Source organism: Brassica rapa, chromosome A06 (genome assembly GCF_000309985.2).
Source record: "Brassica rapa cultivar Chiifu-401-42 chromosome A06, CAAS_Brap_v3.01, whole genome shotgun sequence".
Classification (NCBI taxonomy): Eukaryota; Viridiplantae; Streptophyta; class Magnoliopsida; order Brassicales; family Brassicaceae; genus Brassica; species Brassica rapa.
The window spans coordinates 12,541,926-12,614,014 of NC_024800.2; the positions used below are offsets into that span (position 1 = coordinate 12,541,926).

A 72,089-nucleotide genomic window follows, 5' to 3' on the forward strand; every position below is an offset into this window, starting at 1 on the left:
TGCTGAGGTCGTAGCTTCCTTCTCAAGTTGCTGACGTAAACTATCAATTTCTGTCCTCATTTCTGCCATACATCTGGAAAGCTCATTGTAGCCTCTATCCAAAGGCTGATGTGTTTCATCTACCAGTGTTTTGAGCTCCTCTCCCAGTTTCTCCTGAGCTCCACAAACACCATTTCATCGATTTCTTCTTTGGTGTAGAGTTCTGGTGCCAGTCTTGTGAGTGTGAAGGAAGTGGCATGTTCTGGAAGACAGATGTGGCTCTCTTCAAAAAGAGATGCTCTTTCCAGTATTTTCCTGATGTTGTCCTTTGTGACAGGTATCATCTCACCAGCTGCGCTTCGTGCGTGTCCACGCTCATCTCTGTAGATTCCATATTTGTCCCTTTGTTCCCAAGTGAACTTTCTGGCTCCATACATGTCGAAAGCGCGGCTCCCACATTCATAGCGTCTGTCGATCGAGGTCGGATTATCCATATCGATCGACGTTGGTGTTACCCTGTCGAGCGGTGTCTCCATGATACCGTTGATCGATGCTTGCCCTTTTGGTTGGCGTGATAGATCTGGGTTGGTCTCTGTTGTGGTGACTCCTGCGTGGTTGTTGGGATCTGTTAGAATGACGTCTGGAGTGCCACGTTGCTGTGAGAACAGGTTGTCGGATCCATTGGTTACTTGAAGGATGTCTGCTATGTCCTCTCTGGACACTTGTAAAATCCTTCCATCCATTGCACGTGCGTTGCCATCTGGATCCATGAAAATACCAAATTCATCAGGTGTTAGAAAACCGTAATCAATGTTTGCATAATTATTCTTTTTAGAAATAGAGAGATTAGGGTTTAGCGTAGTATCGATCGATGTAGATACAGTTACATCGATCGATGGCAGAGTAATTTCTGCATAACTTGTGTTCTTGAGATGATTGCTCTTCATGGATTTTTCTGTTGATGTAGAAGGAAGAGTGTTCATCTTATTTGCTTGTGTGTTTGCTCTGATGTGTGTAGGTGGTTTCGGAGGTGCAACACGATTTATATAGGTATCTGTAAACCTAGTTAGGGAGGGAATATTCTCCTGCTCCTGAATTTTCGCTGCGGTGCGAATATCGATCGATGTTCCTTTACGGGTGTCGATCGATGTGAGCGGTTGTTTTGCTGGACGAGGGTGGGTATCGACCGATGTGGAGTGCACAGCGTCGAACGATGTTGGAAACGTGTTGGTGAAGTTGTGTGTTTCAAGTCTTTCATCCTACAAAGACATTTCTATTGCACGTTCTTTCCAGTAATCCTCATCGTATTCCTCGGTATGTTCCTCATGAGGTGAAGTAATTACAGTGTCAACTGCAAAACTTTCATGGAAACCAATGTCTGCCCAACTGCCTATGGAATAATCATCATGTCCTCTCTTGGTTGGAGGTTGGAAGGCAAAATGTTGGTAGCAATGATTAGGTGAAGCGAAATGGTCAAGTGTGTGCATTACGTCGAGTGACGTGTTGTTGTGGTCATCGGTCACCATTGACACATTGGAATCGATCGATGGAAAGGTTGGGGTGTCGATCGATTCCGAGTACTCTGTTTCGTACTCCAATTCATACTCTGCTCCACAATGGCATGCGCCAATGAAGCCGAGTTCTTTCCCATAATCCACAGAATTAATTACCTTTCTCTTAGGTCGGATGGGATCGTAGTGGATGTTTGGGTCTATGAGCGTTAGACACAATTTGTTTTTGTTCATGTCACATACAGCTCCTACTGTAGCTAGGAAGGATCTTCCAAGCAGAAGTGGAGAGTTCCAGTTAAGCTCGATGTCTAAGACATGAAAATCTACAGGGACAAGGGCATTACCAATCAGTACCTCCAGATCTCTTATGATGCCTCCAGATTGTTTCTCTGAAAGATCCACGAAGGTGAAGGATTCTGTTGAGGGTTCGATGGTCAAACCAAGCTGGTCCGCCATGATCCTAGGGAGGATACTGACCGATGCTCCTGTGTCACACATTGAATGGGGAAATTCAACACCCTTGACTATGCATGGTATTGCAAATTTCCCAGGATCACTCTTCTTCGTCAATGTGATCCTGTGTTTCATCTTTCCTCTGACTTGATGAAACATTCTCCTAATGTCCTCCTCAGTTACCTTTGTTTCTCTGAAGAACATCCACAACCGGTGTGTGAAGTAAGCTTCATCAAAAGGTTTTTCGATTGGGATTCTGAGGACTCGTTTAGTGAAACCATCCATCTCCTTATCGTTAGCTTCCCTCTTAAGGTTTTTAGGAATCTTCTCCTTCCTTTTCCTTAATCTTCTCCCTTCAGATTCTTGTTCTTCTCTAACAGGTTCTGTTGAACTATTTAAAGGGCTGGGTGTTGGTTCGGGTGGGTTTGCTAATGGTTTAGGTGGTGTCTGAGTGCATTGATGTAATCATTATCGATTGAGGGTAACCGCACTCGGTATGTCAGAGGTGCCCGTCGATCGATGGGAGGTGTGTTGTGACGATCGACGTCGGACTCACTCTGTCGATCGATGGTTGAGTTAACCGATCGATCGATTTTTTCATACAAAGGGGAGGGTGGGTGAGGATGCTTAGCTGTGAATTCTTCATGAGTTAGAATTTGAACCGCATTGCATTCAGTCGAATCGGCAGACGACGTCGATCGATGTCTGGAGCTATCCGTCCATCGATCTTCATCATGGTCTGTCGATCGATGCGAGTTCATCAACATCGGTCGACACCATTGGGATCCGCCGAGACTCATGGAGCTTTCGATTTCGAAATATCCTTCCTCAAGGTTTTCATTTCTCACCACTTGCCAGAATTCACCATCTATGATGGCATTTACGTGGTGCTTCCCTTTGTCGGCTCCTGCTTCTCTAGCAAAAGCTTCTTGCCTCTTAATAGTCTCGCCCGTCTGAATTACTTGGGTTTCAAGTTTTCTCACCTGAGTCCCTAAGGTCTCGATTTTGGTGTTCAGATTGTTGTAGGCAGAGTCTATCTTACCGTTGAAATCCACGGTGATTTATTGTTGTCCCAACATTACTCGATCAAGCATTTCTTCGATCTTGCTTTCCTGAGTTTGGGGTGGTGGATTTTGATAGTAAGAGTTCGAGTGGCTCTTGCTGTTGTTGAAGGGTTTTTGAAATTGTGAACTTTGGTTACTTCTTTGGCCATTTCCAAAGAAGTTTCTGTTTCCGCCCTGGTTTCCAAATTTTTAGAATCTGGTACCTCCGATGTAGTTCACTTCTTCTTCTTCTTCGGTATCTGCTACTTCTCCTTCAGCTGAACATACTTGCTTCCTAAGAAGTTCGTGCACCACATCTAACTTAGCTCTTACTTCGTCCATATGTTCCTTCCCGATAGAGGCTACAGACTTCTTCTGTTCAGAGTCAGTGTTTTTGGTGCTGCTGCTGTTAGCAAGGTTTTCGATAAGTCTCACAGCTTCCAACGGATTCCGAGTAGTGAAGTTTCCTTCACTCGCCGTATCAAGAGCCATTTGATACTGTAAGGCGAGACCTCGGAAGAAAGTGCTTAGCAGCTGCACTTCATTAAATCCGTGGTGTGGACAGTCTCGCTGGAAAAACCTAAATCTAATCCACGCATCTTTGAAGGACTCTCCAGCCTTCTGCGAGAATGTGGAAATTTTGTTCCGAAGTTCTTCAGCGCGCGCCTCATCGAAGAAGTTTCGTAAGAAAGCATTCTTGATGTCGCTCCAGGATGTTAAAGATCATGTGGGTTGCTGCCTAAGCCAGTGCATCGCTTCTCCATTCAGCGTGTATCTGAAGAGCTTGCACAGCAGGTAATCTTCGGGGACTCCTTCCATCGAATGGCAGCGATTAGATCCTCGAACCGTTCCAAATGGTCCATAGGATGCTCGTGCGGTAACCCAGAGTAGGGTATCTGCGACACGAGAGTGTAGTATTGAGGCTTCAGCTCGAAATTCTGCTTCTGGATCTCCGGAAGTCGAATCGCTGATCTGTTGGAATAGTACTCATCTGGGCGATTGTAGTCGGCCAGTGGTTTCGATCGAGCGTCCTCATCTACAGGTTGAGCAGCTCCTGTAGCATCAGCATCAGGGATTACAGTTCCCTGAGCATCTATTTTCTGACCTGTTGCATTACGCAGATGACCGGCCTGGTCATACAGGTTTCCGTTCTCATCCTGAGTTAGAATAATAATGTTTACCATTTTTGACGACACGTTATCGATCGACGTACACGGTGTAGTATCGATCGTTGTCGGACGACTGGGATCGATCGACGATGACGGTCTTGTGTCGGTCGACGGTTGGTTGTGCGTATCGATCGACGACGAAGTGGTTGCGTCGAGCGATGTGGAACGTTGACCTCTACGGATGGTGTGTTCCAAATGAGCAGGATCATCTGAGAATAGCAAGTCTTTCTCCTTGTTGCTTCTGGTACCGCTGGGCATGCACCTGAAAAGACAAGAAAAAGAAAGATTATTAGAAAAGGGGGTAAAGAAAAGAATAAGAACTAATAAAACTAAATCTAATGGCGATCAAAGCGTCCCCGGCAACGGCGCCAAATTTGATACCACTCAAATTACCCTAAGGAATGTTACTCTCATCAAAAGAGGTTCAGATGTAGTACTTAGGGATCGAATCCACAAGGAGCTAGGGAACAATTAAATCTAGTGTTTATTAATTCTAAAGGTTGTAATGTTTTAATTAAAATAGCAATAGTAACTAGCGAGTAAATGATAAATGTAACTTAGATTGAAAATGATATTAGATGCAGGGCCACTATTCAGGTGTTGGAGATTATAATTCCTATAGATGCCTAACTGTTGCATGCATGATATATTAGAGCTCATTCGCTTAACTCAGTGATCAGCTGTCGCATGTACCACTGGTTAACAGACTAGATCTTGTGTCTCACCGGTTAGATGCAGACACAAGAGAGTGTCGATCGATAGTCAATTAAGACGTCGACCGATACACTTTTGCCAACATCGATCGATTGTCAGTTGAGGACATCGATCGATGGGTTCTAGCCAGGCCTATGCGCGAGTATGAAAATGCTCTACTAAGATTCTAAATTGGCGGTTAGTCCTCTCTAGCAATCCTAATATGATAGATAGATGTCATGATGGGATAACAAGGGTGCTTGAATATGCAATCCTATGATCATGTTCTAGTTAGCTAGGCTAAAACAAGCAATGAGTACAAATCTATCATGAATATCACAACAAGGCAGATCTATAGTTTGGGGCTAATCCCACAAACCTATCTGAACCCTGGATCTAACAGTTGAACTACTCAGACATAGCAAAGCAATTCATATCAATGGATAAATAGAAACTCATAGAATAGATGATAAGGAAGATGAAAACAAGGAGTTCCAATCACAAGTGATCTTCTCTCCCAAATGAAACTTGTAACAAAACTAGGTCTAGAAAAGAAAAGCTCTCCTGCCGTCAAACACTTAGGCAGTATATATTCTACTAGGTTAAAAACTCGTCAGGGCATTTTGGTAATTTGGATTGGCCTTGGTTTTTAAGTCTGCTGAATCCAAAATGTCGCGTCTGGTGTCTCGACATCGATCGACAGTACATGTGTACATCGATCGATATTAATCTTCATCTGTCGAGGCATTTCCTGATATCGATCGTCAGCACTGATGCGTATCGATCGATTATTATTCCTCTCGTCGACCTCTAAGTGGTTAGCTCGGGTGAAATGTCCTTTATGCTCCAAAATGCTCCAAAGTCATAGCTTTACTCCAAAATGCACCTGAACCTGAAAACATACCTAGAAGAGTAGAAAACATAGATATATATATAGTAAAATAGTAATATACCATGGATAAAAATGTGTCAAATCCAGGGTATATCACGGCCCGATCGACAGAGAACACTGATCGAGATAGAACACGAAGTGAGACAGACGACGAAGTCATCGAGAGAGCCGACGGACCGAGAGAGACGACGGCCAGACAGAGAAGATGGAGCAACCGAGACGACGGAGTGAGAGAGCAGATGGAGTCGTCGAGAGAGAAGATCTTGTGAGAGAGAAGACGGAGTGTACGAGAGAGATGAGCTTTGGTTTTTTCGCGAAACCCCGACCGAAGGAGAGAGACACAAGAGGAAGCGGTCCAATGAAACACTGCCACGCAAGGTTCCTTACCATTTCTTAAACGCCCAAAATAAGGACCGGTTCTTTCTTTTTCCCCCTTTTTCATTTATTTTTTTCCCCTTTTCTTTAGAAACTCCACTTAAGGACCACCGATGGAGGTGGTCTAAAGAACTAATGTAGAAGAGATATGTTTTGATATATTGACAGTACAAGAAAAATGCCTATTTATACAAGAATAGAGAAGAGTCTCTACGTTACGGTATTAACAAGGTTTCCTTAACAGAAGGAATTAGTATCCCGAGTATATCTCTATAATATTTCTAACACGCCCTCTTAAGATGAAGGGAGAGAGCTCACTCCAATCTTTTCACAAAGTTCTAAGAAGCGAGCTCGAGAGAGAGGTTTTAAGAGGGCATCATCATACTGGTCCCGAGTGTTGACATGAGAGACTTGCAGAGCGCCTCTCTGAACCTAACCACAAACAAAGTGATAATCTAGGGATATGTTTTTCATACGCGAGTGAAAAACATGATTAGCACAGAGGAGCGTTGCTCCAACGTTGTCGCAGTACACAACTAGTGAGGAAGTGATGGCAACCCCTAATTCAGTGAGGATACTTCATATCCAGCTCAGTTCAGCCGATGTGTTAGCTACTGCTCTATATTCAGCTTCCGTCGAAGAGCGAGCTACACCTTTTTGTTTCTTAGCAGTCCAAGAGATAGGATGATTTCCGAGATAGACGATATAGCCGTTGGTGGAGATATAGTCATCAGCATTGCGGGCCCAATCTGCATCAGAGTAAGATTGGAGAATGAGTTTGTTGTTGCTGCTGAAGAAGATCCCATGTGTTGGAGTACCAGCCAGATATCGTAGAATTCGTTTTGCAACCTGCCAGTGATCTTCGGTTGGTCTATGCATGAATTGAGACAAGTGAGTCACAGCAAAGGCAAGGTCCAATCTCGTGAACTGAAGATATTGCAAACTTCCAATGAGTTGTCTGTACTTAGATGGATTAGATAGTGGTGTACCAGATTATAATGTGAGCTTTGGAGAAGACGCCATCGGTGTTGAAACTGGTTTCACATTCACCATGTCATATTTGTGGAGCAAGTCAAGTATGTATTTACGCTGAGAAAGATGCAGTCCTTGTTTGTTCGATGAGCTTCTAGTCCGAGTAAATAATTGAGATCTTCTGGGTCTTTCACTGAGAACCGTTCAGCAAGGAGGCGAAGGATGGTAGCAATCGCCGGTTTCGAGTTCCCAGCGACCAATATATCATCAACATAGACGAGAAGATACACGAGTTCATTGCCACGTTTGAGAACGAAAAAAGAGGTGTCTACAAGAGAGTTAGAAAAGCCGAGACTGAGTAGAAATGATTGAAACTCAGTGTACTACGCTCTAGGTGCTTGTTTGAGACCGTATATAGCTTTCCGGAGGCGGCAAACATGATCAGGCTTGTCCGTATCAACGAAGCTGGGTGGTTGCTCCATATAGACCTCTTCTGTGAGTGTTCCTTGGAGGAATGCATTGTTGACGTCAATCTGTTGTATAGGCCAACAATTGCTCACTGCAATGTCCAAAACAAGACGAAGTGTGGTTGATTTAATAACCGGTGAAAAGGTATCTGTATAATCATAACCCTGCTGATGATTGTAACCCTTCGCAAAGAGCCTTCCTTTACACGATTTGTGTGTACCATTAGGGTTGTATTTGTACTTGTAGATCCATATACATCCAACAACATTTTGATCAGGGTGCCTTGGAACAAGATCGTACGTGTGATTTCGCGCAAAGGCGTCCATCTCAGTCGACATAGCACCTCTCCATCTTTTGTCTTTCAACGCTTGAAGCAGTGTACTCGGTTCAACTGGAAACCTACTAGACAGAGTCGCGGAGTAGTTGTACTTAGGATTTGGCTTCACTATCTGGTTTCTTCTGCGAGTGAACAAGGGATGTTGAACCAGAGGTTGCAGAGGAGACTGCACTGGCTGTGCAACTTGTGGTGAAGACGGTGGAGTTGTTGTTGGCGTGGTGTGAGTTGTTGACGGTAGAATAGCAGATGGCGATGTAGAGTTGGTGTCTTGAGTAGACGAAGTTGTGGTGGTAGATTTCTGATGTACCATCAGGTTAGAATCAGAGCTCGAGGATCCCTACGGTGGCACTACGAGTGGTAGTTGAGGGTTAAGGTTTATTTTTGTAACTGGTGAAAAGGTTAAGAGTCTCGGGTTGTGGTGTGGTTTGGGTGGGTCTTTTAGGTGCATTGGTTTGAGAGAAAGGAAACACATTCTCATCAAAACGTACATGACGTGATATGTAAATCCTTCCAGAGCTAGGTTGAAGGCATAAGTAAGCACTTTGGGTTTGAGAGTATCCTAGGAATACACAGGGTGTGGAGCGTTCTTCAAGCTTGTGGGATGTGTAAGGACGAAGAAATGGGAAACAGAGACTGCCATAGACCCGCAGCTTCATGTAATTGGGTTGAATCCCAAAGAGTTTATGATAAGGAGACACCATTTGCAGCACCGAGGAAGGCAGTCGATTGATAAGATAGACGGCTGGTGAGAAGGCATAGGTCCAATATTTCTTTGGCATGGATGCGTGTGTGAGGAGGGTGAGACCGGTTTCAACAACATGTATGTGCTTCCTTTTGGAGATTCCTTTGTGCTCCGGGGTATGTGGGGGAGATGTGAGATGAAAAATGCCTGCTTCAGACAAAAACTTTCTGATTGCAACCAACTCGCCGCCGTTGTCTGAGTAAAGAGTTGAAATCTTCGCAGAGAAATAGTTTTCTAGTTGTGCTCTGAACGCCTTGAATGTTTCGAGTACTTGCGATTTTAGCTTCAGCGGATAGAGCCATGTATAGCGCAGATAATGATCAACAAGCACCAAGTAATACTTGTAGTTGTCGATGGACACAATAAGAGAGCTCTATAGGTCAGTATAAATGTATTCAAAAGGTCGGGTTGAGGTAATGGTGTTTAGAGAGAAAGGTAGTTTATGAGTTTTATTGATGGCACAATCCGAACATAAAGAAGTTTGTGTTACAGATTTTGCAAAAGGTAAAGAAAAATCAGAAACAATTGAATGAAGAATAGGAAAGGCTGGATGGCCTAGATGATGATACCAATCGGCCATGGTTATTTGTGGTGAGGTGTTTGCGAAGAAAGCTTTAAGGGTAGAGGGATGGGAAGGCTACTCATAGAGCTCATCCTTGGTCTTGCCTTGGATTAACGACCTGAAAGTGAGCAGGGAAAAATTCCACAGAAACTTTATTAGCATTGCATAATCAATATACAGAGATAAGATTCTTGCTAATATTTGGAACACATAAGACATTGTTTAAATGTAAATGTCGAGTGATGGAAGGTAAAGAGAGGGAACCCGTGTGAGAGATGGAGAGTCCCGAACCATCTCCTATCAGAACCGAGTCATCTCCATTGTAAGGATGATGCATGGACAAGTTGCACAGATCACTTGTAAGTTGATGTGTGGCACCGGAATCCATCAGCCAGGCGTTAGTCGGGTTTGGTGATGCGATAGCCATGTTGGCGCGTGGTTGCCAAGGAGTGAAAGCTGACACGTTGTAGGCTTTTGTGTTCTGTGGAGAGAACTGAAGACCTCTCTTTGCACTGTGACCAAACGTATGGCCCAGTTGACAGCGTCCTTGATAGCCTCTGGATTGACGAGTGTCTTGTTGTTGCTGCTACAGCTGATAGGACTGTTGAGCACCTTTGTTGTTCCAGTTACAGTTGTAGGTTCTGGTCTGTTGATTCTTTGGACGAGTGGTCGTGACTTGAGCTGAGACAGGTGCAGTTACAACTGCAACTGTCGAGAGACTGAGATGTTTAGCCTCTTTGTTGATCAGTTTCTCGTGGATCTCAATGATGGATGGAGTTGTGTCGTGACCTTCCACTTGATCTGTGACGGACTTGTATTCTTCCGGAAGGCCATCGATAATGTATTCGATCTTGTCTTCATGGTCAAGTGATTTTCCAAGAAGCGCTAGTTGATCAAACCTACTTGTCAAGCCGCACATGTATTCGTTAATTGTCTTGTCGCCTTTGGTGTATTGTTTGATCTGCAAGCGAAGCTGTTGAATGTGACCATGGCTCGGGTGGCATAGGTGGCACTGAGATATTTCCATACATCGTGAGATGTTTTTGTGTTAGGTGACGAGAGTCTGGATCAAGGGTGAGAGAGTGCCAATGAGACCGCTAAAGATGAGGCGATCCTGCCATCTCCACTTGGTGTAGGCGGGGTTAACCACCGATTGATCGTCCTCTGTGACTGTCAGTTCCGGTGCAGCAGTGGAGCCATCGAGATAGCCGGCTAGATCATAGCCATCGAGAAGGGCATGAACTTCAAGGTTCCAAGTCATGAAATTGGTTGAGGTGAGTTTGGTGACGTTAATCATGTTAACGTTTAGGAGACTTTGATTTGTGTCATCGACAATCTCTAGCCATTGAGATCAAGTTGTTTGTGTGATAAAGAGATAGATTAGAGAGAAATAGGATGGCGGGGTAAAAACATTTTAGAGTAACCGATTTCCTCTTGATACCATGTAGAAGAGATATGTTTTGATATATTGACAGTACAAGGCAATTGCCTATTTATACAAGAATAGAGAAGAGTCTCTAGGTTACGGTATTAACAATGTTTCTTTAACATAAGGAATTAGTATCCCGAGTATATATTTATAATATCTCTAACAACTAACACTTCCACAGAAAATAATAATAGTTAATTAAAACGAAGCCTTAAGTTTAATACAATTTTTTTCTTTACGAACACAAATATATATTTGGTGTAAGCATTGCGGTCTAGTTGTAAGGGTTTAACGGCTTTTACACCAGGTATTGGACATTCCAAAGTGCTGCATGCAGACCCTTTTGTTGTGGTCGTGTGTTGTGGAGAAAGCATATCCATCAAAGATATCATACATGCATATAACCGCATGTCGATCAGAATGCTACAGTGAGAGATGCATCTTGAAAAAGTTGTTTAAGAAGTTGTTCATAATTATTGCATGTGTTGTAGTAAGTAGTTGATCATGAGTGCAAAAAAAAACCAATATATACATTTTTTATCTATTTTAAAAGAAAAATGGTATAATAATTAAGAACTTTTATGATACCCATATTACGTGATGAGTAATATATACTGGTATTTATGATATTGTAATAATTTAGAGTTTGATATTCAAACTTTGTTAAGTATCATTAGAATATATTGAATGTGTAAACTGTTATGTCGAAAAACTGGTACTGCCTCTGGGAAGAAAATGTAACACACACCACTATCACTACCAAGATAATCATGGGACAATAGATGGTTTGTTAAATATTTTTTTCGATGCTCAAACTAGAAGAAGACCAACTGACTGGTCTGTAAAAATATGTAAAAGGGGGAGACGAAGAGAAAGTCCCGCTCAATAGCGCCGTCTCAGGTGTGCGCATCGCTTGTGTATGTATGCCTTCGTAGAATTTGATACATATGTACAATATTTTTTTCTTCATTGGTGATTGACTATGCTGGGAATGCACTGGTGATTTATTTTGTATTTAACCACGCTGAATTGGATTCTTTGGCTGGTGGCTACTTTGGAAAGCTATTTTCTCACCTTTGGGGATGGAGTAGTCGGTGCAGTAATCTTTGCTGAGTGTTTTGGTTTTTTTCTTTTCTTGATGATGGATAAGTTGATGGAGTACATAGTGGGATATTCGATTTTTCTTTTTTAACGAAGTATTCAAAACTTGATTACGATAATTTTCTTCGTTTTAATAGATTATGCTTGAAACGCTTGGCCTTTTCAATAGCTGATAAGTATCTCTTCATCTTCACTCTACCACTTTGTTTGGTAATTAGGTGACATATACAGTACAGTTAACTAAGTATATATAGTTTGGCTGGTGTGGATCAAATCTTCACTCTTATGGTTAATAGGTTATGTATGCTGCAAATAAGTAGCCCTTTGTGAAACAAGGATCAACCAGCGTAGCTTCATCATTTTTTTTTTGAAATTGAGCTGCTTTAATTGTGTGCTCACATAGTATCTTATCGACATTATATTGTTCACAATACAACCTCTCTGCAAAAAAAGGAAGGCTATGAATCAAAACTGAGAAAATGAACATGTCATAAGTGAGTGAATGCGTTGTGGATGTGTCTTACTTTTTCTAGATCATCCATACAATTAATTGCTCTACCAGCAACATAACTACGGTTTGAATCGAATTGTTGGCCAGTTAATATACTCATTTTCGTGTGTCTCACATGCATCATTAGTTCAACTTTTATGTAAGATTTGTTTTTAATTAGGCAGCTTTTTTTCGCCTTTCTGCAAATCATCTTGAGATCATCTTTCTAGTATAATCCACAAAATAGGCAATAGGAAACACTCTTTATTTCTTTCTTTCTTTAGCACGCTGCTAATAGATTCTACAAAATTTCTCGTCATGTTATCATATTCGGTTAAGTTTCTGGTTTTGGTTTGGCTGGCTGTGGAGGTGGTTGTTGTTCTTTGTTTGGTGCAGCAGTCTTTGATAAAGGCGGAGGCAACAGATGTATCAGAGTTGGTTTGGGTTGTGGCTTGGTTCATTTTGTCTGAACACTGAAAGGGAATGTGCTCTCGTCAAACATAAAATGACGTGAGAGAATGATATTCTTTGAGTTGAGATCAAGACATTGATATCCTATATGGTATGTCGAGTATCCTAGGAACACGTAAAGAGTCAATCATGGCAACAACTTGTGTTGTGAAGTTGGAAGGAGATTCAGATAACATAGAGACAAAAGACCTGAAGATGATCATACCGAGAGAGTTATTTGAAAAGTCTTGTGAATGGTATCTCTTTGTTAACTGCCGTGGAAGAAAGGATGTTGATGATATGAGCTGAAGTATGTAGCTCTTCTACCTAATAACCAAGAGGCATTTTAGTTTGAAAGAAGAGCGTCCTGACGAGATTGTTGAATGTCTGTAGCATCCATTCTGCCTTGCCGTTTTGTTGTGATGTGTATGGACAAAAAAAGGGAAAATTTGTCCATGTGGTGGTGAAGTAGTCCATGAACTGCTTGTTGTCATACTCTCGACCATTTTCGCATTGTCGTGATTCTATCTCTCGGTGAAAATGAGTTCAGATAAGAGCTGAGAAATAGAGATAGCGACTAAAGACTTCACTCTTTTTCTGTAATAGATAAACCCAAAAAGTGACTGTTTTCGTCAAGAAAAATTAGATAATAATTGTTGCCCCAAATGCTAGAAAACAGACTTTTCCGTAAATCAGAATGTATCAAGTCAAAAGGATTTAAGGCAACTGTAATTGAGTTTTGAAATTGAAGATGAAAATGTTTTCCAAGTTGACATGCATGATACAATTTTGTCATGTCAATATAATAAAGATAAAACCAGAAGTTCTAAGTGAAGAAATAGTTGAAATTTTGGCTGACCAAGAAAGTGATGCCATAATTTTCCCCAAGATGCAGAAACCGTGAGAGCTTTTGGACATTTAGCTGGTGGTGTGATGGAGTAGAGTGGCCCGTGCTGTTACATCAGATAATTGGGCTCTGAGTTCTAAAATCCTTAAAACAAAACCAAACGGGTCAAACTCAATGAAACATAAATTATCAGTGACAAATCGACGGACCAAGAAGAAATTGTTTATAATGTCTAGACAGACAAGGATATTACAGAGGTGAAGTGATCGGGAGTTTGTGGGTATGGTTGTGTGGCCGGTTATGGTAGCAAGGGCAAAGCATCCGTTACCAACCTGAACAGACGGAACATAGTTATTATTAAAAAGGAAACGTAGTGTACCTGCAATGTGGTTTGATGCTCCGGAATCCATGTACCAAGCGTTGTTCATTGGATATTGTAAGCTCATCGTCTGGGACGCGGCAGGGAGTGCACTTTGGAGATAGGCACATGTGCTCTATGTCCGTGCATGTGACATGTTTTGAACGTAGTTTGCTTCTCCTTGTTGACGTTATCGATGAGAACCAAGAACATTGTTGGAGTGGATAGATGATCCTCCATACGATGATGGTGGCGCTAGGTGATATGTTGGATGCGGCTGGTGATACTGTGGTGGCTGATATGGTGGCGGAGCTCCAAAAGAGGTTTGGTATATCCATGGAGGTTGATTATATGACCAGGGTGGATACAAAGAGTGATAGTTGTTCCACTTATTATTTTTATGACGTCCGCGACCACGGTTGTGACATCCATGATTCTTGGAGTTATAGTTGCGTCTCAAGTTTTTTATGTTGTACTATTGAGAAGAGCGATTCTGTCGGGGATTGTTGTTGGCATACATGATGTTGGGAGTTGATGGAGTGCTGCCTTGTTGAGGAGTTGCCTTGACTTATTTATCCAGGTGTTTTCTTCCATCAGCAACATGGAATGGGCCTTTGTGAAAGAAGGAAATATTTATGAAGTTGAATGACATTAGTAATGTTGTCAAACTTTTCAGACAAACCGTTGAGCATGTATATTACCAAGGCGCGTTCATTGTCATGTGAGTCAAGATTTGTCAATAGATCGGAGAGGGTCTTGAGTTTATGAGTGTAGGCCGTGATATCCATATTACCAATCGTAAGGGTTCGAATTTCATTGTCATATTGAATTGACTGAGCTTCTTTATTGTCTCTAAAAGGTTTTCCAGGGTTAACCAGAGATCACGAGCGGTGGGCTTGGCTTTGAGAATGGTGTCGAAGAGTTGCTCTGGCACGTTTCCATAGATCCACATCTTCACTAGCCCGTTATGTTCTTTCCATTGTGTATCTTCAAAAAATGTTGGTACCGATGATACATCTAGGTGTCCCTTGACACCGAAACTGGTGCAGTGAGTTTAAAATAACTCACCCCATTGTCGTAGTTCAGCTGGTTCAGATCCAGCTTAACTGGAATGTAAGCCCGGATCTGTATGATCCATAGGGTATGTCTGTGTTAGAAACGGCAGCAGATGTCTTTCTTTACGAGTTGGAGAGGAGGGTCGGGCAAGTGTGAGAAGAGATGATAGATCGAGGAGGAAGAAAAATTGTGAGAAGATAATAGATTGAATATAGTTTTACTAAAACTTGTTTAGCTCTGACACCATGTTTTTGGTAAAGCTCTTTGACGAAGATGATACTCATTAGCTCTCAATATATAGGATACAATCAATTAGGGTTCTCTATACATTATGATATTTACCATATCTGTAGAAAATAATAGAAAGCAAAAGATGGAAATAATATTTGTATTGACTCTTATAAGAATAATAGTTAGGACTACATACATATAAAAACTAGTGATATTTCCTAATTTAGATAGATACAAATATACATAAATATCTTATATAATAACTATATAATATTTAATAATAATATCTATGATATTATATATCTTATATAAGCTTCAAGCCTTTGCTTGGAAGTTAAAAGCGTCTACGAAGATATGTTATCTTATTTGGCAGTTATTAACTGGGCATGTTGCAGTAACAAGGAATTTAGCAAGTCGCAATATGAGATGTGATAACTACTGCCCAAGATGTGGAGAATTGGAAGAATCTGTCACACATGCTATCTTTGAATGCCGGCCAGCGCTACAAGCTTGGACCTTATCGGCAACTCCAACAAGCCCAGAGATATTTCCAGTACCAAGTGTCTACGCGAATATGGACTACCTATTCTGGAGGAAAAACTCTATTATTGAGCCGGAACAAGACAGGGATCCTTTTCCCTAGATAATTTGGTATATCTGGAAGGCTAGGAATTATAAACTATTCAGGGGATAGATAGAGACCCTTTGGAGTTGGTCTGTTATGCAGAGAGTGAATGCCAGGTCTGGTTTGATGCGAACGATGTGGCACAACCTGTGGTACAAGCGAACAATATGGCGAACCCCCAAGTCATAAGCTTGGGTAATATATGCTTGTTGGATGGATCTTGGACATCATCTGCCAACTTCAGTGGACTTGGATGGGTTTGGATGGACAATAGGGGAAATACTCAGCTCATGGGGATGAAGAATCTTTCTCGACGTGAATCAGCCTTGCATTCGGAAGTAGAAGTGCTATGGTGGGTAATGGAGAATATGCTACAGCACTCAACATGCCAGCGCTTTGGGACGGACTGTAAGGAGCTGATCGCAATGTTAGATGACCCTCATGCGTGGCCTAGCTTTGCGACAAAATTGGAGAAGATAGAGACGCTACGGATATGCTTCCCGGATTTCAGCATCACTCATGTTCCACGAGAGAGAAATCAATTTTCAGACTTTTTAGCTATGAATGCTAGATCCTTCCATAGAGAGTCACTTTTCATTGGTTGTTCTATTCCGGTCTGGTTACCCAGACCACCTCAAGCTTGAGTAATAGAATGGCCGTTCGATGTCAAAAGAAAAAAAAAGAATCTAAATAATTAAAACTTAAGTACAAATATAAATTGAACCTGACTTTTTTTAAATATTTACAAGCTTATGCCACTAAAATAAACTTTTACTCACAATTAAAGTAAATTAATTTATTATCTAAATTAATATATGCTTAGCCTTCTGCATATGTATCCTCCATCTCCACTGGGTAGTTTTTTTTGCATTGGATTATCTGCTTTGATTCCAATCCTTTTTGTATTTGTAAAGCTCCAAAATCGTTTTTTTTTTCTTTTGCTTCTTTGATTATTGCTCATCAACGTATTTTTAGTTGGAATTTGAGTTTTATTTTTCTGGGTTTCTTCATTAGGTTTTATTTGAGGAGTGGAAAATTAGGGTTTCCATCGCCATTGCCCTCAAGATGTCACGTTAAACTGTTAGATTCGGGTTTATTATGGGCTTCCAACTTAAAACCAATTGGTAATGAGTGGATTGACCCTAACCCTTTATATAGTAGTAGATTAATTCTTATATTTCCGATGTGGGATGTTTCTCATCAATACTCTCCCTCACGCTCAGACATCTAGGTCTGAAGCGTGGACAATGTGGGAATAACATCCACAGAGGGTCCAACATCGGTATAGTAGTAGTAGTTGTAGTAAATTAGGTCAAAGGATCTTATTGCTCTGATACCATGTTAGATTCGGGTTTATTATGGGTTTCCAACTTAAAATCAATTGGTTATGAGTGGATTGACCCTAACCCTTTATATAGTACTAGATTAATTCTTATATTTCCGATGTGGGGTGTTTTTATCAATATAAACCAGACCCATTTGCAGCTATTTGGGTTTGAAGCTTTCAATATCAAGCTTGACTCGAATATTCACATCTATTGATTTTGGGATGGTTCTCTGATATTCAACGTGTGTGTAGATTTTAGGTTTACTATAGCTCTATCTCTGTATGAAAGCCTGATTCTTTGATTCTGTAGCCTCGAGTGCGTTTAATTTTCAACGAATCTAATGTTTATCGAGCTGGATTGGAGGATATCCAAGTATTTTCATGACTGGTGAAGAAAGAAGAGACAGATCTATTAATAATCGCAGATACTGCTGCTAGAGGATATATTACTAAAAATTTGCAAAAGAAAAAAAATCTAAAGGTAAATAAAACTCTTCCCAGTCTTCTTAATTGGAATTGACTAATGTGAAGCCAGAATCTCACAGAGTGTTGGTTAGCATATTGGTAAGAGACAAGAAACCAAATGCATAAAGCTGAGATTTGCACCAACTGAGAGTGGAAGTAGTTTCAGGTAGTGAGGAGATCTGTTCAGACTTTTGAGAACATAGCGTTTCTTTGGAGAAAACGTTGATAGATGAAACTTATAATGTCACGGTTACATAGAGAGAAAATGTCCATGGATGAACATATGCTTACCCAGTGAGCTCTGGAGATTGTATTAGCCAACAAGCTCAGAGTTCTGGAATTCCTCAGCTAAGGAAGTTGGAATCGTTAGGTCTTTATGTTAATAGGAGAGTTGGAGATGCGAGTAGAAGATCTAATAATGGGATTGGTAAACATCATGCTCTATTTTTATAAACACAAGATTTGTTTATTAACCGACAAATGCACAAACTATACATGTGCAGCTAGATTTCTGTTTTTTTTTTCTCGTAGGATCAAATGATGCAGCATTGCTGCTATCCGCTGGGATTTTGGTCATTTGTAGCAAACCAAACAAGCGTTCACTGGTAATGTAACGTCTAATGTTTGTCCATCGTTTTGCTCATGGTTTTTTTTTTTTTTTTTTTGCAGATGCTCTGATGACTGCATACACCATAAAAATTAAAACATATTGACGATGGGGTAGTACAATCTTCAGATTGCTTGACATATATACATATGCATATAATACGAATATGTACTTTGATCCTTAAATTCACCACTAAAACATGTCACTGTACGTTACTAATATTTGTTTCATGACAATCATTTTAGTTAATGCCTCTTTTCATAGCTAGCCAGCCAGCCACCGGTTATCTTCAGCTCTATTTGACCGCAAAGGACTATGAATTTTCCATTTTGGAAATTTTTCATTTTTGAATGTATATATGTCGACTTTTTGGTAATCTACAGTTTTTGTTTTCTACTAAAAAACTGATGAAATTTATAAGTGTTAAATACAATTATAAAAATGATATGTTTAGTTTTCCTTTTTTCTTAAAGATATTACTCTTATTACTTCAAATAAAAAAGTTTTTACACAAAAATGTTGGAAAAATAGGTTGAATGTTAAAGAATGACAAAGTATATTATATATCGAAAACTGTTAAAATATTTTGCAATAGTATTATCGAACAAGACACATAAACAACAAAATTATACAACTATATAGTAAATGACATCAAAATTTTGATAATATATTTAATGGTTCTATTATATAAAACTCAATTATTGACATATATAAAAATGAATCAACACCGGCGCGCGGGTCAAACTCTAGTATTGTATATTTTAAATATTTTAGATTTATTTTTAAAAATTTTAATTTTTACACATAATTTTTTTTAAAAAATTATAATATTTTAAAAGTAAAATTAGACAACAAGAATATTACAAAATAAACTTAATAGAAATTTTTTTAAGTAGATACATGAAGACATAATTATTACACAAATTTAAATATTACAACAACACTAGTAGTCTAGTAAATTTTCTCTCCTTTAAAATATTTTCCAAAAAAATTTTGTGTAACAAAAAATGAAGCATTAGGAAAATAATTTTATGTAATAATATGTTATTTTGCTTGTAGTTTAATATTTAATTATGTATTTCTATTTATAATTTTTTATTTTAATATAAAATTATATTAATTAATATTACTATAATATTTTTATATATGTGCTAGTTATCTATAAAAGTTTTATGGATTTATAATAATTATGACATATATATGGATTATAGTGTAAATTACAAATAATTTAAATTTAAATTTGAAGCTTTGTTTTTGGAGAAAAACACTTTAAAACTTCAAATATAGAGTTTGCAAAACTCTATAATAGAGAGTGTTTTTAGAGATACTCTAATACCCAAAACTGAAAACTTTTTTTTCTTTGTTGATATCTAATATTAGTTTGTAATTTCTATTTTCAGTTGGTATCAAACAGAGTTTCGTATGAGAATTGGATGACGGTTTACAATGGTGATTTCTAAAACAAAGAGAAGAGTTGTGTTGGGGAAGACAATGCCAAGTCATGGGGGTGATTGGTAGTTGCTGTAGGTGCTGTCCACAGTCCTATTTATTTTTACAGCACCAAATTCAGAGCAATCAAGCTTTAAATTTTTTTTTGAAACCACAGCTCTTGAAATAACCTACAGCTGTACAAGTGCTCTGCAGAGTCAAATATTCAAAGCAATTTTTTAGTGTTTTATATAAAATTCTACAGCAATAAAATCTAAAGCCACAGCAAAAAATCTACAGATTTTTTTCTACAGTTAAATTTTTAAAGCTACAACTATTACAGCAATAATGTCGATTGTCGGTGGAAATTCCGGTCGGATATGTATAGAGAATGAAATATTATGAAATATTTCTTATTCATACATGGTGAGTAGGAAGGTTGGGTTTTGTACAATGCCGTTGACTATAAAGTCCTTTACATAAATAGACTTAAACTTGTTTCCTTAAGTGATCAGGTTGGTTCTACTCACATGGCGATGATAAAATCGCAAAATAAAATGTAAGAATTAACCTTATCCTTTTTTAGGATTCATGATCGATTCTTTGCGTGGAATTCGGATCCTATACATAATTGTTAGATCTCTCTTACAAAGGACAGAATCCTATGATAAATTAAATGAGTTAGAAAATATTTAAGCATGTTAGGACTTATTCAGATCCAGATTTGGCAGAAGACTAAATCAATTTGACTAGACACGAAAAATATAGATGTATTAAACAGCTTATAAATAGGGCATGGCTATGCTTCAGAGGTACACACAACACAGAATGACGAAATGGAATGTGGTCATGGTGGTAATGATTGTGATGGTTGCTGCAATGGGAGGAGAAGCAAAGCAAATACGCCAAAGGACTTGGATAGGTTGCTTTCGATATTGTTCTCGCAATTGCAGCGATACCGACGGAAATTGCTATGAAGGTTGTAAGATCAGATGTGGTGGTCCAACTCCTACAGAAACAAATTCAAGGTAGAGCTTTCTTTTTCCGAATTTTTTGTTCTTGTGGATTTTGGATTTTTGACTTTTTAGTTACTGATTGAGGACTGAGGACTTTATATTAGGAAGGAGTAATATCAGATACATTTATGCATGAGAAACATTTTACAGCTAGCATAATTTCCTAAGTATTGCAATTATAGTGAGATCCTTGTACTTCATCTACCTATTCTTAATGTCTTACTTGATCTTCTAAATCGTTCTACATGAATAAGTGTATGAAATCATACCTAGTTTAGTAGTTTTTTATAGATGATTTGAAACAATTTCTACGTCGTTTCTGGTTTGGATGGTAGTAAAATTTATCACTAATTTTCTAATATATTTTAGTTTTAAGTTGGAAGTTTTTTAAGCTCGGTTATGATACTGGACTAGAGTTCAGGTTTTCAGTGTAAGAAACTATATCTATTTTACCATATCATCGACATGGTTACGTTTTTAAATCAATTTTTTTTTGTCTGGACCGGCTTTAACCCAATTTACATATAATCTAAACTGAACACCTCTTTTTTTTCATTAATCTCTTATATATTAAATGAGAAGCATTGTAATAAATGCGTTCAAACTAAACTGGACATATGTCACGTGTAGAAGCCTTGTAATAAATGCGTTCACACAAAAATGGACACATGTCACATGTAGAGAGTTTTTCACCCAAATTCTATATAAATATATTTACACTATGTACTTTAAGTTTTTTAAATATAAAACTCACATGCATGGTTTTTCTTTACGTTATTTTTACTGTTTATGAATAGAGCTGGACAAATTATTCATAAATTTTGATTCGATTCGTTATCTGTTTTGATTTGAATCGAAAAATCCGGATATCCGTTACTCTACGAAGTAAATCAAATACTAAAATACAATGTTCATTAAAAAAAGCAAATCACAAATATCATATTTATAGGAACGGATATTCAATTTGATCCGTTATATGTATATATATACATATATTTAAAGAATTATATATAAGTTATATATTATAGTTTATATAAATTTTACAATATTTTTGTTTTTAAATAATTTCATTTTAAGAATTTTATTTTTCATGTATTATTTTGAAAATATCATTTAATATTAATTAACAGTATCTTTATAAATTTATCAACCATCTTTATATACTTTTACATACATGTACACATTGACGTGGGTACCTTATAACTAACTATATACCACAACATAAATATCTAATTTTTTTGGAAGTTAAAGTATTCTTTTTTTCTTAATGCTTCTTTCACTATCGACCAAATTGTAGTAAAATGATTTGTCTTAATAATTTTTTTGTTTTTAACTATTATCCGTTTAGAAACTATAATATGAAACCATTGGTTCGACATCACGACTATCTAAGATTCATAACATGAAAACAAACAAAAAATAGTAATTTTTGATTATCAAAGAAAAAAAAAAACCAAAAACATCAAACATTTTAGCCGAACAAACCAAATAAATATTAATTTAAAATGATAGTTATATTTTAGAAGATTAAAAACCAAAAACCAACCTAAAATCGAACTGATATCCAGATTAAACAGATTAATGTCTCCTTATTAAAAAATAACGAAACTAATAATCACATTCCATTCCACAGGTTATTACCTAGTTCTTTGTATTATTGTGATACTGTCACATATATGTATTCAGTCTCATACACACATAGTATAATTGTTTGTTTATTTCTTAAAAAAATTTAAATATTCTAAATGAGTAGGAATTTACATGGGAAGAATCATTCGTACACTGAAGATAAGGAGGTTGGCGGAAACAGAAACTAATAAAGAGAGCTCTTGCGGAGACCATAAACATTACTATTCGCGTTTTTCCTTCTACCAGGTTCCTTAGTTTGTGCTTGTGTGACTTGTGTTTGTGTAACTTAAGCTATATGCGTGAAGACCCGATATATGTTTTGAATAAACTGAAACACTCATTTGTCACTTGATGGATGTCTTGAAAGTTTTCTAGTAGCTCACCCTACACCTTCTGTTGTTTCTACAAACATGTGCCCACTCACTACTAGGTTTTAGTAACATGTATTAGCTTGAGTTGGATTTGAAATCTTTATATTACGTTGGTGTTGTTGTATTTGGCTTGATTGTTTATCATATATGTATGTTGAGCTTTCATGTCAACATATTCGATTTAATAAGATATAGAAAAAAATTATAAATAAATACCCAATAAGAGTTTCTTCTATTCAACTTACTCCTGGGAGGGACAGGTATGTGATAAATTGATGGTGGTGTGGTGCCATGAAGTGTTCAACAAAAATAGACACCTGTAGTTACCGCATTTTCGAGGTTTTAGTCTTATGAAAATAAAATGCGACTGAGGAAACTAACTAATTAGTGGAAAAATCATAATCCACCACAGGGAATAAAAGACTATTTAGCAGTGGATGAAACCATGAACTCATATCATATCATCAGTCTCTAAGCGCTAGACGATGAAACAAGCATAGACTAGTCATACCGATCAATATACATAAAGTCTGAAGCTAGATAAGTGTGATATACAAATTACAATACTGAAAGCCAATTCAAGAGATAAGAAACAGAGCAATGGAGAAAACTAGAACAAGCTGCGAGTTACTAGATAATAAAGCTCGCGACTTCGTTGCATAGTTGACAACTTTGTTTTCTGCAAAATCACCCATAAAGAAGAGACAGATAAGCCATCAAGTAAATAGATAATTTTTTTTTTTTTGTAGCACAAACAGATAATATAATCTCCATTGATAAAGTGAGAAAGAATAAGTTGAGGACATAACTGCATTCTTTAGGATGGCAGAGACATCTGAGAGCAACTCCACAGTTACCGTCTGGTCTCTCGCAGGCGATGCATAAATCCGGCAAGTGACCCTCCACTTCCAAAGAAACCCTTGCTCCCAGTTTCTTCACTTTCTTCTCTCTTCCCGAGGAATGAGAAAGGATTAGGGTTTTGGTTGTGTAGTCTATGGAAGAGACATGGAAGAGACCGACTGAGGTTTTGAAATAGAGTCTTCCAGATCTGCAGGTGATGAGATTTGCGGCGACGATTGATTGGTTTGAGAATGGGGAGAGGAAAAGGTTTGTGGTATTGATTTTGCTGCAGTGGTGGGTTTCTTGTTCTTGTTGTGTGGAAGGAGAGAGAGTTAGGAAGAAAATGAGAGAGTGAAGGAGAAGAAGTTGATGGATTTTACTTGGAGTTTCCACCATTTTTTGTCTTGTTTGTGCTATATGTTTAACAGTTTCACTTCACAATGTTTGTAGTTTATACTAATTATTAGACATAGCTTTTATAAAAAAATATATCTTATTAGATTATTTGTTTTTCTTTACTTTGTGCTCACACTTTAACCCTTTGATGGGTAAATCATGTTAGAATAAAATATGAAAATTTTATGCTTGGGGACATATTCTCACTTTGTATTTACATCTTGACACATCTAATATCTGATACACTATTTCTGTGTGGTTTGTCCTTTAGATCAAAGCATGATTAATTGGAAGTTTTTAAGATGAAGTTTTTTGTGTAATATAAGATAAGTTTTTTAATTTTTAAAGAAACACTAAGACACATCTTCTAAATAAAAAATATAAGAGATGTTTTTTCGGAAAAAAAATGTCAAATCATGTTCTAAGAATTCCAAATAGGTTTCTCCCATTAATTATGCTCTTATATCTCCAAGTCAGCTACCACTGCACTTTCCCATGTTCCTAACTAAACAAAACTATCCTAGCAACTAGGCCTGGGCATTTCGGATATCGGTTTGGTTCGGTTCGGGTATTTCGGGTTTCGGGTAGTTCGGATAAGAGCTAGAGTATCCATTTAGTACTTGACATATTTTTGGTTCGGTTCGGATAGTTTCGGGTTCGGTTCGGTTCGGTTCGGTTCGGATAGTAAATGTAGGATCCAGAAAATATCCGAAAAAAGTTCGGTTCTCATTTGGATTCGGTTCGGGTTCGGATAGTTCGGATAATTTGGATAAAATATCGGTTATTTAGGGTAAAATATCAAATAATTAGAATGATTTAGATAAAAATTTCGGATATTTTGGACTACTTTGGATATTTCGGATAAAACTATCTGGATAGTTCGGATACTTTATAATAATTTAGTTATTTTCAACTATTTTCAGATATTTTTAATAGAATTTTAAATTAAAAATATATATTTAGTTATGTTATATGTATATATAATTATATTTTTATATATTCGGGTACCCGTTCGGTTCTCGGTTCAGTTCCGGTTCGGTTCGATTATTTCTGATATAAAAATATAGGAACCGTTCGGATATTTGAAGGTATTAGTCCGGTTCCGGTTTTGGGTATTTCGGTTCCGGTTCGGTTCTTCGGTTCCGGTTATTTTGCCCCTGCCTACTAGCAACCAAACAAATAAAAAGAAAATGCACAGATCGATTTATTCTCTCTCCTATCTTAATTTTGAATTTCAAAAGCACTTTCCCAATCATTACCTTTTCATATCTGGTTTAAGTTGAAGACCATGAAAAACTCAATCCTTTCTTAGATTATTTCTAACCCATTTTTATAATAGAGATTTCTAAAATAGAAACAAAAATAGAGATGGTATTTTTGATCCAGTATCTTTCTCTATAATAGAAAAATACTATATTTGTTTCTATAAATAGAGGAATGCTAATTTTTTCCTTATATTTAGAAAGAGAAAATAGCATTCTTCTACTTATAGAAGTAAATATAGCAGAGGAACACATTGGAATAAAAACACAATTTCTATCTTTTCCTCTATTATAGAGATGGATTGAAGATGCTCTTAACCCAATTGTACTTCTCCCATGAATTATTCTTGTTCTTTTTCAAAGCCAAGCTTGTTATTCAACAAAATATCTCGAAAAAAAATCAATACTATTAAAACAATATAATTTTTTAGATTTATCCATACCCATATTTGGTATATTACCTTTTGTGCTATTATGATTTTGCTTACTAATTAAAAATTCATTAATGGTAAATCTGGTAGTGAAAATGTGACCAACTGTACAACAAATTAGCCAACAAATCTATCATGTGTATCTTATTTTTTTATTAAACTAACAGAATACAACAACAATACATTCTATTTGATATCTTACCGTCGAAACTCTTTTTTCGGCCTTTATATACAAATTCTTTTACCTAACTCTTTCATCATTCACTAAGAGTTCGAATGGAGGGTGGGAAAAAGATGTAGGACACACTTAGGTGTGCGTACTGTACTTAAAGTTCCCATTCATTATTTGTTTTTTAATTGTGGTTCAATTCACTGTATATAGTAATGAACTGCTTGTGGTTCAAATTTGTGAGTGAAAAATTATGAACCACTGCTACAGTACATACACAACAATACTTAGTGTTTTTAGCAGTTCTTATTCTTCTTCTTTTAAAAAAAACAATATATATTCTTTTACTTGTATAATATGTAGCACATGCTAAGCTAAAATAGCTTTAATCTTATAATGCTTACAAAAGTTTAGTCTTAAACAAAAGAATAAAAATTATTTTGACTACATATATTTTACTATTAGACATCATACTTTATTTTTTTATAATATTTTATTTTCTTTCAATTTTTTATTTTTTTTAAAACGGATGTGTTAGTTAATATTAAAACTCAAAAATTATTATACTATTTTACCAAAAAAATTATACCTACTTTAAAATCATCAAAATTTGATATATATTTAATTTACACCTCTTTTTATCAAAATATAATTATTTTTAGTTTATCCAATTCATATACATATTTAATTCTAAAACTAAAAATAATAGTATATATGTTTAAATAATTTCCTATTATATTTTTGAATACACTTTTATCATTTCACTTATAATTTTTTTTTTTAAACTCCTTTAATTTATAACAATATATAGTATTAAAATTTTATATTAATTAATTTAAATTTGTACAGTAATTTGGACCAGTTTTTATCAACTTTCACCATTCAAACATATGTTTTGAACCGCTAGATCCGCTAGATCCACACTTGTACCGCTCGATCCGCTTGATCCACTTTTGTTCCGCTCAATCTGCTTGATCCGCTAGATCCGCAACGCTTGATCCGCTTTTTCCATTCGGAGCCTAAGCACTAGAAACACACCTGAAATTCCATATAACAATTTATATGTATAAAATGTGTCCGATCAGCATATCTTTATATATAAAAGAAGCATTGTATCCCTCCTGAGGCTGCCAGCTCGGATGCCACGTCGGAAATAGAAGCTCCCTCGCGCTGCCATGTCGGATCCGCACCGTTTCACTAAAGTTTCTGTCTGAACGGGCTTCACGCGCTAACCAGAGGATTCTTCTTCACGAGGCCCATCTGCACAGATCTTCTACGGAAAACCCTAATCAGGTGCTCCCTTCCTGATCTTCGTTCGTCTTCTATCGGCGCAGCGATCGTCCAGAATCTGTAACGGTTATGCTTTTAATCGTCTTTAATCGTCTTTAATTCCTACCCCACTCAAATCAACCTCTTGAGCCGTTCATCGGCTATATTAATCGTCTTTAATCCTGGTGAGCTTTTTGTGTTTTGTTACATTTGATTTTTTTTTATTAGAGAGAACCTCTTTTTGATCAGAACCTCTTACTGGTTGTGGAATTTGCGAGATTCCTGCGAAGTTCTACATGTTTGTTCGTGTTTAATTTTATTTTCTCCAGAAGTTTAAAGTTCTTTGTTTATACAAGAATCTGGCTAACTTCTTTATGTTTTGTTATATTTTTGATTAGGTTTATATATTAGAAGCGAGTTTCACTGTCGGGAAGCGAGGTTCTCAGAGAGATTCAGGCATCATCTTCCACCTAGATGAAAAGAAACTTCTATTTCATTTGGGATCATGGATTTTGGTGGACTTCCAAATATTATCTGGAAGAGTTTCTGTAAATTCTTTGGTCCACTTCAAGTTCCTGAGAACACCAATGATCCTGATGATGGATAGGTATGGCCATCCCCAATAGAAAACTTGATACTTAATTTAGTACTTCAGAATCAGAATGCGTTAAGTGTTAACTTAATAATTTTTTTATTGCACAGGCTGAAGAACTCCAAGCCCAAATGGAGCACGACTATGACAACAGGTCTGACTTCTGATCTCATATTCAGTTCTCTTTGCTTTTTAGCTCAATTCTAGGATCTAAACATGTCAGCTGTTTAATCTGTAGATCAAACCATTAAAGAGAAAATCATCTTGCGTGTTGTGTCAAAGTTTACTGGCGAAGTTCTTGCATGCTGTGTCAAGGTTTACGATGATTATGAGATTACTGAAGATGATGATGAGGATGTGAAGGGAGGAAGATAAGTAGGAGGATGAGGACGACAATGAAGAGGATGAGCAGGGAAAGAAGAGCATAAAAAGGTACTAAGTGGTTAAAATGGTTTTACATATAACTCAAACCTTGGAAACTGATATTGGTGGCTTCTCTTTGTTTTGTTGCAGTCATCAGCTGGACGGAAGGTTTTAACAATTACTCAATATCGACCTTTGGTTCTATTTCTTATAATTATTTAAGGGCTGATATAACCTGAGGCTCTTTTCTTTGTGAACAAAGGTCTGGAAGCATACAACTTGCGGAAGGTCAACAAGGTGAGAGGCCATTGGAGAGTAAGCAACAGTGAGTAAAATTCTTCTGCAGTATAGAAAGTGGCTTATTTGTGAAGAGTTGGGTCTTTCTATTTCTGAAGTTGTAGAATCGTTGTCCGTTTGATACGAAATATCAAGTTTTGTCGAGTGGTTTGCTAAAAAAATTTGGTTATTTGGTTTGGTCTGGTTTGCGTCTGATTTTTCATTTGTAACGTGTGTCTAATCATGAACTGGTTTGAACCCTTTCTAATAGTATTTGTGGTTTTGTTAACAATTCATATTGCCAATTTCTACTCTTTTTGGCCTCTGTCTGCGTAAGGTTAATACATTATTAAGAGTTCTTTCGGTTCGTAAAGAGAAAAAAATGTGTACGTCTGTATCCATCTAACAATTCAGGATCCAAAACAAGTAACATTACCTAAAACTTTTTAAAATTCTTTATACTTAGGATAAATTACACAATTTCTCTAATTTCAGCTTTCTATTTTATATAATGGGGTGATGTATATTTTTGCATTGTTGTATTTCGTCACAAACTAATGAATTTGAGAATTTTGGAAAGAGCATCGCAATGATGTAAAAGGGTGTTTGAATGAAAGAGAACATAAAAACGGTGTATTCACTTATTTAGTTTTCTTTGCTTTTTTTTCAAAAATTAATTTTTAGAATAAAAATCAACTCTTTGAAAAAGACAAATAAATAATAAAAAAACATCTCAAAACACTTAAAGTTATAAAATATGTAAAAGACAGTAACAAAAAAATAATCTCTAACATATAAAAAGATTCATTAGAATGTTTCCTAAGCTATAATAATAAAAGATTTGCCACCACCAATAGAATATGTTAAACAAATATCACAACTTTTGTACTAATAAGTTATTAAATTTTATAAAAATTAGAAGTACGAAATTCTCAACCTTTGTAAATCTCAAACAACTATCGTCATCTTAAAAAACAACACAATACGTCTAAAAAATCACAAAATCTCAAACTATCGTCATCTATATAACTCCGGTTAGACATATATGTTATTTATTTTTTTAAAATATCATCTTACAACTTTATTCGGTATTCAAGTTCAATCAAAATTCAATCGAAAAGACTAATCGATACATCAAAAACGAGTATATGAAATTCAAAGAAACAAAAAAACAAAACGCACAGGAGAGTCAACAATTTAAGACATCACACAAACCACACCACAATTTCTCAATCAAAACAAGTCGAAATATTTTCATTTACTTTCAAGGAACTGAGGAAGCAAGATCAAATTTAGTTCTGGTGTTCCTCGCATTGTTCTTTCATGGTAACGTCAATTTCTCATTCTTTGCACTTTTGTGCTTTATATAAAGAAATGAAGAAGTGTTTTAGCAAAAAAAGAACAAAAATGAAGAAGTGTCACAACCTCACACTCTGTCCCTTTGTTCTTTTTATAATATTTTGAATTGTGATTGCTAGGGCATCTATTATATTAGTTTTTCTTGCTTTTAAGTTTTCATACCATAATATATTATTAATGCAATAATTTCGTCTCTTATTTTTATATTTAAGATATAAATTATATTTAGTAATAGAAAACTCTCTCTAGCGAACTATTTCCGTCCAGGAATCAAATAGGTCATATCATTCACTAATCCATTTTTGCATGCTTGATTTTTGGTGTTGGTTATATATAAAAACGAATATAAAAAAATAACTTGACAACATTTTTATTGGGTTAGATTTAAGAGGCTACCATTTAACATAAAATATATAAGAATATAAAAACTACGATTACATGTTACCGCAACAATATCGAAAATCAACGTCAAATGTATTTACAACAAACAAACTAAAAATTTGTGTTCATACTTTAAGCAAGAGAATTCGAGTTTTACTTTAAGAAATAGATAGAACTTTTTTAAATTATAACCAATCGTGAAACAATAATAATATACATAAATTTAGTCTCCAGGTGAAACTTAAAGTCAACAATCGTGAATTTTAAAAGTTTCTTCTTTTCGAAAACCGAACAATGATAAAACTTAATACACACAACTGACACAATATTTCAAAAATCAACATAATTCTAATGATTACCCAGAATAAAAAAAAAATGGGAATGTACAATTGTAAAACACAGTTTAGTCACACTCAAGTACCATAATATCTTAGCCACCATAATATCTCATCCCCGACAATCATATATGATAAAATATTTTTCAACATATTATTTTGTACTTATAAATTAACCAAATCTTTAAACCCACAAAACAACTATTTTGTATCATTTATTAATAAGTATCTCAAATTGATTTGTTTTTCTGATGCTATTTACGTAATATAATATGATCTTTTTTTTCGTAGTACATCATATACGTCTCTTGCAAATTCAAACCTAAAACACAAACCACAAAACTATACAAAAAATAATAACTTAGATGATAAGTAAATTATATCCCGCCCGTAGGGCGGGCCGGCTCTAGTATAACATATACATATCATTAAAATTCATATATAGTACCTGTGTGCTTTTGTATGACATGTCACTTTCATCAATCACTATGTAAGAGAAAAACACCTGAAACAAATGTTATATCTCAATTTTTTTTTATAATATTGTTTTTTCAAATGATTGGAACTACGCTAGACGGTAGTCGGATAGCAATTCCGGGCCTAGCGAGTTACCGAAAAATCAAGAATTACTCGAAAATTATGCAGGATCTAGTTTTAAAAATATTTTACATAGAGCATTTCTAATCTCACTCCATATTTTACTCCAAAATGAAAAAAAATAGAGTGGAAAATAAAGTGATGAACAAAAAATAAAAGCATTAAGTAATCTTTTTATTTTTTTTGTTCATTACTCTATTGCTCACTCTATTTTTTTCTCAATTTTGAAGTAAAATATGAACTGAGGTTGAAAATACCTTTAGAAGCAAGTTGGGTCCAAAATTGTGCTTTTTCTTTTAATAGTATTGATTCACCTTTACTTATAAAGTCAGATCCTGCCAAAATTTTAAATATGTAAGCCCTATATTCACTCCAAATTTAACTAAACATCTAAATACAATGAAATATTATATATTTCCTTCCCAAACACAAAATCAAGCTTGCGATTCATGGGCATATATAGCAAACAAATATATTAGGGGTGGGCATTTTACCCGAAATCCGAAGTGGCACCCGAACCCGATCCGAAAAACCCGAACCGAAATCCGAACCGAAGTAGCAAAATATCCGAACGGGTATTGAATTAAGAGAGATTGGATATCCGAACCCGAACGGGTAATATCCGAACCCGAATGGATATCCAAAAATAACCGAACATATGATAATTAACCTTATATTTATAGTTTACATCTTTCATTTTATATAAAATATTTATATTGATACTACACATACTTTAAATTCATATGATATACATACAATTACATAGAAGATGATTTGTTATTCGCTTAAAATGCATGTCAAACTTTTTATTTCAGCAATTAACAAAAAGTTACATCCAAAATTTAAAAACAATAACCAAATTAATGTTTTTTTAGTTTGAAAATGTTATGTCCAAATCTATTAACCATGCAATCTATTAAAAATAAAAAATAGTTATGTGAAAAGTTATATATTTAAATACAAGAAATTTGAGAAATGAAAATTTTCATTTTTTTTTCTTCAAAATCTAAATATCCGAACCCGATCCAAAATAACCGAAACCGAACTTAAAATATCCGAACCCGACCCGAAGTACAGAAATACCCGAACGGGTTCTACACCTCTATACCGAAATACTCGAAAATCCGAAATACCCGATCCGAACCCGAACGGGTACCCGAACGCCCACCCCTAAAATATATAGTTATCTTTTATAGTTTAACCGAACTTTGGTATCCCTATATTGACTCCAAGCTTAAACCAAGTTTATAACAACTATAAACAATAAGATAAAAAGTATCGGTATATTCTCATATTTACTAAACTCAAATACAAAGAAAAAACAGTAAAACCTCTATAAGTTAATAATGTTGAGAATACACCAAAACTGTAATTTTTTATTAATTTATCGATATACTAATTGAACAAAAAAACTCAATTTGAGACTATAAAATTATATTATTTTATAGAAATTTTTAGTATATATTAATTTATAGAGTATTAATTTAAATAGGTTATACTGTTTACTATAGTTCATTTTCAAATCACCGCTGTAAGCGAATAGAGTGCTTTGAAATCATGTATAGTGAAGATATCCCTTTTATTATTTGGGTATCACTCTTCTTAATAAGAACTAGGACAAAACTTGTGTCTTGCGAAGAGTTGATTTATATAAAAATTATTAAAAAAATATTGTATGAAAAATAAAATTTATATTCTTGATCAAATTAATATTTTTGCCCATTAAACAATTATTTAAATTTTTTTTGTTAACTTAAATAATTTGTAACAAGATGAGCTGATCTCATTTTTAAAAATATTTTAGGTCAAAAAGTCACTTATCGCATAAGAACCTAACATTTAGGCCAAAGAATCTCAGTCCTACTATTTGGTTACAACGAAACCATGTGAGCTCGGTTTTATATCATGATTTAGCAATTTAAAAGTTAATTATGGTTATGAGAAGTTTACGTTCACGTGTCAATCCTATCTATCTTCAATATTTTTCTCGTTTTTGTGTCGTTTTTTTCATTTTAGTTATTGCTCGATATAAATATAATTTTTTGAGTTTATTCTCATTTTGTTATTTTCTTTTGGCCTTAGATTTAGAAGGTGTTTAAGATTTAAAATTATTAAAGAGATACATACTTAGGTTAAGATCTGCGCCTTGTGCAAAATAAATATTTTATATTTATTACTTATTTTATGTTTTTACATATTATGAAATAATAAAATAATTATTATATATTAAATAACTAATAAATCAGTTACTATTATGTAATAAATTGGCATGCGCATATAAATCAAACGATATCTCTTGTTTATTCGTAATCATTTTAGGGTAAATAAATCAAAACAATCAATCTTATCTATCGTATATGATATATAATTAAATTTAAATGACAGTAACATATATATATATATATATAATATACTCTTAATATGGATATTTATTAAATGAAGTTTCTATTCATATAATTTTATGATTATTTGCATATTTGTGTAACAAAATTTTATACCAACGATTTTATTTTAATGTGGAATGTTTAGTGGTAATTTTTCAATATATGTTCAATGCAAATATCAAAAATATAAGTATGCATTTTCATATGATGCATAGTTTAATTTAAACGATATGACATATCTATCTATATATATTAACATAAACACCTATTAAAAACATTATTTATTCATATGATTTTATAATCATTGTATCTTATCACAAAAGTTTATGTGAGACTTTTAACAATTTTAGTAATTTATATTCGTTTTAAAAAATTCAAAATACAACATATACAAATAAAAATCTAAAATTTTATTATATAATTAATGTAATTGTTTAATTTATTTTAATAATAAATAATTAAATAAAATGATAGAAAGTATACAGATTATTAGCAAATCTTTCTTACTTAAAATCATTAATTATCATATATATCTTAATCACACTAAGTAATTTCGTAGGTTTTATTTAAGGAAAGAATTTATAATAATTTTATAAATGAATGGTCCATATGGACATACTATATAATATAACATTCTCTAGCAATTTAATTTTAGAGTAACAAAATTCTCAATTGATTCTTAAGCCGCCACGTAAGAAAAATTAGCATTTCAGTTACGTGACAACTCAGCAAGACACTTTTTAATTAGTATAAAATATATGTTTTAACTTTTAAAATGTTTCACTATTAATATATAGGGGATTACCTTCACTAGTAGTAACTCGATTTTACCTATTAATATTCATATTCAGATATTTACAAATTTTAGTTTGAATTTTGTTCGAATCATTGCGGGTTCGATTCGGATTCGAGTTTAGGTACCCATTTTAACTATGTATTTTTTTTAAAAAAAATATACAAAAATCCTCAAAATCCAAAAATAAAATAATATATAAATAAAAATTTGAATAATGTTAGACTAAATATTTAAATTTACATAATAATTATTTCAATTTAAATATTTGGATGGAGAATAAATAAATATTTTCAGTATTTTGACTATTTTCTGTTACTTTTGATATTTACTTGTGACTATGTTGATAACTTTTAGATAGTTTCGTATTTTTGAATATCTAATAGATTACAATTTAATATAATTAACATATTTAAGTATATAATTGTCATTTAGATATTTTTGGTATCCAAAATATTTTAGTCTGGATCAGATTCGGGTATGGTTATCTGGATATTAAACTTTTAGATCTATTTGAGTAATTAATTAGTTTTATTTTGTGTTTAGTATTACTTTCAAATCTAGTCTAGTTCGGTTCTTCGGATCCATATATTTTACCCAAACTTACTTTCTTCTACTAATATTAAGCAAAATACAATAAATGTAAAACAAATATTCTAGGCTTATTTAACATACATAATTATTGAACATACTTTAAGAAAACCCATAAAAATGGATGGGTGTCGTGTCAATATTGTTGGGAATGTTGCAAAATTGACGTAGTCTATAACCAATAATGTGTATTTTCTTATAAAAGATTATTGGTACATATAATAAAAACACGATAGTGATAAGTGTTAGAGTTGCGTGGAAAATAATTTGATCCCTTCACTCGGCAGCTTAATTCTATTTTCAATCAATTCATGAAATTTCTTTTTTAAAAGCTTTTCTGATTTCTGATATTTTTAACAATCTGATTATGTTTCTAACTTTTTGTCTGATATGAAAAATCTGCAAAGAAAAGTAATATTTGGCTAAACTAAATATGCAACTTTGTGTGTGGTTTTTTTTACCTTATTTTACTTAATTCATAACCAATCACAAGTATTTATTGCATTCGTTTGCATAAGCGTCAATCATGGCTAAGTTCGGCAAGATACAAAACTTTCAATTTCTAAAACATTTTCGTTCGAGCATTTTAGTTGATGCAAATCTTAATGATTTTGTAATTTTTTTCTTTCAAAATTATATTATTCAATAGTTGTACGAAGAGAATTTCAATTCACCAATACAAAGGTTAAAAATGCAGGAGCTGAAAATGACATGATTAAAAAAAAAATTTACTGTGAACACATTAAATTATCTGCGGCAGATTTAAAAGAATTAGTATGTGAACGCATTAATCTTTAGTTTACTGTGAAGCCAACCTGTAAACATACTCAAATTGAAATCGATGTGAGACTGCCACATGGTGAATATAGTGTGAATGCATTAATGATAAATCTTTCTCTTGTAATATATAGGGGATGTGTGATTAACACAATTGTTATTTCTTAGGTGTCATCATGAGAGTCTTTCTCACACTTCGTTTTTAAAAAGACATCCATTGCCTAGATAAATTACATGTAATGTCATTACACATTAAAACTAGATAGTGATTATACTATATGTTTTTTTTCTTATATGCGTTCGCAGTTTTTTTTTCCTTTGTATGCATATTCATATAAGAATAGCATTATAACATTTTTTTAATATCCTAGACGTAGCTACATTTCTCAGATGTACACGAAGATAATGTTATCAAAGCCTCGACTTATTCTCATTTTCTCAATATGTGTATCCGCAAACATAAATCGGTTTTTTTTTCTTTGTATGCATATTCATATAGGAAAAGCATTATAACATTTTTTAATATCCTAGACGTAGCTACCTTTAATATCCTAGACATAACACACACACACACATATATATATATATATATAATAAACATATATATATATATAATCTTATTAACTATGACAAAACTTATATGATGCAAGTAAATAAATGGGGAATCAACCCTAGAATCTAAATAAATGGGGGATATTATGTCGTCTTTGAAATTGAATATCGTCAGCCAATAATATTGGTTTCCTATATTTACTTGATTTCTTTTGCTAAGTTTACATTTGACCGTAATTTATGCAATAGAGAAAATATAGGAAACTAAGATACGCGCATCGACATAACGCAATCCGGTTAATATATGAAAGTTACTACTAATTTATACAAAATTTTGATGACCAATTAAAAGTTATACACAAAATTTAGTGATTTTCTTTTGCCATGAATCTCACGATGAAATATATTTGATTGACTCAATTCTTGTGGCCTAAACCCATCAGTTATGACTATATATATCATACTACACTTTAATCTACGGTTGCACAACCTACAGGTTTCAACACTAGCAAAGAAAATGAGTGCCATGAATTTCATTTCTGACTTGAAACCAGAGAAGTTAATGTAGAAAATTAAGATGAAAGTCGTAAGACTTTGGAAGCAGTACTAGGATGCTGGCGGAGAGACCATTGAAATGGTTTTGGTAGATGCAAAAGTAAGTTGTTGATAGTTTATATATTGTTTAAAGCTTAGACATATTATGTTTTTCAGCTGATGCTTTCGTTTGTTTTCTTTTCTAAGGGAGATAAAATCTATGCATCGATTAAAAATGATTTGATTTCAGAGTTTGATACTTTACTGAGACAAGGAACTTCTATGCTTATGTTTAACTTTTCCTTGACACCCTCTTGTGGTTCAACCGGGGAACCAACCATCCTTATAAGATTGGATTTCTTCCTACCACCCGTGTTCGAATATGTGAAGATCTCTCGGATCATCTCTGGGTTCCAGCGAAGAGTTCTGAAGACACTAATTGGTGAAGTTGTGGTTTTCCGGGTTTTTGTTTTTTGAATTGTTTCCTTCGAATTTGTTCCTTTCATATTTTATTATTCCATTGCTTATGTTCAGTTTTATCTTATATTCAGAATTTATATTATGAAAGCAATAATTGTATTGCCTATGTTTCGTTTTATCATAAATTCATAACTAATTTTATAAGTTTTTGCTTACGTTTATAGATTTGTTTACACAAACTATACTTCAATTACACCTAACCAATAACACAAGTTAAAAAAAAAATTTGAAGCGTACCATATATAAACATGCATAATTTCGTGACATCTTTCATTATATAACATGTATTATTTGTGACTATGACTTTTACTTTTTTAATATCTATAAATTAAAAGTTATAATCTCTTTTAGTCTATTCACTCTGCGCAGGACACGAGTTCCACCTAGTATTCTTTTATTTTTAGTGTAAACAATTTAAAAAGTTTCTTAATCCAGTTGTTTACAAAATCGTGAAATCATCTAGGTTACGATTATACCTTTGACAAAATATTATCTTTTCAGTCTTTTTTGAAACATATCCACTTAGTACACCTGATTATTCTTCCATATATATATATATATACTACTGTAGTCTAACGACACAAACTGCACCACATTTGACAACTTTCTCAGCAAAAATGAAAGCAACAAAAAAACTTTCATACCTTTTAGAAATCAAACCTTACAGAACCAACAGGTACATTCAAGTGAAAAAGATCCACACCTGGAAGTAATTCAACGCAAACTTTGGTGAAAATCTCGAAATATATTTTGCTGCCAAAAAGGTAAACATGTCAAAATATCGTCAATGATACCATTTTCTTTAATCCTGTAAATTTCAATCTCATAAAATATATTATCTAAAAATAATTATATACAAAATATAAATTATATAACTAACTTTAATTCATGTATTATTTACAAAATATTCTATTAGAAAACTTCGAAATTTTAAAATTCACCAAAAATATTAGTTTTTTTGTCATAAATTTATACAGACTCATACTGAATATGTGAACCAAACCGTGAGATCTTGATCCATGTGAACGACGAAAGACGGTTTCTTATGTGAACGACAAAAGACGGTTTCTTCCTGACACTACGTGCTAGGCTATCAGCCTTTGTATTTTGCGTCCTTAGTACATAGATAATCTCTGATTGGAGAAAAATTTATTTCCGGACCTTAATATCTTCCAAATAATTTGCAAAAGCTGGCCATTCTTCTGGTTTCGAAACCATCTTCACCAATTGAAAACAATCTGTTGCATACGTAAACTTGAAATTGACGTAAATTTCTCATGCATTCAATTGCCTAGAATAGTGCTTCCATCTCTGCATGAAGAAGAGAGAGACTAGCCTAAACATTCATTGCTCCCATCAGCCCATCAAATTCTTCTAAAGTACTGAGACAACTCTGTCTGAAGAAAATATCGTTCTATTTCCAAAAACCATCTGTGAAACACTTTTCCTGGAATTGACAGTGGAGTCGTAACCTCTATGTGTGGTATGTATCTTTGTTGTTCAATATATGTGCCTCAGCCCAAAGTGTTGATTTTGTTTCTGCCAAATTAAGTGTGTCTCTAGGATCAATGTCTACATTATTAAAAACTTTATTATTCATTCCTTTCCAAATATACCATAGTATCCATGCAAACTGATGATCATCCATCTACGGAAAACTCTCCAGAAGAGATGATCCAAGTTTGTGAAGAGAGAGCTTGTTGGGAAAATAGTTGGATTTGATGGTATCTTTGAGAGAGCCCAAACCTGAAGTGCTGGAGGACATTAAAAAAACATGGTTTATTGATTCCTCACCGGCTCCGCATCTTGCACAACATATATCCCCCGCGCTTGCAGATTCGTCTTGGCTACTATACACCCCGTCACCAATTGCCATAGAAAATGTTTTATCTTTGGTGGGCACCGTATTTTTCAACAAAACGCCTTTAATACATCAATTGTGGGTCCAAACATTAATGGTGGTTTTTTCCTGTCTGGGTAAACCCGTTCTACCTGATATCCTGATTTAACCGTTTATTTTCCATTGTTTGTGAAATGCCATCCATCCTTATCTACCATCTGAGTTCTGCTCAGTGGTATGCTTTCTATAATTTTCACATCATGTGGGTCCACCAAAGCCCGGAGTACCTGCGAATTCCAAGTTCGCGAAGTAGAATCAATGAGAGAATCCACTGTAAGGTCTGGGTAATAATTGTGTTGGTTTTTATTAGCTGGTCTCGGGGGAGTGGTTGGAAGCCATGGATCGTTCCATACATATAGATGATCCTGATTCCACCCTTTTGATTAGTCCTTTGCTTACCAGAGATCTAGCAAATATGATACTCTGCAAGCTATATGACGGAGAATACGAACGAATCGGTTCCAGGGGTGAGGTGTTCCTGTAATACCGACCTTTGAAAACTCGAGAAAATAAAGTGTTTGGCTTCTCTATTAGACGCCATAACTGTTTACCCAGCATCGTTGTATTGAAATCAGTGATGTCTTTGAAATCCAACTCTCCTTCATTCTTATTTACACATATTTTGTCCTATGATTTCCAGTGCATGCGTCATGTGCTTCCCCCTGGACTCCACCAGAATTGTGCTACTGCGGTCGTCATTTTTTTTTGCGGTAGCCTTAGGTAAACGATAGCAAAACATCACATGATTTGGTAATGTCGTAACCACTAATTTAGTGATCACTTTCTTTCCTCCTTTTGTGAAAAACTTAAAAGTCCAACCGTTGACCCTATTATTTAGCCGATCCTGCACAAAGCTAAAAACTTGTATTTTAGAGTCCACAAGATTCTCTAGTAAACCTAGGTAAGATCTCATTCCTCCAAAATTCGGGATGTCCAAAATATCTCGCAACTTCTGTCTCGCAGATTCCTCAATCTTGTGTCCAAATTGAATCGAAAACTTATCAAAATTTATGAGTTGACATGTTACTACCTCTTATTCTTTTAAAATTCTCAGAATGGTTTGATACTCTTTTTTTTAAGCTTTACAAAAGAAGAGACTATCGTCTGCAAAAAGCAAATAAGATATCGATGCATATTAAAATATTAGTAAAAATTAATTTTAATAAAAAAAATATTGTTTATTTACAGTTATAACAAATTTTTTTTTTGAAATGTATAAAGCAATTTACCAAAAAAATTCAAATATTCTTTATCAAATAATGCATTAATTTAGTAACAAAAAGATTCAAAAGTCTTATAATCTTTCAAACTCAAAAATAGCTGTATAAATTTCCAAACTTTTCTTGACTAGTATAAAATTTTGAAAAATATTCCAAACTCATAATGATAATATTACAAATTTTACAAAAACATAATATAATATATGCTAAAGTATAATTTTTGAAATGCAACACGAAAAACAAACTATATTGTAAAAATTACAATAGTATAATATTTTGAATCTTGATTTAATAACAAAAATCAGAAAACTTAATACTATAACATCAAAAAGCATCATATATCTATAAAAGTTACTAAAATAGTTTATAGATGCTACTAATACTATGCATAAAATTTAATATAATAGAGCTGAACAACTTAAACAGAATAATGTATTTACTTATAAAATTAGATGCTAAGGTATATATATTTTATACAATATGAGAACATAAATTATCCTAAACAAATATCATTTCTATAGTATAACTAAAAAAATTATTAAAATGTATTGTATGCAAATTGTAGAAAATAAAAAAAAACAGATTTTATACGTAATTCTCTATTTGATTATTTCATATTATGAATTTATTGTACCAAACTCAAAAACATATTGGTATATAATAATTATTAATAAAAAATTAATATATACAACAAATCATTATATAAATGTCGAATAAAAAACTTAAAATATAGTTATACAATATATAACACTAAAATGTAAATCATATATTTAAAATATTTACGATAGTATCAAAATTATAAATTTATAAAATAAGAAAATAGCTGCACAAACTTGCGGGGCAACTCTAGTTTTTAGATTAATTGTGATATTGATTTTTTTTTATACAACAATTTTGATATTGATAAGGTTTTGATTTGGATTCAACCGATGAAACGGTACTGACCTTGGTTTAAAAACAGAAGAGTCATCCGGTTAATCATATATACATATAAATGACGTCATGAGCCATGTCATTACAACCCTTAAGCGCTGCCGTTTAATATTGGACCCTCCTCCCTAGCTGCGCTTCGATTCACCCGTCTCCTCTCACATCTGTTGAAGCCATAATTGTTGTTAACAGATCGATCTCGGTTGTAGTTTTTCTTCTTAGAAGAGATGCGGTCCAAGGACAAAATCTCCTACTTTTACGATGGTTCGTTTTCTCTCTCCCTCTCCCTCCCTTTTAGTTCATCAACAGTATCACCACACATTCGAAAGGTTGAATTTCTACAATTAGGTCGAAAATTCTCGGACTGGTTTAGTTTTCTTGTAATTATTATTATTATTTTGATGTAAAGAAGAAGGGTGTTATGTGGATTTTCTGATTTTTGATTTCTTGGTTCTTGATTGACTCTAGTACCTGTGAACTTGTCTTCTTTTAAGTGTATATTATATATATTTAGCTCAAATATGGAACACTGTAACTTTCTATGAGCTGTAGCTATGTTCCATGTGCATATGAATATGTTTTAAAGATTTGTGATTTGTTTTTTTTTTTTTTCTGAGTTGCAGGAGATGTAGGGAGCGTCTATTTTGGTCCGAATCACCCAATGAAACCTCACAGGCTTTGTATGACCCATCATCTTATCCTTGCCTATGGCCTCCATAGCAAGATGGAAGTTTATGTTAGTCTCTCTCATCTTTCTTGTTTCTTCATCCTTTTGGTTTAGAGTCTCACTGTTTATATGACTCAGCGTCCACACAAGGCGTACCCTATCGAGATGGCCCAGTTCCATTCTCCAGACTATGTTGAGTTCCTGCAACGAATCAACCCAGAAAATAAGGATTTGTTTCCCAACGAAATGGCTAGATGTAAGTTTTGCGTCTCCTATTGCAGATTCATTCATATGTTTAGCTGAAATTGGAGTCTCACTTTTGTTGCAGATAATTTAGGAGAGGATTGTCCTGTCTTTGAGGATATGTTTGAGTTTTGTCAAATTTATGCGGGTGCCACCATAGGTAAAAGTGTTATTGCTTGTCACTTGAGAGATTTAGAGTTACTGACAACTACTTTTGTGCTACAGATGCTGCACGCAGATTAAACAACAAACTCTGTGACATTGCGATCAACTGGGCGGGCGGGTTGCACCATGCTAAAAAATGCGATGCATCTGGTTTTTGTTACATCAACGATCTCGTGCTAGGAATCCTCGAGCTGTTGAAACACCATCCTCGAGTGCTCTACATTGATATAGATGTTCATCACGGTGATGGAGTTGAAGAGGCTTTTTACTTTACTGACAGGTACGCTCGCTCATAACCACAACTTTTTTTTGAAATTTTGTTTTATCATTTACACTGATATCGAGATTTTGTTACGGCAGAGTGATGACTGTTAGCTTTCACAAGTTTGGGGATAAGTTTTTTCCAGGGACCGGCGATGTTAAGGTAATTTTTGAATTTTTTGAGGAATGTTTTGATGAATTGTCATTTGTGTATCTTTCTTTTAATAAAGGAAATAGGAGAAAGGGAAGGGAAGTTTTACGCCATAAATGTTCCGCTCAGGGATGGTATTGATGACAGCAGTTTCAACCGTCTGTTCAGGGCTGTAAGTTCTTTAAGCCGGAAACAATCGAAGTTCTCGAATGCTTCTTATGTTTTTGTGTGTTTTGATCTTTTTCTTTTTTTTTAAGATAATTTCGAAGGTGGTTGAGATATATCAGCCAGGTGCAATAGTACTTCAGTGTGGAGCAGATTCACTAGCAAGGGATCGACTAGGATGCTTTAATCTTTCTATTGATGGTGCTCTTTCTTCTTGTAATCAAAAACCTCTCTTTTGTTTTTTCTATCTCATTGACTCTTTCACTTGGTTCTAAACGACTAGGGTTTGGGTTTCTATATATATGCAGGACATGCTGAGTGTGTTAAATTCGTCAAGAAATTCAATATTCCTTTGCTGGTATTTACCTTTCTTGGCTTGGCTTATATATAGAGAGAGAATCTTAAGTTCCTTTATGATGAAGCTAGAGTTTTCGTTCATTTAGGTGACTGGAGGTGGAGGGTACACAAAGGAGAACGTAGCTCGGTGTTGGACCGTTGAGACTGGCATTCTTTTGGACACAGAACTTCCTAATGGTTAGTGAAGTTCTTTCATTCTTCTTTTTTTTTTTAATCTGGAGAAATGTTAGTAATCTTTTTGGCTGAGGGTTTAGTTTTTTTGTTTTTTTTATTACAGAGATTCCTGATAATGATTATATAAAGTATTTTGGGCCGGATTACTCATTGAAGATTCCTGGTGGTCACATTGTAAGTGTCTCTCTTATAGTATGCTTTATTTTAGTTATATACAAAATCTATTGAGAATGGTTTGTGTGTGTTGCTTACAAAATAAATATATATTTTTTTTTATAAAAATAGGAGAATCTAAATACGAAATCGTATATCAGTACGATAAAAGCACAGATTTTGGATAATTTGAGATACATCCAGCACGCTCCAAGCGTGCAGATGCAGGAGGTAAACTCGGATCATCATTAGCAAAAAAGAATACCTGGCAGGTTCAAAAACTGAACTGATTCACTGTCTTTTTAAAAATGAAACCTGGCAGGTTCCACCGGATTTCTACATACCGGATTTTGATGAAGACGAACGAAATCCAGATGTGCGTGTGGACCGTAAGTATCATCAAACAAACTATTAAATCAAATCTCCACATATGTTTCATCATTTTAGTTAGCAATTGATGTGAATATTGGAAACGTAATGTGATCTGTTTCAGAGCGTTCGCGGGATAAGCAGATTCAGAGGGACGATGAATATTTCGATGGTGACAAGGATAACGATGCGTCGTAGCCTAAGATTATTATTAGCGCAGAAGACTAGACAAAACCAAAGTTGTGTTTGGGAGATTTGTTATAAACTTATAATGATAACATTTTAACGGCTTGTAGAAAATTCTATTTGAAAATTCTATTTGTCTGGGCACCAAAACCCACTCATGATTCTTAAATCATTCGTCTTTTCTTTAAGAGTCCTTTCCTTTCTTAGAGCACCCGCATTGGGAATCTTTAAGGGGGAGTCCTTAGAGAAAAAATAATTAAATAATTGGTAGACTCTACCAAAAGCTAAGGATTCAATCCTTAAAATTCTTAAATAAAAACTCTTTTTTAGTGAATTCTTGCACTATTTGCGGGTCCCGACGATATGTGGTGACCCGCGATTGGTTGATATTTATTTTTTAATCTCAAAAATAAAAAATAAATAATAATACTTAAAAAATCAAAATACATTTTTTCTAAGGACTCCCCTTAAAATAATACCATTGCGGGTGCTCTTATGCCTCGTACTATTTCGTCTCGATAACTGTGTGATTAACTTCTAAATGGTTTTTTAAAACATTAACGTCATATTCTCTAAAAATATGTGTTTATTTATTTCTAAATTAAGATTTAATCAAAGACAGCATATGTAACAGTTTTAGTTTGAGGGAATTGTGATGATTATTCGTCCAGCTTCTTCATCTATGGTCTTTTTGTTTATGAAGGGAGTATATTTAATTTGATCAGTGTGTACACTAACTCCTGTAATAATTTCTATAACTAAAATTTTAGGCGTGAAAGCGCATAAATCTGCAGAAAATAAACTTTTTCAAGTATAAATCTACTTTTTACATGTTTGATAAGGAACAAATTCGCCTATAGATGCTAGGGTTAACCAAAAAGATTGATCTGAAACGCATCCGACTTGTAAGGAACACTGTGCCTAACAATGAAACTTTTAGATTTAAGAACAGGAATCGCTTAAATTAGCTCATCTGTTCATCTGTTGAATTCATATAAGAAAAATAAAATAGAAATAGAAAGATGGCAACGGAATCTAATCAATATGCATCAGAGTCATGGAAGTTTATGATTTCCAACACCGCTCAAGGATTTTGAGCTTCTTTTTATCAAATGGGATTAACTCATCATTTGCAGCAAAAGTAGTCCTAGATATAATACGAAATCAGTTAAATCCATCAACGCCAAAATCAGTGCTGCCGATTAGAGAAAAAAAAAAGAATTAAAAACTGAAAAACATGCTGTATAAATAAACAAATAAAACAGACAACGAGATAAAGAAATGGTTTCCTGGTGCGAGGGTGAATTATCGGGGTCTGCCAAGTAGGGCTCATATATTTATATTATACACGGAAGGTGGTGCTAAAACCTAGGTTTTAAACTAATCACGGTTAAGACAGTGCTAACTATGGTTAAGTTGGCGATATCATTCTCTTCATTTTCATACCAACGTGGACCAATAACAAGACAATAGCACAATCCTAACGGAGAGATTGAACTAAACAGAAATAGTCAAAACGAAAAGGAATATTTGCGGCATTTTTATTTTTAAATCATAAGAACCAAATCAAAACTGGTTTTTCTGTAACCGAACCTTATCTAATTGAACAAATCGAAATTGTAATATCTTTATTATCAACACTATTAATTGAGGAACTCTTTTATAAAATTACCCCTACTCTTCCTTTGGCATATTACTTTTTGTGCCATCAGATTAGCTTTAAAAAAGGGATTGAATGGTGACCAAGAAACGACGAGGAACAAATGCATTCCCTAACATTCCTTAAAAAAATCATCATTCATAAGAAATAATTTTTCCTTATCATTCCCTACCATTCCTTTTTTGTAGAGAAACAAAGAACAAATTAATTCCTTGTCAAATATGAGATAGAACAACCATTCCCTTTCGTTCCTGCAATTCTATTCCTCTACATTCATTTCCTATTCGTTCCTCTTGTTTTCAGAATGGTCACCAGTCGGACCATAAATCTCATTAATGGTAGTTTAGGAAAACAAAAAAAACGACGACCTACTCTTAGGCATGGGATTTTTATCCGAGATCCGGATTTGATCCGAGATTCGATCCGGATCCAATCCAAAAATTTGGATATCCGGAGGGACCGAATCCGGATCCGGATAGTAAAATATTGGATCCGTCAAAGTCGGATCCGGATATCTTGATTTTTTAATCGGAATATCCGGATCTGTAAGTTTTATTAATAATTATTTCAGAAATAGTAATATCTATATATAAAAACTAACTTTATTTAATATATTTTTATTTTTATAATAGTATATATAAATTTTAAGTAATTTTGTAATATTATACATAGAAATAATTAAAAAAATTATATATTTTTTTATTTTTAAATTATGTTTAATATTTTATATATATTAATATTATTATTTTTATTTATTTTAAGGATCCAAATCCGGATCTGGATATCCGCGGATATTATAATTTTTAGAAGGATATCCGACACCCGGATATCCGAGAACCCCAGATCCGGATAAGGATAGTAAAATTATGGATCCGCCGGATAAGGATCTGGATCCGGTTACCTTAAAATTGCCCGGATACCCGATCCGTCCCAGGCTTGGCTACTATACCACAAATCTCGTCATTTAATTATATTTGTATCGATAACTAAGTTAAAGCCAATTAGATCTTTACTATTTATTTAAGACTAGGGGCATTGCATCCGCGCAAGCGCGGAGTTGTGGACAGAGTTCTTGTTTCATCTCAATATTTGCTAGAGTTATTGTAGTTGTGAATTTTGCGTTGTTTTGAGTTGTTTTTCAAGTTTTTTTATTGTTATATAGTTAGAGTTGTGATGATAAATTGTGTATGCATTGTTCTCCATTTATGAAAGACTAAACTGTGTTAGTAATGTGATTGGTATAGTTCGTGTTGTTGTTTGTTGTGTCACTGAGACTTATTATTTTTTTTTGTCTTTTTCTTGTACTGTTGAGAGTACATAAATTATATTAAAGTTGTTGAGAGTACCTTTTGTTTCTGGATATTTTTTCTCTAGTTTAGTTGTGTAAGTTGTGTGTATTAAATAATAATTTTTATTATATTTATTATGTTTGTTATATGTTTTTATTTTATTTTTAAACTTGGTGCTCTTACCAGACCTTTAAAACAAATATATGAAGACTTGTAGAAATAACTATAAAATGAGTGACAGTTCTGAGTATTTGGGCTTTAGTGAGTTTTAAACGAATTTATGTATTTCTCATAAGAAGACAATAGCATTGGCTTGTTGACATTAGGCATGTAAGCTATTTTTATAAAACAAGAAGAGTGCGCAAGTGGAGATGTTATTGCGCCTTTGTGTTTGTCGGGATTGACTTTTGTATCTCCTGTTGTGGATGTGTTTGTTTATCTTTTATTTGATGGGTAATATGTAAACTCATAAACATGATCTACAACAAATACCATATAATCTCACATGTGAAGAAGGCAAGGAAAAACAAGAGAAATAGGTGAATCTTTTTCCGGTGATGGTGAGAAGTATCGCACACCAGAAAGATAACGAAATACATAGACGGTGACAGCTCAAGATCAAAATATGGGAAGAGTGCAAAAAACATAGTTATAATTTTCAAAAAAAAATAATACAATTTCGACGCTGAAATCGTTAATCTTAGAATCAACAAATGCGTAGACGCAAAGTTATTGAAATTCAATATTCTTTTACGTTATAGGTTCACTTCACTACTAACAAGTACTATACACATCAACAAATTATTTAAAAAAACAAACGCAAAATATATTAATATATCACCTACTACTACTACATAACATACTATTTAATGCTCTTAACAAATAAAAACGACAACAAAATTACATTATCCAAAAAATCATGCTCTTAGCAATAATAAACAATATTCGCGCGGACATCAAACCAGAACTAAAACAGAAACTAAATAAATACAAATTGTAACTGATCCAAATACCAAACGTCCATATCTAAAAATATGATCGAGAACATCCATAATGATTAACAAGTTTGTCAAAAATAATATATACCCGCCCTTTGACCTATTGATATAGACGTGATCTAACTATTTTAATACAATTATTAAAACCTCTTATTAATCATTTAAAAAAAAATATTATATAAAAAAACATAAATATGATTAAAAAATAAAAAAAAAATCAAATTTAAATTTTTTAAAAAAAATTAAAACAAAAAATATACCCGCCCTTTTAAGGGCGGATCAAAATATCTTGTATATTCTATTAAAACAACAACATGACATATTGATGTAGGTGTGGTCCAACTATTTTAATAAAATTATTAAGAAAATTTATTAATCATTTAAGAGAAATTTATACAAAGAAAAATACAAATACGACTAAAAAACACAAATATGAAAATTACATTTCTAAAAAATTATAAAACAAAAAATATACACAAATTTAAAAATTAAAATTTAAAGGGGGGGGGGGGTCATAATCTAGTATGTATTAAAAATGGATTATGATCATCTTAAACTAAATCATTATATGTTTCTATTTTAAGTTATTCTTTTATTAACAAAAATAACCAAACAAAATCAAATAATAACTACATCATACCAACCTTAATCCAAATGCCAAGGTCTTTAGACACCAAGATGCTATGGTTAAACAGAAAAAAAAAAAGACACCAAGACGCTATGACATCGGCCGTTAGGTACTATGATACCGAGGTGCTATGATATCAGGCGCTATGACATTGGAAAATTTAGATAGGGCGATGTGAGCCGTCAATGTAGAACGATAGAACAATGTGGGGGAAGCTGTGGATTTGCGGTATGATTTAACAGTGCTGGAAAACCATTAAAGAGATGTCAATCCAAGTCTAACATTGAAAGTTTAGATAAATAATGTCTTATATATAATAAAAAGTTCAACTCTGATTAGTACGAAGCTTTTGGAAAGAAGCTCAAAAGTAAATTCATGTAAGACAGTTTTTTAAGTTCATAATGGATAATATCATACAAAACGAACAATAAAGAGTTGGATATGGGCTCAACAAATTTCACACAATTGATATTAGAGTGGGATGACGAAAATTTGTAAGAAGATCAAAATACCTTTCGAGTAGAAATGGAAAATACATAGCAGAAACTATTCAGAAGATTTTGGAAGTTCAGTTGTGGGAAGAGCATCCTTAAATCACCTCAAAGTAACCTTGCGACTAATGGTGTGTGGTGCGACAAGATAGGTGCCGAAATGATTTACTATAGGAATGACACAAGGTGTGTGGTCCTTGATTTGATGGGGAAAACGAGAGATGCCAATCTAAGTCTCACATCAAAAGTTTAGACAAATAATATCTAATGAATAAAACAAAGTTTAACTCTGATTAATACGTAAGTTTTTTGAGAAAAAAGCCAAAAGAATTTATGCAGTCCAACCTTTTATACCTAAAATTGAGAATATCGTACTACACCAATTATAATATATGTGATAATGACTAAGTTATTTTCGTTGTTTGCTATTAAAGTGTTATTGAATTCTTAATTGTCAGTGGCTAGTTAGTTCTCATTCTGGATTTAATAGAATAAAAGTTCATACAGAGCAACTAGTATTTTCACTGAGTGTGTTTCTTTCATTCCCTTGTATGTCTGTAAGTAGAAATATTGAATATGATGGGTTAGTGTGTTATAAAAAAATACTTGTGTAAATTTTGGGACTAGCAACAGGACAAGTTGGAATATCAGGTTGTGTAGACAGGGGTTTATTTAACTCCACTCTCGTTAATCCTTGGTCGTGAGTTGGGAGAGGCGGATGTTACAAAAAGAGTGAAAGAATTTACACAGAAGTATCATAGATTCATAAAACTATAATATTTTGTTGTTGTCAATTTCACTAGTTGCAGATAATGCCCGTTAAACATTTTGCTAATGTACAGAACTTTGCAATTCAGTCGGGTATGAGATGCTAGAAAAATGAGTGTGATTATCACCTGTAAGCTTAACAAGGTATTCTTAAAGAAAACATCAACAAGATTCGAGCTTCACACCATTTCTAATGCTGTTTGACATCACTGAAGATGTCTTATAAATGCAATAACATCAGTTTCAATCAGACACATAGAGTTTGTGTGTGGACTCATTGCAATGTCAAATTTCCGCCGTGATACTGTCCAGCAACGACTCACATGCATCTTCAAGCAAGTCCAATACCTAACATAGAAATAGGTGGAACAAAGAAAGAAGATTGAAGTTTTCTAGTTTGGGAATGTTATAAACCAATCGAACCATTTTGAAGATGATTTAGGTCTGGCACCAACAGTTAGTATTCCCAGCAATAAGAGAGCGGTAGTTTGCTAAAGGTGCAACTAGTAAGCGTACAAGTGGGTTATTGTTACCTTCTCAAAACCCTGAGCTCCACCATAATACGGGTCCGGCACTACCTTGTCATTGTGTTTCTTGCAATACGAACACATGAGCTTCACCTGCAAAATCCAAGGAAAGTGTGTCCTGAAAATGGTGAGCAAACCAACAAACAGCAAAGTTTACCTTTTTATCAGCAGCATCAGGTGGGAAATTGCCTCTGGCTTTCCACACATTGTAAGCCTTCAATATGTCCTCTGCAAACAAGCAACTTCATCAATGAAATGTCAACTAGAAAAAAAACAGCAATCATCAGTCTACCTTTGTTCTGCTCATCCATGGCGAGAATGAGATCAAACTCCTTGAAATCAGATGCCTTTATTGGTCTAGATAATGATGTTATCTCAACTCCACGCCGTTTCGCAGCACTTCTCATCCTTGGATCTGCCATATTCCCCTTCAAAAAAAGCACAATCAAAATCATGTTTGGTTCTTTTCTCTGGAAAAACAAAAGAAGAGAGAGTGATTGATCACACCTCGTGATAATCGATGGTTCCGGCGGAATCAATGATGAATTTGGAGTCGAGGCCTCTCTTTTTGACGATATCTCTGAAGACGCCTTCAGCTGCTGGGCTCCGACAAATGTTACCCAGACAGACGAAAAGGACAGAGAAAGGTTTGGTTTCGCTGCTCTGTGTCGGAGTAGCCATTGGAGAAGATGATGCAAAGCACCCGAATCTGGGTTTTTCTCGGAAACTCGAAACGAGATTCGGCTTCTTGTGGCAAGGCAGAATAAGAAATCGAGATGGGTGGCAAAATGGTAAATAGGAAGGGATTGTTGGAGAAGTTGTGAGCTTGTACTGTGACGGAGTCATCATTGCTCAAGTCTTTCTGCGTTTTCTGGATAAACTAGTTTTCTGCGTTCAAGTCTTTCTCCGTAATACCCAAAGGAATCTGGGGTCAGTTTTGCAATTAAGGGTGTAACTGGTAACAACTAAAAGGAATGTATGGAATGATAGGAATTATAATTTCTGGAATTTAAAGGAATGGAATCAGCATTCCACTTATTCCAAAACGTTTTTGATTTGGAATAATTTTTCAAATGATAGTTAATTTTTTTTTTGGAATGATATGAAATGTTATAGAATGAAATGAAATACACATTCCATTTTTTAATTGTAACTGGTGAAATTTTTTTGGAATACACATGAATTAAGCATTCAGGAAGTTTTTATTCCAAAAAAATACATTCCAGTTACAGCCTAAGTGGAATCATTTCTCATATACTTCTTTTTTTTCTGAACAACTACTTTTTTTTTTTATGAACAACACTTCTATTTCCAAACAAAACTTCCCATATAACTCTCCTCTAAAATGTATTTTATTTTTATTTATTTCTAATTCAAAACTCAAGTAAAAACCCAACAAAACTTACACGGATCTATTTATTATTAAGGACAAGATATGAGCCCGTTGCGTTGCAACGTTTTTTTTTTATGTTTTAATTTAATAAAAAACACAAAATAATAAATCATTTATTACAGTTTTATGATTTTTGTTTTTTTCATATGTTGTTTGAGATTTATTTTATAATTAAAACTCGTTTTCACACATAAGTTAAAGTTAATATTTGTATTTTATAATCATGGTGCATAGATGAATTGTTATAACCTTTGTACTTCGGATTAGAAAATACTATACCTAAACATTTAAATTGAACACAATCCGAAATAAGAAATTGAATGAAAATTAGAAAGAAATGAAATTCAAATACACCAATCGCAATGACAACATTATACATGTTCTTATGAACTAAATTAATGTTTTATTAAATAAGTTTTAAAGTTTTTATTTTGCTAGGATTTTGTTAAAAAAGAAAACATTCTATTTTATAAATTTCCTTTTTATTTAAAATGGAAAATATAAAAAATAATATTAAATACTCTTTTACAATTTTGTTTAAGATTTTAGAAAAGGAAAATTATTGTCATATAACCTATTACAATTATCTTCTCTTTAAAATTTCATAAAAAATAAAACTGCTATCAAATAATTATTTTTAGTTATTAATAAATAATTTTAAAATTACTATTTTGACAATTCGTATCAAAACTAATTTACACTTCTTTTGTTTATTAAATACTTTTTAGTATCATGTTCAGCATTAAATAATCTCTTAAAAATATTATCAAATAAATTTGTACAATTCTCTTTTGGTTAGGACTTAAAAATATGATACAAATTTTTTTTGTTTAGGATTTTTTTTTATAAAAAGGAAAACAACTATCAAATATTCTTTTACAGTTTTTTTAATTTTAAAGTTGCCATTTTCAAAATTCGTTTTTATAATCTTATTATATATATTTTTAATCATTATATATTTAATCACATGTCACAATATTAGAAAGAAAATTAGTATCAAATAATCGTTTGCAATTATCTTTTGATTAGGATTCTGAAAAAGAAAAATTACTATTAAATAATATTTTAATTACTTTTTAATAAAATTAGTTTTTGTTAATATCTTAGTATATGTATTTTTAATTATGAGATAGATTAACACATGTCACTATGTAATATAATAATATATTAAGAAAATTAAAACACTATCGCATATCAAATTTTATTCTATAACCAAAAAAAATTTACGTTTTTGAAGCACATATCAAAATTTAGTAATCTTATTATATAAAGTTTAGTTCTTCAAAGTTGCTAATTAACATGATCACGACACATGGCAATTACCACTTTCCAAATAATCTACATAATATTAGAAATAATTATTTATGGTAATTAATTGTTGAAACTATAAAAGAGTAATAATGCGATCAATGTTGTTATATATTTATAAATTACATAAAATAATAAACAAAAGTGTTTATTTGAATTGTTATAATGATTTTATATTCGTATAGAAAGAATTATATTTGTATATAAAGTATCATAATAACTATTAGTGTCTAATAATTCAATGCATTCTTTAAAAATCATTTATAAAATTAGAAATACATTTATTAAAATCAGACATTTTAAATTATTATAAGAGGTTCTAAGTCATTTATAGAAGCTTATACATTAATTTATAAAATGTATTTTGAAAATTTATCTTCCTATTACAATATTTTGATTTTTTTCATTTTTAAATGTAAAATCCTTCAACTATGTTTACTTAGTGTAGAAACCCCTAAACTAAAGATTTACTGGTAGTAATAGTAATTATGAACTGTTAGAGTTTAATTCATTAAATAAAATTAGTTTAGGGGGTTTTTCGTTAAATACTTAGTTTGGTGATTTTTACCCAAAACAAACTTAGTTGAGGGGTTTTAACGTTAAATTTTATTATTCTTTCCTTATTATTTATTATTTAAATCCTTATAGTGGGATTTGTTTTATCAAAAACCAGTTGCAATCAACTGACGAGATATCTTCTTTCCTAATATCATGCATTTAATATTTAAATATATATATATATAGCAAGATTTGAGTTACTAAAATTATGTATATATTATAACCAGAATATCTTAAAAAATTTATTAGAAGATATTCTATATCATAGCTGAATTAAAATTTGTTAGAAGATATTCTATCTCATAGTTTCTCTTGAAAACTAGGTCATTTAGAAACTTAAACTAATTTGCTATATAAATATCACGCCACCCCGCTAGTTTTACGCATCTATCTTTTAAGTTTTCATATGTTTTTGATCGTCCTAATTTAAATTCTACTTTGTGATCTTGCGCAGGTGTATGATAATCAATAGGTAACTCATAGACGGAAACACCATTACTGGTAATTTTATGGGAGATTCTTCTTTTCCGTTTATTTTTGTTCTCTTCCTCTCCATGTTGTATCTCTATCTATATTTTTGCATCAGTAGTGATTCAACTAACAAAAAGAGACGACTTTGTTTATCCAGGAACTGATCATCCATTTCGAAAAAGGTAATTTTTCTTTTTTTATAAAGTTAAATCACTTATCAAGAATATAATATAAGATGTGTATGCTAATCAAGTGTAATTTATTTATTGTGTGTGATCCTTTTTGGTATGTCTCAGAGCCAAAGGTAATCTCAAAGCTTTTTAAAAACTTTGAAACTCATTGACGTTGTCCTATCAATTATATAATTTGTTATCTTTTGGGGATTGTTTACATCTTTAAATATTTTTATTAGAATTACCTCTTTTCTTACTCAAGGCTTAGAGAAGGAAACAATAAATCATCTATGTTGTTACAATGAAACCAATGATAATAAATCTCAGGTAATTCAAATCTCTCTTTTATATTTCATGGCTGATTTTTTTTTATTGCGGTTATGCGTGAAATATTTTTTTTCTCAATTATATTTTTCTAATGTTTTAAAATTAGTGTTAGATGTGATCGTTTTGTAAATGTTCTAATGTATTCTTTGTTCATATGAACATAGTATAAATATCAATATGTAACATCGAATTTTTCATATTAACCATATACATGTAACATAAGTATTATATAGTTGTAAATATGTAATTATCAATTTAATATTAATGTTAATGCCCGCACATGCGTGCGGACAGTCCACCTAGTATTACTTAAACTGAAGTATATTTTGAAAATAACTATTCTTTTAAGTTAAAAATTACAGATTCTACCACTAAGATATTAATTATTACTAGATTTTAGGGTTAATTATCTTTCCATTATTGAAAATAAGCATGTAACATACCTTAATCATTTCTAACTAATTAATGATAAAACATATTATTTCAAATATAATGGGAAATAAATATAATAATTTTATACATAATTAATTATCTATTGCTAATAATTTAAAAGTTTAATTATACCTGTAAATGCTAAATTTATTAATATATAAATTTTTGATACAAAATAATATTAAAAATGTTATTTTACAATTAATTTTCCAATCTAGAATTCGATCTCAAAACTAATAAAATAAATATACAAGAAAATAGTATAAAATAATATTTTGGAACAATAAATTAAACTATCACATTCATAATATATAATTATTTTAGAAATATAATAATATGCAATTAATTATAATATAAATGTTAAAATATATTACACTAATCATGTCTTATAAAAAGTTAGAACAAGTATCCGCTCGGGTGTGCGGATCAATTTCTAGTGTATATTATTAAAACTAGAGTACATTTTGGTAATGTTTGAGAACATCTATAGAAGTTTAAATGAGAATTGTTTGGGAAAATATATAGCAGTATAAAAAAAGAAGTATAGTATCTTTTTTTGTAATTTCATTAATATAATTATATTAATTATTTTTCTATATTTCATCAGTTTAACAATTTTATTAATTATATTACCTTAACAATACATCACATCATTACTTATATTACCATAATAATAATAGTGTAGATTTTAATTGATTAGTTAATCAACATTAACTTTGTGTCAATTATAAAATCAAAAATGTAAAATAACTGGGTTTTGCATATAGTTAAATGTTCGATATAATTTATTTTACTAATTATTTTGTTTAATTTTAGTTTCAAACGGTAGAAATTTACGTAGCCAAAAACATAATTCAAAGACATGTTTCGTGAATAAAATAATAACTTAAATCAAAATAATAAAAATATATTATATTTATTGTCACTTTATTTTTTACTCCATATAATTATTTTACTAAATAAAAATTTTCTTTCTATTTCACTTAATTTATCCAAACACACAGAAAGTGTCATTTTATTAGTTTATAAAATCAGCTATGCATGAACATTGGCAATCCATATAGGCATTGGTTGTTCTTTTTGGGTATAGTTTCTTTTTGTTTTGAAATTAGGCCCCACTTGAATATTAATTATAAATTTATTTGTGGCTTTTGAGTTGGGTTCTTCTAGATCTAGTTGAGTTCGGTTCTGATGTGTAGGAACCTAAAAATATCTAAATAACAAATGTATCTGAAACAAATTTGAATATTTATACCAAAAATAACTATATTATTCGGTCCATGTCATTTGAATACATATTATTTTGACCCATCTAAAAATATATAACACTATATTATTTTGACCCATCTAAAATATATAACACTAATTATGAAAAACAAATATCAATATATAAAAATGTATGATCCAATACCCGCACGGGTCAATCTCTAGTTATAGATTAAAGATGCATATACAAGGTTAGAACCCATGACATGTGGGTCAAAATAAAATATTTTAGACAATTCATCACTACTATATAAAAGATACTATTTTAAGAGCTTCTAAAAGGGTGCCACATGGGCAGAAAGATAGGAGCGAGTATTGCGATTGGAATTAAAGAAGAAGTATGACTTAGAGCAAAAGCGCGATAGAGGAGATAAGGATTCAAATTATATTTCTGTTTCCTAACAAAAAAAAACATATTGAATTTTAGCGAATTAATTATTTGACCCATAGGAGGGGAAGTTAAGTTTGGTAAGTTGATAATCCAAGAATTTTGGTATAAAAGTGGTAATTGATTTGTGATTAAGTAATAGTTACGATTAGTGGCATAAGTAGTAATTATCAGGATAAAAGAGAGTTAAATCTAAAAAGTACTCCAGTTTTAATAATATATATGCCATTACTATTTTAAACCTAGTATCTCTATACCTCTTTCATTTTTCAAATTTGAATTTTTCTTAGCATTGATTGGTTTGGCTAAAATGTTAGTTAGAATCGGATGATGATCCAATCCCAACAAGCACAAATACTGAACAGATGAATGAGAGAATTTCTCATGCCAGCCTTCGTTCCCTACTGCTCGATCTAACCAGCAGCGGACCGTCGATCGTCCTCTTTTTCATACCCAAGAGAGCATATTTCTTGTAAATGGAAATTCTAGCATCCTGATACCACTCAAATTACCCTAAGGAGTGTTACTCTCATCAAAAGAGGTTCAGATGTAGTACTTAGGGATCGAATCCACAAGGAGCTAAGAAACAATTAAATCTAGTGTTTATTAATTCTAAGAGTTGTAAATGTTTAAATGAAATAGCAATAGTAACAAGCGAAGTAAATAGTAAATGTAACTTGGTTGGAAATGATATTAGATGCATTGCCACTATTCAGGTGTTGGAGATTATAATATCTATAGATGCCTAATTGTTGCATGCATGATATGTTAGAGCTCAATTGCTTAACTCAGTGATCAGCTGTCGCATGTTTCACTGGTTAACATGCTAGATCTCGTGTCTCAACGGTTAGTATGTTGACAACGAAAGAGTGTCGATCGATGGTCCTATTGGGACATCGACCGGTACACCTTTGCCTACGTCGACCGACAGTCAGTTGAGGACATCGATCTACGGGTTCTAGCCAGGCCTATGCGCGAGTATGATATGCCCTATTAAGATACTAAATTGGCGGTAAGCCCTCTCTAGCAGTCCTAATATGATAGATAGATGTCAGGATGGGATAACAAGGGTGCTTGAGTATGCAATCCTATGATCAAGTTCTAGTTAGCTAGGCTAAAACAAGCAATGAATACAAATCTATCATGAATATCACAACAAGACAGATCTATAGTTTGGGGCTAATCCCACAAACCTATCTGAACCCTCGATCTAATAATTGAACTACTCAGACATAGCAAAGCAATTCATAACAATGAAAAAATGGGAATTCATAGAATATATGAAAAAAATGGAAACAAGGAGTTCCAATCACAAGTGATCTTCTCTCCAAAACTCTCTTTTCTCTCTCAAAATAAAACTGTAACTAAAAAGCTCTCCTCTGTCGTCAAAACACTTAGGCAATATATAATCTACTAGGTTAAAAACTCGTCAGGGCATTTTCGTAATTTGACTTGGCCTTGGGTTTTAAGTCCGCTGGATCTAAAATGTCGCGTGTCTGATGTCTCGACATCGATCGATGGTACTTGGGTACATCGATCGATATTAATCTTCATCTGTCGAGGCATCTCCTGGTATCGATCGTCAGCACTGGATGCGCATCGATCAATTGTTCTTCCTCTCGTCGACCTCTACATGGTCAGCTCGGATGAAACGTCCTTTAAGCTCCAAAATGCTCCAAAGTCATAGCTTTACTCCGAAATGCACCTGAACCTGAAAACTTACCTAGAAGAGTAGAAAACATAGATATATATGTAGTAAAACACTTATATACCATGGATGAAAACGAGTCAAATCTAAGGTATATCACATCCCACAGTCACTTAACATCTGTTTAAACGACAAGAACGAGCTATCAAAGCGTCCCCTGCCACCTTCCTTTTCATTGTGCCCTGTTATCTCATTAAAATCACCGACCATCAACCATAGGCCATATCGCACATTGACAAAACGCGTAAGACATTCCCATATTTTTTCTCTTCGTTCCAAAACAAGGTCCCCATAGACAAATGTCAAAAAGACCTTTAGTCTACCGATGACTGCATTGACATCAATCATTCAATTATTTGAGAACAAAATATGCACGGAAGCTTCATCGGACGTACGCTTCCTGCTTCGAAACCGGAATCGGAATCGGAATCTTGTGGAAATTTACGGATTCTCGCTTCCAAAACACTTCTAAAATATTCTCTTTAAAAACACGTTGGAAGCTTATGATTCCGTTTTAGAATCACGCTTTTATTCTTAAAGAAAAACAATGTCTTATATCAATAAAAATATAAAAGTATAGTTTTTAATTTATATAAAATCCAAATTTTAATAGTATTGAATAGAGAGAATAGAAATATACAAATATTAAAACTAATCCTATAAATTATCTTTATGCATTGAGGTTTTTATTAAAGATAAATCATATATTCAAATATATTACGTCAATTAATTATAAAGTATTAAAAATAATTAATATAATAATTTATTTTAAATTTAATTTATGTGTATTTTCACAATTTTAATATAAATCATTTCAAAATTATTATAAATGAATAAATGCTTTATTTTAAATTTAAATCATATAAATTTTTTAGTTCTAGATTTTTTAAAAAGATTCTTTTATATATATGGATACGCTTCCAACACGTATATGCTTCCTATTTTTTTTTAAATCTCGCTTCTTCGCTTTCATACGCTTCTGCTTCCACGTACCAGCTTCTGTTTTTATGTAACATAAAAACAGAGCTAAACCTCTACTTTGGCCAAATGACTCAAACAGTGAACAAATGATCATATCCCTGATCAACCTGAATGTTCTGCAATATTTATAGTTTATGATAACTATATTGACCTTTTAATATTTATAGAATCATTCATTACTATATATATACTTTGAACATATATTGCATTTTATTTATAATTTTCATAATTGAAAAGTTCATAACAAATGAAGGAATTTTTTTTCCATATTAATCATTTTGAAAAATTCATTGTACATGTTACAAACAATAGAAAAAGCCATCTACGTTTTACTAAAAAAAGTCATCTAAAATTTTCATCTATCCTTTCAAAACGGGTTGTGTTGTAACGCATTAACTACATAATCTAAGCCATAAACCAAAGTCAAATTGATTTAGTCTAAACCAAAGTCAAATCTATACTATATTAAAAGCTTTTATTCTAGAGCTCTAAGATTGTCCACGTATGATGGGAAATTTAGACCAATCAGAACATTTTATTTTGACAAGTCACCATTAATTAAACAAAGTGGACTTCTCTATTGGCTCTTTTAAAATTCATATGGGCTCTTTTAAAATTATCTTTTGGCCTATCAGATTCCACGCCTTCAATCTTCGTGACTTCCCTCTTCCGCGACTCTTTTCAGACGCTTGCACTTCATCTTCTCCAAATTCTGTTTTATTCTCAATAAATAATGATGTTAGATATTTTATCATATGCGAAGAAACTCGAAGCAGAAGAATCAAAACCCAAGAACGAAGCAGAGACCATACAAGAGAATAACAACCCGAGGAAAGAAGTATTCGTGATCAAACACCGGAGGAGCCACGAGCGATCCAAGCCGACGAAGACAGGTCCGAAGGACTCAACAGCTTCCGAGGAGAAATCAACCGGTACTACTACAAACCAGACTCCAACCGATGTAGACGCGATACTGATCTAGTATTCATAATAGCCTTTCCTCGGGTATGTTAATCAATATAGAAAATATTTTGTTTCATAATTACATGAATTTTTTGCTTGTGTGTAAACTGTATATAAATTTCCATATCTTATTCGAGTAGGGGATAAGCTATTTACTATAATTTTCACATCTTTTATGTAATGGTTCAAACTTTCTAAATTTATATTATATAGATTATTTAGATTTTTCATCATGCACAAGGCACGGAGCGGCTTATTACCTATTTTTTTTATTATTTTGGCAGACCCGTCGGTAAAAAACTCATAAGTTTTGCCCACTAATGAAATTACACCGAACTAAACGCATATCTCAGTCTAGTTAACCTTTATTGCATAAAATATAAAAATATATATATATATATATTGAGATTATTTGGTTTGATAGAATATTCATTCATATAATTACTCACAAATATACAGTTCCACAGAAATGAGGAGAAAATTTGCAAATCAATATATTTTAATATTTATATTAATGAAAATATATCAAAAAAAAATTAAAGCTTAATTTAGCAGAAATTCCAGATTTGGGATCAACACATAATCCATGAACTTATTAAAAACTAACAAATTTGAAATTTTAATTCAACTATCAATATATTCAAAACATGTAAATATGAGATTTAGAATAATTAAATCTCCGTTGAACTATCAATGTATTCTACTCCAGCTGAGTTTAATTATTCAAAGATTTATTCTGGATCACTTTACCTTCTTATCAAAATCTTCTTCAGACATCTTGAAGGTTTTGATGTCATGATTTTGCTTGCATAAATGTAAATTTAAAACTAATATCATAGCCTATTAGTAACTAAAATTTTATTTGTTCAACTGATTTTAATCCCACATTTCATATGAAGAATCCTATCGAGATGAAGAATTCTATTAAAACAAAAAATGATTTTATGACATTCATGTGGAGTTAGTAACACAATCCAATCGGTGAAGTCGATGCAAACTCTCCACTTTTCATTTTTCTTCTTTTCTATTACGGGATTGGCAAGCCGATCGGGGTACTGTACTTCCCTGATAAATCCGATCTTTAGGAGTTTATCGACCTCGTCGTTGACTGCTTTAGCTCGCTTGGGACATCACTTCCTCTGTTTCTGTTTTACTAGTTTAAATGTCGGGTCACGTTTAGATTGTGTGAGGTACTCTTGATATCTATCCCTGGCATGTCTTATGCCGAACATGAGAACGTCTGGATATTTTGTTTCAAGAAGGACATGAGGCTGTCTCTTACTTCTCGAGGGATATCAATGCTTACAGATTTCTTGGGGTGCTATCGTATAGTGTGATGGACCTGGCTATATTATTTCCGGTATCTCGAATCGAGAGGTTGCGTGTTCCTGGTTTCTTTGATTCTAGAGGTCGGGTTTTTAAGGAACCATTCATATAACAAGCTCGCGAAGATTTCTGGCTCCCTCGAATGGTCTTTTCTCCATTAGGAGAGACGAACTTTACACATTGATGGTAGATCGAGGATACAGCTTTCATCTTTCATAGCCAGGGTCACCCGAGGATGGCGTCAAAGGGGATATAATGTTTTGTTATTGCAAAATCAACTTCATATTGGAGGTCACATGCTTTGACGGTTAGCGAAACAGCTCCTAATGGTTTTACTATAACTCCGTCGAGGCTGACAAGGGCGATATTCCGTGTGTCACCGGGGGATTGTGACCATTCATTGACGTCAAGGCTTTGTGTGAAAGGACATTACTGGAACTTCTAGTGTCGACCAGTCTCTTTGGAAAACGTGGTCTGCCTATCTCTAGCTCAATGATAAGAGCGTTGTTGTGCGGTTTGTCGAGTTTCAGCGTTTCGTGCTCGTAGAAGATGATTTCGTCGCTAATCAGGATTACTCCTTTGGACTGGCGCTGATGTGCCCCGGTTCGTGGATCAGTCCATTGGAGCCAACCAGCATGGAGATCAGGACGTTCTGAACAATTTGACTGAGGTTCGTTCATCCGACTGTACCGATCAGACTGACCGAGCCGTCCTGCGTGCGTCCCGATTGGAGCTTCGGTTGGAACCACGTCCAGACGACCGAACCGACTGAACCATAGCCCGTCTTCCCCGACCAACTCGACATTCTAAGACCCCCGGTCGAGCCAAACTTAGCTTGGGCCGTGAAGAAATGAAGACAGACATTAATTCTTATCCGACGGACCATCCGGACAGTCCCGCAATCGTCCTTATCTTTACCCCGTGCATCCATCTGGTTCGGACGAACCTGGACATTATCTGAAGGGCCATCTTTGACCAATCTGCATGGAAGACTGAGTCTTTGACTCATTAATTCAGATCTGGTCAAATTTGTATTTTCTATGCATTATTTTCCGTGTATTTTCTTATTAGTCTTTGACTACAAACACTATAATATGTAGTCTTATTCAATGAATAAAATCAGTCTAAGTTTTTGAGTTTATTTTTGTTTCTTCTCTGAGTGTGAGAGAGAGTTCTTTAGCTAGTTCATTGGTGTGAACCGGCTTGTTGATTTGGTTGTCAGCCAATTCATCTTTGTGTGTTGTTTGGTGGTTAGCCAATGCACTACATTCTTTCTTAGGTGATTAGTCCAACATCCAGCTAAAGTAATCCTTCAATTTAGGGCGTATCAGGCGCGATCCTTTGTCGGGTTTGTCTCGAGTTAAGTTTTCCTGCGAGATGACGGATCGTTTGAAATCAGTGACCTTAGGTCGTTTCTTAGGCGGTCGGTCCGTATCGATTTGTTTATCGCTTCCTCTTTTGAATGGTTGGTTCAGATCCATGATCGTGCTTATGAACCTTATATCGGGTTCTTAGCAAGGGTGTTTTTCATTTCTCTTCCCCACAGACGGTGCCAAAATGTGGATCATAAAACCTACATTAGGTATTTGGTAGTGATTGTTTGTAAAAGATTAGGGAAAAATAACTTGGACAACGATATCTTCAGAACGCAACGATGTTATCATATTTCGGTTGACAAAAATAGACTTTATTGAAAGGATTCAATTAATACAACGATAACAAAAAGATCGGGTTACAATAACTAAGAACTAGGAACATAGTATCGACAATGAGATAGAATGAGATATCGAGGTCGTGTGTAATATGCGTAAGCTCTAGGGTTTCGAACATCCATTCTTCCTCTTCTTCTCCTTCCTTTATAGTGATCCTCCGAGATAATCTCAACCTCCTCCGTTAATCTCGACTCCACTTCTCTTCGAATTCGTAGTAAATCATTCCTCTTCTAATGAATTCGGCCCATTGGGCTTTTCTTACAGATAAAATTATTGGATTCGATACGCATAGACTGCAGTTGAATTGTATTGCATTTTAATTTCATAGCGCTTGTATTTACCAAAATCGCAGGTATCATTCAGACCATGTATATTGTGATGATAGTAATTAGCCTTTTTGTTATATGAATAAAATACTATAGGTACAACAGAATTAAAAAAAAAAACACAAAATATGTGTGTTATTTTCTTTTTTTTTTGTAGGGGCCTAGGTTATATGTCTCTTTGCTTCTCTCTTTCGAAACATACAGAAGAAAGATCTGATGGAGAGCCAAATCGTCCCAAATAATTTCGTAATAATTGTCTAGTTACAATATTTAAATTTTATTAAATCCTAACTATCGATAGTTGCTTAAAATATAAGCCAAAATACGATTTAATTACACAACAAGGCATATCTAACCCCTAAATTACAGCCTTTGCCATTGCCATACACATCGTTTTTGTATCTTCTAATGATTCTATTTCTCGGCAAAATCTCACAACTAACTTCTTCCTTCTCCATTGCCACATCTCTCTCTTCTCTGTTCTCTCTTCCTCTCTCTCTCCATTGATTGGATCCGAAATGGAGCCATGGGTTGACGATCTGGCTGACGATTTACAAAGTGTGAGCTTTACCTCCGCCGGAACCACCATGAATCGGAGCACTAGCTCCGGCTCTCGCTCATCCTCCTCCGCCGCAGCTCTCACTCCGGCGACATCTTTCTCCTCCGCCAAACTTCCTCCCTCACTCAGATCGTCTCTCTCCCTCTCCGATCTCCGATTCCGTCTCCGTCTCGGGGCCGGAGACATCGGTTCGGTTTTCTTAGCTGAATTCAAATCCGCAACGGCCGTCGAATTACCGCTCTTAGCCGCTAAGGTTATGGATAAGAAAGAGCTCGCGAGCCGAAGCAAAGAAGGTAGAGCGAAGACGGAGAGAGAGATTCTCGAAACGCTTGACCATCCTTTCCTCCCGACGCTTTACGCCGCCATAGATTCTTCGAAATGGCTCTGCTTACTGACGGAGTTTTGTCCCGGCGGTGATCTCCACGTTCTCCGTCAGAAACAGCCTTACAAACGCTTCCACGAATCCGCCGTCAGGTAACCGCCGTTAACAATTTCCTTTTATCTCCTTGTATTCAGTTTCCAAAAACATTTTAAAAAATATTAGGAAGGTTGATGAAATCAGGGAAGTGGGACCACCAGCTGGTCATTTGTCTGGTAGTTAACACTTTAAACATAACTGAGTTTATGGCTTTGTGCTTCTCCTGCACCGTTTATCTAACACGATTATTGCCGGTTTTACGGGTAATTATCATTAACTCATAGGCCCGTTAAGTGAAACCGCATTAAGGTTTGCACATATGGTTTCCGTAATCTCGTCCGATGTGTTCCAAAACTTAGCATTGTTTCCAGATTTGTTCTATTGATTGATGTGCTTGATATTTTAAAATAAATATTCAAGTCTGTTTTCGCCACACAAAAAGGTGTAGAAAGTCTAATTCTAATATAATATAATATATTTTTGTCGGCTTGTTTAATTAAAAAGACTTTATTGTGGCCATTTATATTATGTATATATATTTATTGTATAAAGGCAGAAGTACGCACGATTAACAAACAAAGTGTGTGCTTCTGTAACATGTGTGGGCAGTATATCGTAGGGCGCAATATAAGTAGTAGCAATCGGTGCGGACCGCCTAAAAAGTCAAACCGAGTGGGGTTTGACTTTGAATTCTAACAAATCGTTTAAGGACACGTGTATATTTGTAGTGGGACCGTGCGATTTAATTGAATCACGTAGCATGTCATGGAAATGAATATTTTTCTAATTGCGCGCATGTGGCTTCAGTACAAGCACATACCAGCAAACACAGGTTATTTGTAACCATTACAACTTTACCATTTCCTTGAAACCGGTGGCTACTATGAATTTTTTAATTTTCTTTTCAAATAATCTTATTATTTTGGGGTTGCCCCACTCTAGTAAGAATATTCAAAATTACAAAAGAAAAAAATTAACCGAATTTTAGAGACGGGGAACAATATATTTTTCGTACATTTTTTTTTAATCATTTTAGGGGTTTTCTATGCATTTTAATTCCTTTCTTGTTAGTTAAAATTTTATGACACTCAGTATCTGGTAGTAGTACGAATTATAAAAGTGACGATCGTATGATCAAAAAAAAAGTGACGATCCAAACAGAACAGAGTGGATGATGGACACCACACAAAAAAAAAAACAAATAGTCGATGATGCAAATTATAGTACGCTTTTTGTTTATTATAATAGGCTTTTTGTTTTGGGTTGGTCGAAAAGTTTTATTGCCGGGGTTAGTTGGTGTTGATAGATTTACTTTTACCGCCTTTGGTTGATAGTAGATGAAGTGATTATTATTAGTTGAGTTAGCCACTTATTGCCATTTATGGACCAACTTTTACCACGTAATATACTAGAAAACCGGATCTACTTCTTCTTGGTAGATGATGTCATGATGATAGAACTGTTTTCTTTTCTTGAGTTAATGTCAGATCACAAGTAGTAGTTGACACATTAAAGAAAGGTCATGACTGGTTTAGGCATTTTCTTATAACTACTGTGACTTGATTGTGTTTTAGTTACTACTTACAACTAAATTCTAATGTATATGAGTATATAGAGTATTTGCTTTACCTTCTTCTTTTTTTTGTTTCTGGCCATGTAACTGAGTTCTACTAGGTTTCTTCTTTACTGTTAAATTAAAATGATTGAGAACCATAGGTATCCTGACTAAATCTACCTATCTTTTTTATCATGATTGTAGTGGCACCTTACGTTATTTGAGGTTGTCCCACCCAAAAAAAAATATCACGAAGTTTCTGGTTTATCTTTTGTAACTTGTTCTTAAGACCCCAAAACAGACTTTTATACACTGTTTTGTGTGGAGTATGTTTGTTGATTGTGGACCCGTGAAGACAAAAGAGGAATCTTGGGTAATGTATTTGCACCAGAAACTCTCTTAGACAAAATAGTTCGTTAAGCTAGCAAACCTTGTAGGTCCATTATTGTTCCTTATGCATAGTGTAAACCAAACCCAACATTATCTTCTTGTCCCCAAAATCCAACATATGTTTTGTCACAATAGCTAAATATGTAACAAAAGATTCCAAATTATTATTACAAAGCTCAATTATTCGTTTTGTTCTCACTACCCTGTTTTCTTCTTCCTGTCCCTTGTATCAATTTTGCGTTCACATCACTAATTAACCACATCTCTTGTAATTTCTAGATTCTATGTATCGGAAGTGATCGTAGCCATGGAATATCTTCACATGATGGGGATTGTTTACCGAGACTTGAAGCCTGAGAATGTGTTGGTTCGATCAGATGGTCACATCATGCTAACCGATTTCGATCTCTCCTTAAGATGTGATGAATCCACCTCCACACCACAGATTGTACTGAACCGAAACGCACTACCAAACGGCTCGTCTGACCAGAACGAGAACCAAACAATGGACCATCGTCAGACCACATCGTCTTCTTGCATGATCACAAACTGTATTGTCCCAGCTGTCTCCTGCTTCCACCCGAGAATCAGAAGACGTAAGAAGAAAGCTGATCACCGTAACAACGGTCCTGAGCTTGTGGCTGAGCCTCTGGACGTCCGCTCCATGTCCTTTGTTGGGACGCATGAGTACTTGGCTCCTGAAATTGTTTCAGGTATACTTCAAATTTACTTCACTATGATCTATTATTTTGTTAGTTTAGATCATATTAACTCATCCAAAATGTGAATGGCAGGAGAAGGGCATGGGAGCGCGGTGGATTGGTGGACATTGGGGATATTCATGTTCGAGCTGTTCTACGGTACGACGCCTTTCAAAGGGATCGACCACGAGTTAACCCTTGCAAACATCGTCGCTAGAGCCCTCGAATTTCCAAAAGAGCCAACCATTCCAAGCGCGGCCAAGGATCTGATCTCTCAGCTACTGGCTAAGGACCCGATCCGACGTTTGGGGTCGTCTCTGGGTGCATCTGCCGTGAAACGCCACCCGTTTTTCCAAGGAGTTAATTGGGCTTTGCTCATGTGTACTCGCCCTCCTTTTCTTCCTCCGCCTTTCCGCAAAGAACATTTGTCCGATGACATTTGTCCTGATACCCATGTCGACTACTATTAATAATATATTAATTAGCAACTACGAAACTGACAATTTTCTTTAGAGATTAATCTATAAATTTTTTTTTTTTGATAAAAGAAATTAATCTATAATTTTCACACATAAAACCGAAGTAAAGACCAAGGCACACGACGTAGTGGCCTATGGTTGTGTTTCTGTTATGTTATCTTACAATTTAAAGATGTTTACCGCAAGTTATTAAAAAAGAAAATAGCTAGATACCAAGACTAGAAAATTTAAAAGGTGTGATAAATGATTTGGGGTCAAATAAAGCAAAGTTATCTTACAACTGCATGTTTATTTTGTCAACAAGATGTGTACTGCATGTTATTAAAAAGAAAACATATACCAAGACTAGAAAATTTAAAAGGTAAAATTAATGATTTTTAGGGTAAAATAAAGCAAGATTATTCGTGATATTACGGAAACAATAAGTAGTATAGTAAATCAAGAAGAATAGATCAAATATAATGTTTAATTGATAAATAGAGAAGAGATACAACATATTATCCGGAAACCCTAGTTTTAGTCGTCTCCTTCTATAATCAATCAAAAGTGTTTAGTAGTCAATTTTTTTTCTAGGGTTTTAGGAGTCTATTTTATAGGTCACTGTAGAAATCTAGGTAAAATTGTATCATATCTTAAAATATCCTAAAAAAATTATTTTACCCGGAGGCATGAGAAAAACATGATCTGGTGTCCTGCTCTAAGCAGGAAGATCCACATCATGAATTAACTATCTCTAAGAGTTTGATCCTTATTTTCTGAATTCATGTATGAAGTCTTTTTTTTGTCGATTGTATTATTATGCCTTCTAGGTAAAAATTCTAAACAATGAGAACTAGCAAAACAAATATAGAAAAAGATATACTAGTATGGATCCAAAGTAAACTAACACAAATCTATCTTGTTTGTGGATGACCAAAGATTTTCCATATAAAAGCTCAATATTTGCTTTTGGAATAGTTGAATCTCAAGGGAGATAATCTTCATATTAATCCAAAACCACCACGTTTCAAACTGAATTGGGAACGATTGCCACTCCATTTTTAATACTCCAGTAGGAGTCACCGAGACGAGACAACTCTTTATATTTCTCTATTGAAAATAATAAGTCAAAGAGATTACCATTCCATAGAATTTCATGCTGAACTCCATCACCATCAAATGAAGAACCATCAACGATTGAAGCCGGTAAGACCCGTCGCCACCATCCGCAGTGGATCTGTCAATTACATTTTCTAAACGGTTCAATTGAACAAAAGTTTTTGTCTTACCAAATCTATTGGAAGAAACATACAAAAGAACAATAAAAAAACTTTACCAGATTTAAAACAAATCGACAATCAAACAAACCAAGTGATAGAAAGTAAAGCAAATCAAAGAAAAAGAAGCAAAGCGAATCAAACAAGCCGATGTCGGAGCTATAGAAGCCTTCGGCCATTGGCGTGAAACTAAAAAAATATCTCTCTCTTTTTCTCTTGATGGCTAGGGTTTTTAGTAAGAATATGTTCGTTTCGGCCGACCGCAATCATACCCTTAATTACAATAGGTTTATGAGTGATGTGAGGAGCACACTGTTGCTTTTTGGAGGTTTCTAGATTATTCTGGCATGCACTGAATGGAAATTTGGTAGAAGACGCTTCATTGAGAAGACATATAATGCCATAAGAGATTGGGACCTCTGAAGTCACTTAGCGCGGATCCATATATGATCACATGACCTTGATGGACTCGTTGTCCAAGATTCGCATTACAATGGTCTACATAATCCGTCTTGTGGCACATCGCCTTAGTGGCACGTGGCCTGTTAGTTGACAAGACAGTAAATTAGTCGATATGCTTCATAAGCAAGTGTTTTCCTGCTTATGAGGAAGAGATTTGTGGCATGAGCTAGTAGACAAAATTGTGGAGCACTACAGTGAGCATAGACTTTAGTCCGGTTGTCGATGATCACATATATCTGTGTAATTCATCAAGGAATAACATCTTTAAAGTATGTATTCATGTCGCATAGGAGGAAATGCTTAACTTGGAGGTATGAGGAAAGCGTTATAAAGGGAATACTAAATGGTGTATATGTGACACCCCCGATCTGGTCTAAGTATAAGTTGACTCGACCAGCCGTGCGACAATCAAACAAGAACATACACAGCCGATCACTCGTAACTGAAACCAAACCGAGAAGCCACAATGTGTACATAAACGACTAACCCGAAGTTCCCGAAATAAATCTAGGTACCTTAGGCCAACCGCCTAAGTACACATATCCTATTAGGTACAACCCGAGGCTTTACAACCTTAAGAGTAATACCCAATAGTTGGTTCGTCCGGACAAGGACTAATATCATTTGGAATCCGTACTTTAAAAACATTCTTTATACACTATATACTTATTCATTTAAAAGAATCTTACAAAATCTTATAGATTAACCTCGAGGTTTTCGATCAACAAACCTTATACATAAAGTATATCAAAACAACTGCAAGGATAATAAAACTACCGCTGGCTAATGCCGTTCCTTCCCGTCCTAGAGTAAAGGTCTCCCACCTACTGGTACCTGCATATCAAATGAGTCATGAGTAACTAGTTTACTCAGTGAGTCTAATCCCACATCCAAACACATATCAATAGTATCCCGAGCAAGCGACACCATTTGAATGAAGTGGAATTATATTCCATAATTAATATAATTATAAGGCCTCTCAATCCATCCATGTGAATCTATCTTAAACATCACTTCCACGATACCCGCCAATCACTCATACTCTTAATATATATATATGCTAAACCCGGAAAACCACCAAGGCTAACCGAGCCTAACGGGGAATAAATATAACCATCATCTCCATCAGATATTCCAAGATAGAACATCCAACGCTGCATGCAGTTACATGGCCTCCAGGGTGCGACCCCATCATCGTGTCTTCATGACCTTGATCCATATCGCAGGACCAATTCACGGCAATGCGGGACTTTCGGGAGAGTGAGTATACAATAAGACTTCACATGATTCACACTTATTAACAGAATACTTATAGATTAATACTTGAGAACAAGTACTAAGGCTCGGGATAACCTAAAGAAATTGTTCTCATTAATTTTTAAGTATTTAAACTAGATAAATACTTCATATATAAATATAGATCAAGGGATAATACTTAATCAATCAACCATAATTACTCTTTAATTAATCCATGATTAATCCTTAATTAATCAATGATTATCCCTTAATTAATTCATGATTTATTCTTAATTAATCAACCATATTCAATATGCAATCATGCATACTCATTCATAATTCATTCATCATCTATCTAGACTCACCTTTAAATCCATAAGATTGGCTAAGGAAGACTAGACTCGAGCTCAAGCTAATCACACTTCACTTCTGGATCACTCTCGGTTCAGAACCATCACAAGGATCCGGCTGATCCGAATACTCTCCTTGGCCATCTGAATTCAAAACATAACAATTGGAACATAAAGTTCACTAGTCTGGTTCAAGAAGAAACTCAACTCAGTTTATAACATTTCAGTTCAGTTCTCTCATATCAGTTCGGTTCAAGACAAATTGATACCATGTTCAGCTCGGTTCAAGCTTTAACAATTTAACTCGGTTCATATCAGCTTAGTTCATGCTCAGCTAACTCCGGTTCTAATCCGTTCCCAACAGCTTAACTCGGTTATACTCAGACGACATCAGTTCAAGACAATTTCAGACCATAGACAACTCGGCTCAGATCAGATCAGAACATACTCAGCTCAATTCAGTTCTAAACAAGATCAAATCAGTTCGGTTTAATTCCCATAATTCTTATCAGTTCGTCTACTGGTTCTATGAGACTGATTAAATCATAAACCAACTAAGACTGAAGAGAAAAAGACCTTAGACAACTGATCCTGACAGGTTAACCAACATACAGCAATTGGTTCTCATCAAAACATGGCTGAATCAAGAAACTGAAGCTTACCGGTTTTACTCAACTAATTAAACTTGACTGGTTGTCTCTCTTCAAGCTAACCACAAATTAACCTGATCAACAGCACAAGAATCCATGGTTGGATTTATTCAGAATTTATCTCCAGTGTAGGCAAACCAACAAAACTTCTCACAGAAACTGATCCACAACCATCTTACCGATCAAAATCAAAGGCTGAAGAACATGGGTGATTCTCGACTTCAGGACGCCAAATCTTCAGCTCTTAAACACACAAATACTCACTGATTAAAGTCACAGGATGGTGAGAAAGGTTCGTCCATGCTCAATTCTCTTCTCTGAAGTTTTTTCTGAATTTTGCAACTAGTTTTTCTCACAGATTTTTCTCTCTTCTTTCTCTCTTTCTCTCTGAA

General features: G+C 34.1%; 5 protein-coding genes, 2 long non-coding RNA genes and 2 other non-coding genes across 14 annotated transcripts; 5 read left to right on the forward strand and 4 right to left on the reverse strand.

Annotated features, from left to right (window-relative positions):
• The first annotated feature begins 3,533 nt into the window (after window positions 1-3,533).
• Window positions 3,534-3,639, forward strand: LOC117126298. The gene has a single exon (XR_004448873.1). It is a non-coding gene; the product is annotated as a small nucleolar RNA R71 (small nucleolar RNA).
• Window positions 3,640-19,434: 15,795 nt separating this feature from the next.
• Window positions 19,435-22,602, forward strand: LOC103873667. The gene has a single exon (XM_033272694.1). It carries the CDS (start codon window positions 20,406-20,408, stop codon window positions 20,640-20,642), a length of 237 nt encoding a protein of 78 aa, XP_033128585.1. The 5' UTR covers window positions 19,435-20,405; the 3' UTR covers window positions 20,643-22,602.
• A 25-nt stretch (window positions 22,603-22,627) lies between these two features.
• Window positions 22,628-26,248, reverse strand: LOC103873666. 2 transcript variants are annotated; one of them, XM_009152067.3, is made up of 3 exons: window positions 23,436-26,248; window positions 23,258-23,305; window positions 22,628-22,943 (listed from the first exon to the last, which is right to left on the reverse strand). In XM_009152067.3, the coding sequence occupies exons 1-3, from the start codon at window positions 23,860-23,862 to the stop codon at window positions 22,927-22,929; spliced, it is 492 nt and encodes a 163-aa protein (XP_009150315.1). In that variant the 5' UTR covers window positions 23,863-26,248; the 3' UTR covers window positions 22,628-22,926. The 2 variants fall into 2 exon arrangements, with proteins under 2 accessions (XP_009150315.1, XP_009150314.1); XM_009152066.2 differs by lacking the exon at window positions 22,628-22,943 and having other exon boundaries at window positions 23,061-23,305; window positions 23,436-26,223.
• Window positions 26,249-26,441: 193 nt separating this feature from the next.
• LOC103873663 lies at window positions 26,442-31,561 on the reverse strand. Its single transcript, XR_004448348.1, has 2 exons — window positions 30,748-31,561; window positions 26,442-26,762 (listed from the first exon to the last, which is right to left on the reverse strand). It is a non-coding gene; the product is annotated as an uncharacterized LOC103873663 (long non-coding RNA).
• LOC103873662 lies at window positions 26,759-29,432 on the forward strand. 4 transcript variants are annotated; one of them, XR_004448347.1, is made up of 4 exons: window positions 26,759-27,178; window positions 27,392-27,600; window positions 27,696-27,739; window positions 27,824-29,432. It is a non-coding gene; the product is annotated as an uncharacterized LOC103873662 (long non-coding RNA). The 4 variants fall into 4 exon arrangements; XR_004448346.1 differs by having other exon boundaries at window positions 27,392-28,017; window positions 28,099-29,432; XR_004448345.1 differs by having other exon boundaries at window positions 27,696-29,432.
• A 9,486-nt stretch (window positions 31,562-41,047) lies between the features above and the next one.
• LOC103873661 (histone deacetylase 9) lies at window positions 41,048-44,138 on the forward strand. Its single transcript, XM_018659439.2, has 15 exons — window positions 41,048-41,249; window positions 41,283-41,321; window positions 41,681-41,793; window positions 41,863-41,980; window positions 42,053-42,127; window positions 42,193-42,412; window positions 42,493-42,556; window positions 42,624-42,716; window positions 42,802-42,910; window positions 43,018-43,067; window positions 43,153-43,243; window positions 43,344-43,414; window positions 43,526-43,624; window positions 43,716-43,782; window positions 43,887-44,138. Exons 2-15 carry the CDS (start codon window positions 41,285-41,287, stop codon window positions 43,958-43,960), a joined length of 1,281 nt encoding a protein of 426 aa, XP_018514955.1. The 5' UTR covers window positions 41,048-41,249; window positions 41,283-41,284; the 3' UTR covers window positions 43,961-44,138.
• Window positions 44,139-44,992: 854 nt separating this feature from the next.
• Window positions 44,993-45,084, reverse strand: LOC117126322. The gene has a single exon (XR_004448897.1). It is a non-coding gene; the product is annotated as a small nucleolar RNA R72 (small nucleolar RNA).
• A 4,792-nt stretch (window positions 45,085-49,876) lies between these two features.
• Window positions 49,877-51,245, reverse strand: LOC103873660 (putative low molecular weight protein-tyrosine-phosphatase slr0328). 2 transcript variants are annotated; one of them, XM_009152064.3, is made up of 5 exons: window positions 50,817-51,242; window positions 50,602-50,737; window positions 50,467-50,537; window positions 50,316-50,402; window positions 49,877-50,130 (listed from the first exon to the last, which is right to left on the reverse strand). In XM_009152064.3, exons 1-5 carry the CDS (start codon window positions 51,156-51,158, stop codon window positions 50,068-50,070), a joined length of 699 nt encoding a protein of 232 aa, XP_009150312.1. In that variant the 5' UTR covers window positions 51,159-51,242; the 3' UTR covers window positions 49,877-50,067. The 2 variants fall into 2 exon arrangements, with proteins under 2 accessions (XP_009150312.1, XP_033128584.1); XM_033272693.1 differs by lacking the exon at window positions 49,877-50,130 and having other exon boundaries at window positions 50,316-50,427; window positions 50,817-51,245.
• Window positions 51,246-63,813: 12,568 nt separating this feature from the next.
• On the forward strand, window positions 63,814-67,804 carry LOC103873659 (serine/threonine-protein kinase D6PK). The gene is made up of 3 exons (XM_009152063.3): window positions 63,814-64,674; window positions 66,843-67,276; window positions 67,358-67,804. The coding sequence occupies exons 1-3, from the start codon at window positions 64,160-64,162 to the stop codon at window positions 67,732-67,734; spliced, it is 1,326 nt and encodes a 441-aa protein (XP_009150311.1). The 5' UTR covers window positions 63,814-64,159; the 3' UTR covers window positions 67,735-67,804.
• Window positions 67,805-72,089: the final 4,285 nt, after the last annotated feature.

Bases quoted from the DNA above. Each gene is read 5' to 3' on its own strand.
- LOC103873659 (XM_009152063.3), top strand. From the start codon at position 64,160: ATGGAGCCATGGGTTGACGATCTGGCTGACGATTTACAAAGTGTGAGC. The intron at 64,675-66,842 runs GTAACCGCCGTT...TGTAATTTCTAG, and splicing joins TTCCACGAATCCGCCGTCAG to ATTCTATGTATCGGAAGTGA. The intron at 67,277-67,357 runs GTATACTTCAAA...TGTGAATGGCAG, and splicing joins GGCTCCTGAAATTGTTTCAG to GAGAAGGGCATGGGAGCGCG.
- LOC103873660 (XM_009152064.3), bottom strand. From the start codon at position 51,158: ATGATGACTCCGTCACAGTACAAGCTCACAACTTCTCCAACAATCCCT. The intron at 50,403-50,466 runs GTAAACTTTGCT...TGGATTTTGCAG, and splicing joins CTGATGCTGCTGATAAAAAG to GTGAAGCTCATGTGTTCGTA. The intron at 50,131-50,315 runs GTAACAATAACC...TTTCTATGTTAG, and splicing joins GAGCTCAGGGTTTTGAGAAG to GTATTGGACTTGCTTGAAGA.
- LOC103873661 (XM_018659439.2), top strand. From the start codon at position 41,285: ATGCGGTCCAAGGACAAAATCTCCTACTTTTACGATG. The intron at 43,068-43,152 runs GTATTTACCTTT...TCGTTCATTTAG, and splicing joins AATTCAATATTCCTTTGCTG to GTGACTGGAGGTGGAGGGTA. The intron at 43,625-43,715 runs GTAAACTCGGAT...GAAACCTGGCAG, and splicing joins CAAGCGTGCAGATGCAGGAG to GTTCCACCGGATTTCTACAT.
- LOC103873667 (XM_033272694.1), top strand. From the start codon at position 20,406: ATGGCTATGCTTCAGAGGTACACACAACACAGAATGACGAAATGGAAT.
- LOC103873666 (XM_009152066.2), bottom strand. From the start codon at position 23,862: ATGGTGGAAACTCCAAGTAAAATCCATCAACTTCTTCTCCTTCACTCT. The intron at 23,306-23,435 runs GTTATGTCCTCA...GTGATTTTGCAG, and splicing joins CTGCCATCCTAAAGAATGCA to AAAACAAAGTTGTCAACTAT.